At 45.0% G+C, this 56,026-nt stretch overlaps 1 protein-coding gene across 1 annotated transcript; it reads left to right on the top strand.

Moving 5' to 3' along the window:
• The first annotated feature begins 11,756 nt into the window (after positions 1-11,756).
• LOC135879697 (uncharacterized) lies at positions 11,757-18,416 on the top strand. Its single transcript, XM_065405746.1, has 4 exons — positions 11,757-11,832; positions 12,015-12,357; positions 17,843-17,901; positions 18,082-18,416. The coding sequence occupies exons 1-4, from the start codon at positions 11,784-11,786 to the stop codon at positions 18,414-18,416; spliced, it is 786 nt and encodes a 261-aa protein (XP_065261818.1). The 5' UTR covers positions 11,757-11,783.
• The last annotated feature ends 37,610 nt before the right edge of the window (positions 18,417-56,026 follow it).

Genomic DNA, 56,026 nt, shown 5'->3' with positions numbered 1-56,026 from the left:
ATCATGGGGTATTTTCTCTGCTTGCTGTACAGATGGCTGTATCCTTCGAATAGGAGATTAGTGAATAACAAGTGGTGATCAGCCCCTGAGGAATAAGACACTTACATGAGCCAATTTTCATGCTAAAAGTCTATGAAACTTTCAGGATTTGTGAACATTTCCATGAACACCCAGGACCTATCCAGATTTTCACATGCAACCGATGAGATGACTCCAGAAATTACAGCCAACCCAATTTGCTGCTTTTAGATTTGACTCACAGTTTACATTATTCATTATTCTGGTTTTTACTCAGTCCTCATTCAGGCAAACTCCCATTCTCCAAAACTGACCCATGATTTGGCCCATTATTCTGTTATTTATATAGAACTTTATAGCCAAGTTCCTGTCCCCAGGGAACTAATCCAGGGGCTACTGTCCTGCCTGCATTATTCATTTTTATTTTTAATACATTAAAAATCCCTTTTTTATTTCACCTGCCACGGAATTTCCACCGGCCACAGAATCCACGGATCTGCCTCAGAATTCAGGTCCACCTTACCATGGAGTAAAGAGGGCTCCATGCAGATGACTCAGGGAGGAGAAAATGAGACTCATTTATTCAAACTGACTTGTTAACTGTAAATGTCACTTTCCTTAAAGAATCTTTTCAAGCATGTTTCCTTTTACATTCAGTGAGAAATGTCACCACATCCCCACTATGGAGCCTGAAAACAGACCTCAATTAGGACCAGATTCTGACAACCTGGCTCACGTTGAGCTACTCTTTGAACAGTCCCAATGATTTAAGTAGGACTGTTTGAGGAGTAGGACCCTGTTCATGACAAGTAAATCAGAATCTGCCCTCATGGTAAATGTAATACCACAGGCATCATTTGGGTGCTTTCAAGCACCCAAATCCAGCTAATGGGCCACACGGAGGGGAAGTTTGCATATTTATATTTATTTTGCATATCCAGGCATTTCCCTGTAGCTCAGAGGGGTTATAACGGCTCCATGTTACAGATCATGGTGCATTGAGCAGCAGCTGTCAGTCCGGAGCTCTCAAGATGAGGTCACACACTCTGCTCCTCTGTGTGCTAGTTTTCTTTATGAAGGGTAAGTGTATTAGATTAGAATCATAGAAAAATGTATATAGAGATGGACAATAAGCTATAGAATATCATCAGAACAAAAATGAGGAATGATTTATCAAATATATGTCAATTCTTATTTATATGCTTCCACATGCTCTGTCTATATAAACAGCAGAATTGAAATGGTTTCATATTAAATGAAATTCTGGATGATAACAATGCTCTGACAATTTAAATCCTTACACTATCATGTACTAATACAGAAACATGGATTTATGCTTTAATCTCACATGCAGATGCCAGTGGGCAGATTGTGATGACCCAGACTCCAGAATCCCTGTTGGTGTCTCCGGGAGACAGAGTCACCATCAACTGCAAAGCCAGTACAAGCATCAGCAGCTACATAGCCTGGTACCAACATAAATCAGGACAAGCCCCTAAGCTCCTGTTCTATGGTACTTCCTCCCGTCCCTCTGGGGTCCCAGACCGGTTCAGCGGCAGTGGCTCTGGCACTGATTTCACATTCACAATCAGCAGGGTTGAAGCAGATGATGCTGGAGATTATTATTGTCAGCAGTATAACAGTGCCCCTCTCACACAGTGATACAGACCAGCACAAAAACCTCCCTGTTCTGTTAAGTTTCAGACTCTCACTCAATGTTTCAGCTGCTTCCTGTGCAGCATCCTTAGATCACTGCCTCTGCTGCCCTGCAGTGGGGTGGCTGAGTCAGACTTCAGTCACCTCCCTCCACACTGAAGCACTTCCAGTCCCTTCAGGAGCTCACACCAGGGGTTCAGCACTCTTTACTCAGCAATTGCTCCCCAACAACTAACATGGATTTGCTCTTATGAGTTGCATCCAACTTCCTACTGACAGCAGGTTACAATCCAAGCACCATTCTACTGAACTGACAAAATGGATGGAGAACTACACCTCGGCTTTGTAAAGCATCCACATTGGAAAACTGCAACAGTCTAATCGAAACAAACTGTGCTCAGAGTAAAAGACACTATCTGATCCAACCCCTTCAGTTCAGTTAGTTGTGCTCATTAAAACATGTTTGGTATATGGAATCATCCAAACATCTGTTCCTCCTGCTTTGGCATCATACTAGTGGACTAGAGTCCAACAGTTCAGAGAAGAGAGCTGGAACCTCAGTTCTTTTTTGAGTTCTACATAAAAGTGCTACATGTTTGATACAAGTGATGGTAAAAATATTAAAGCGGTGCAGGAAAGTAAGATGAGCTCTTTCTTAAGGGCCAGAAAATTGGCATCGCAGAGACAGCTGCAGGGAAAACAAGGAGAGAAAAATGAAAGGAGGAAGACAGGGAGGGTCATCTTTAAATTGCACCCAGGATGTAGAGACAGAGCAGCTGATTTAAAGACTCCACAGAAGTGACATTCTAATCTGAACATACCCAGGTGGTTTACTGTCCAGATCCCAGCTGGTGCAAATCAGCAGAGCTCTGTTGATTTCAGTGGAAATACACTGACCTAAACCAATGGGTCTGGCCTTGTGTATTCATGAACAGTGACTCTCTTTGAAGCATCATGTCCTTCCAGCATCCAAAGGTCTCTCACCAGTCAAACACAGAGGAACCCAGTAACCCAGTTAACAAAATGTCTACCTGTAACAATACCCCATGTATTGACGATTTCTTTTAGCTGACTTTTCTTGTAAACCCCACTAAAGAAGTTGCAGGCAATCTTCACACTGAGCAAGCCAGCAGAAGCAGCTGAAAAACCCATTTTCCACAGCTGTGTGTGTAATTCATTCAACAGAGTGGGGATCTAATCACATCATTTAAAAAAATTAAGCAACCACCTGGCTCAGGGAATGTGTTGTTGATCTCATCTCATACAGACATCCCCCAAATAATCCCTGCCCCATGGCCAGCGCCACCATGTCAGGTAAGAACACACATCATTGTGGTGATATCTGATTATGGGCTCTTCAGGAATCTAGGAGATCCCCGATATGGGATCCCAGGGTGATGGCATGGCCTAGTGGTTAATGCAAGAAAGGAGAGTCAGGAGAACTGTGGTTCCCCGGCCTGGTCTCTCACTGACTCACTAACGTTGGGCAAGACACACTTCTACATGCCTTGGTTTTTCATCTATAAAAAACAGATATGTTAAATTTCCTCCCTTGTTAGAAGACTTAATTAGTTGATGTTTATAAAGCATTTTTGAAATTATAGTACATGGTGCAAGGGATTATTAAATGAAATGCATTTTTTTTTGCTTCCTACATATGGAACATTAATGGAAATATTCTACAGAGTTTATTGCCCTTGCGCTAAACCAGATCCATCACTAACACTATTCAAAATTGGATTGGATTGGACAGAGCACAGGAGACCATGCGAAGCATATAAGAGGCTAGAACTCCTACTGGGATTTTCTGCCTTCCACTCCTATGATTCTACTATTATGGGGCTGCTGGTGGGAGCTGAATGTTTTCATGTGTACAGTGTCTTTAATAAATGTACACATTAGTGAATGGACTTGGCTGTTTGTATAAAGGAGCCCTCCGATTAGAAACATGCCAAGCTACATCTAAAAGGACTTCCATGTCCTTTCTCAGGATGCTGTTGTAATTTTTCTGGGTTGTCGATGGCTGTGCTTCTCTTAAAACAGCCAACCATGGCCATGGGAAGGGATGATCTAAGGAAAGGAACATTTCCAAAATCTAGCTTGGCCTCTTTGCATTTTCATGCCCCAGTGCCATTTCCTCACTGCTCTGACAAAGGATTATAAATCTACCGGGTTGCATTTTACATTTCACTGCTGGGCTCTGAGCTTCTAGTCACCCAGAAGAGTCAAGATGATTTCACACACACGGCTTTTCTCGATGATGTTTTTTTTTTTTTTCCCCTGGGTTCAGGGTAAGAACAAACAAAAAGATACAATTAAAAAAAAAACTTTCGTGGTTTATCAGGTATTGTATGCCATTCCAGGTATGTTTAGTTTCTAATACATTTAATCATGTGAAATGTACATTTTAAAAAAGATGTGGCATCCACAGAATTTTCTTTCTGTTTCTAGACACCAGTGCAGAGATTGTGATGACTGAGATTCTGATGACAGTCTCCAGCGCCCCATCAGTCGGTGTAGGAGAAAGCATTATCATCAGTTGCAGGGCCCATTCGGGGATTACCGATGACATAGTCTGGTACCATCAGAAATCTGGAAAAGCTCCAAAACCCATTATCTAGGAAGCTTCTTCTCAGCCTAATGGTGTCTCAGCCTGGTTCAGTGGCAGTGAATCTGGCATTGATTTCACATTCACCATCAGCAGTGTTGAAGCTGAAGATGCTGGAGATTATTACGGTCAGCAGTATAACTGCTATCCTCTCACAGCAATACAGGCTAGTACAAAAACCTCCCCATGCTGTGCAGGGTGGCTTGTGCTGGCCAGCTGTTCTACACTCATTCTGTGTAGGCCTCTCTACACCTGGAGGCCCCTGTAGCTGTTGTATCATATTCCCAGTTCAGTTCTGTATGTGCAAGAAATGAAGCAACTTCTATCATCCCTTTAGTTTTGCAGCCCATTTCAGCTGGTTTTGTATATTCCCCCATATCTATGATGTTCCCATTAAAATGTCAGTATTGATTGGTTTGCTTATATTTAAAAAGATTTACATACAAAATCTAAAACGATGAAGTTAGAGTCCACTTTGCTTAATAATCAGTCTGTAGCACAGCCGGATTATATTGGAAATTATTAGAGCCATTATAATGTTACCTGATATTGCTGAATCAGCCAATCTGGGGTTAGAAATGTGATACAGTTACTGACACACCCCGTTCTATGGGGCTCACATCATCCCACCCCTCCTACCCCGTCAGCTCTGCTATTGAAATAAAGGGACAAGGCTGGGCCAGGCTGAACGTGAAGTGCTCTTCAAAGGGGCTCCCCTGTGGCTCTTCTAACACAGATTCCTCTTACCCCTCAGAGGGGCTTCAGCTGTGACGGGGGCCTCACACACAAACACAAAAGGAATGTACAAGGGTTAGGGCAAGATAGCTCCAGACTCGTCCTGGCCCAAATTAAGAGACCTCATTTGAAAACAACGGTGCCTCGGTTAGACTCCCAAATTGTACATTTGTGTGCTTGTATCAACACATGGAAGCATAAATTCCCTTTTCCATGAACCTAAATCCAAATCAAGCATCAACCTCTGGCATTTGGATTAACACAGCTCCGTGGTGGAAAATTGCCCCCCCCCCTTATCAAATACATATTGAAATGTACAACTAGAGAACTAAAGAGGGAAACATGCATCTCTATAAAGATGATCGTACAATACTGCACTCTGTGGGGGAATGCACTAATACTTGCTTGGGCAGTCCTTTGATGAATTAAACTGTGAGGAATTCTGGCAGCAGCACCGGCCACTAGATGGCACTAGAAAGACGGGAATGCAGGAACAGAGATTTCAGTCAATCCACTGGCTAGAGTTAGTCTGACATTAACTCAGCAGGATAATATTAAATTAATGGTGTCTGGTGAGAAAAGAAGCTGCTCCTGAAGCATTTGGGGTTGGAACAGTGTGATTTGCTGTCTTTCCTAAGAACCACTCCAGTTCCTCTTTTGCAGTAATGTCCATGGCACTGAAGCTGTGAGGGATTCAAACTTCACAGCGAGAGAGCAAAAGAGAGCACATTTTCCTTGTCTCTGGCCAAGGTGAATGGACCTTCTCCAAGGTTCTTTCTCTCTTCTGTTGGTAAAAAAAATGTGGGTGAGGAAGGGGCCCATATGGCCAGTCATTGGGGATGTCTGTCCCACCCATCCCTGCTCAATAACACCCTCATTGTGACTAATCATTTTCACTATGTAACTGACAACAAACAAATCACACAATTATCAGTGAGAACTCTGATCCCTTATTGATGAGACATAGCTTCCCTTGTGGCACGCATGTCATTTTCCCTTTAAACAATCAATGAGGGTTGCCTGAATCAAAGCAGAGAGTTAGATCCCAGCCCCTGCACCAACTCATTTTCTGCAGGGATTTCCTTATAACTGAACCCACTCAGCACAGCTGCAGACCCACACACCCACTCACACGAAATAAGCCAACACTATTCCCAGAATAGGGAGATCTTAGTCTAACAGAGCAATTTCAGAAGTGAATATACCATCCAATGGGACAACAGCAGTGGAGCTGCGTAACAGCCTAGGCAGGACCTGTGATAGAATCGCTCTCACTGGATCACAGGATAGTTGTGCCATATTGCTACAACATCTCTGCCTAACAATGAAAAGGTAGGAGACTGGGAGGCACTTGGAGGGCGAGGATTATTTGGTGAAGCCAGGTGAACTCTGTAGGTACTTGACCACAAAGCAGGATCCCCTGCTATTAATGCTCGTCGGCAGCATGTGATGCACCAGCCAGGCAGAACTGTAGGAAAGAGACCTTTGTTAAACGTGCTGAGTGGCCAGTGTTACATGCAGAGGCTAGTTTGTCCCTTAGCAGCCTTTCCTCTGTTTGCTTTCCCGAACCCTGATCTCACTAAAAAGACCCTGTCTCCAGTTCCTCTCATCATACAACAATTAGGAACTCTGCTGAACATATATAGGTGAGGAAACCACCACACAGCGGAGAAGCGAGCACCTGGCTCACATCACATCCTGTGAACCTAGGTCTCTCCCTGTCAAACTCCAGTCCTTGTGCCATGGCCAGCCCCGCCATGTCGGGTGGCCACAGGACACATTTTGTGGCTCTCTACCCATGTGCTGTCTCAGAGTCAGCCATTACACATTCGTAACTAAGAGTCTCCCTAGAGTTCCCAAGAGCCCACAAATGGAAACCCAGGAGAGGAGCATATCATGTGGCTAATGGAACAACTGTGAGTCAAAGGAGCTGGGTTCTAATCCTGGCTCTGCTACTGGTCAATCGTGGCTGGGTCACTAAACCTCTGTGCCTCACACTTTCTCATCTGCTTAATACCGATACTAGTAATTCCACAATGACCCTTGGGTAGAAGAGGAAAGATATTCATTGACAGAGATTACATTTTTAAAGGAAAGGGGGGGAAAGGAAGAGATAGGAGAAGAGGGATTGTCAAGTCCAAATTGACTAGCACCAAGGCTATTCAATCCAAACTGGATTGAATGTGAATGCATCTGACATAGAGCCTGATTATCAGAGGGCGGCTATGATAGAGGTCTATAAAATCATGACTGGTGTGGAGAAAGCGAATAGGGAAGTGTTATTTACCCCTTCACATAACACAAGAACCAGAGGTCACCCAAAGAAATGAATAGGCAGCAGGTTTAAAACAAACATAAGGGAATACTTCATCCCTCAACACACAGTCAACCTGTGGAACTCATTGTTAGGGCCAAAACTATAACTGGGTTCAAAAAAGAATTAGTTAAGTTCGTGGAGGACGGGTTCAACAATGGCTATTAGCCAAGATGGGGTCAGGGATGAAACTCCATGCTCTGTGTGTCCCGAAGCCTCTGACTGTCAGATGCTGGGACTGGATGACAGCAGATAGATAACTTGATAATTGCTCTGTTCTGTTCATAGCCACTGAAGCATCTGGCATTGGTCACTGTCGGAAGACAAGATACTGGGCTCGATGGACGGTTGGTCTGACCCCATATGGCTGTTCTTATGTAGGTGTCAAGCACCTACAGCTTATATTCACTTGTACATCTGTAAATGAGACCCAAGCGAGTGCTCTCTGGCTAATTGACACACCTTGGAGGTGATGTTGTGGAGAATACTCTGATGGGAAGGCCAGACATTGGGAATCACTGCTTTGTCTAAGGAGGACAAGGTGCCTTTCAAGGGCTTGAAATCAGTGACATCCAGAGTGTGTTCAGATGACCAGGGCTGAAATGAAGGCTCATCTCAAGACACTGGTGGCACATCCAGAGTGGATATTTAGGGGAGACATGTCAGATCTGCTCAAATATACGTAAGATCTGCAAAGACGTGTATATATAGCATCTGAATCGAGGGGAAAAACACACATCATTGTAACGTAGAAGAGCAGCAGGAGATAAGACAAATATGAACATTTCACATCTCTGGGCTGAAACTAAAAGTGCAGTAAATTTACATGCATTTTGCATAGGGATGCGGTGTCCTCACTGCTCTGCTGAACACATATAAACATTTCATTTTCCACGGCTTACTTATGAATAAGCTTTTCCAACCACGGTCAGGCAAGATGATCTCACGCACGCCCCTTCTCTGGCTGCTGGTTCTCTGGATTCAGGGTAAGAAATCAATAAATACAAAATGTAAAACGCAACAGAGAGTCCTGTGGCACCTTTAAGACTAACAGATGTATTGGAGCATAAGCTTTCGTGGGTGAATGCCCACTTCGTCGGATGCATGTGAAAAATGTAAAACGTCACACATCAGTGTGACAGAAGATAAGAAATGTTGTCATTCCGACTTATTTAATTAATATTCTACTGTTGCATTTAGTATAAATTCACACTGGAATGTTCAAACTGTGTTTCAGTGTCTGAACACTTGTGATATCCTGTATTATATCTTTGATCATTCTCTACCCATCTTCTCTCTTTCTCCAGACTCCTCTGGGCAAATTGTGATGACTCAGTCCCCGGAATCTCTGGCAGTGCCAGTGGGAGGGAGAGTCTCTATCAACTGCAAAGCCAGTACGAGCGTTGGCACTTGCCTAAACTGGTACCAACAAAAACCTGGACAAGCTCCCAAACTTCTTATCTACTACGCCACCAGCCTCCAGTCGGGGGTCCCAGCCCGGTTCAGCGGCAGTGGGTCTGGCACTGATTTCACATTCACCATCAGCAGCGTAGAAGCTGATGATGCTGGAGATTATTACTGCCAGCAATGTAACAGCTTACCTCTCACAGTGATACAGACCAGTACAAAAACCTCCCTGCTCTCTGCAGCGTGCAAGGCAGTTACCGTTTGTTGCGGATGTAACTATCTGCATTTCACATGTTCTGTCAAACACGAAAGAAGAGTAACATTTTCCATCTGTGAACATACAGTGAAAAAGAGAACACCGAAAAAGCTAACGTGTTTGAATAATCACATTGATACTAGAATATACACAGAGGCCCAAGGCTCACTACAGTTTTCTCTGCTTTATCCCCAATCTTGAATCCCAGTGCACCGGACACACTTACTTGTGTTTCAATACAAATCATTCCAAACAGCTGTTACACCTTCTATCTTTCAGCCTAGAATGTTTACATCCTATAGCAAACTGACTTAATTCCGTTACAGAGAGCTGATCAGAAACAGGAATTCTCATATTGTGAGAAATTCCAAATTTGGAGAAGGTGGAGGGGGGCTTGTTGTGAATCAGCATGACAATTTGAAATTTCAAAATGTCCTGTGATATGAAAATTTCCAAAAGCAATGTTTCATTTTGATTTAAACTTCATCTACTTGACCTTTATGCTATAAATATAAAATATAATATGTCAAAATGATTACAAAACTAAAACACTTGAACCACATTCAAAGGAAATTATTAAAATGAATCACTGTGATCATTTTCCCCTGAACATTTCAACATAATTGATGTCTTCCCAGAGGATGTTTAGATTTTGTCAAATCCACATTTTCTGAAGTAAAGCTGTCCCATCAGAAAAATTTCAACCTCCTCTATTTTTATAAATACATTCCTAAAACGGCCTGGGTAGCTCCTTTCATTGGAATAGATCCTCAATAAAATCCCACTGGGAAAGTCTCAGTCATTATTAATCTAGGAAAACTGTACTAATTTAGGAATTTGTAAATGGGGGCCTGTTTGCAGAGTATCCAGAGTCTCAAAGTCCTGTGTGGAAACAAATCCCCGAATGCACACAAACCCTGAGACATAAGCAGTTAATAGACTCAGAGACTTTAAGGTCAGAAGGGACCATTATGATAATCTAGTCTGACCTCCTGCACAACGCAGGCCACAGAATCTCACCCATCCCCTCCTGTAGCAAACCCCTAACCTATACCTGAGTTATTGAAGTCCTCAAATCATTCTTTAAAGACTTCAAGGTGCAGACAATCCTCCAGCAAGTGACCCGTGCCCCAGGCTACAGAGGAAGGCGAAAAACCTCCAGGGCCTCTGCCAATCTGCCCTGGAGGAAAATTCCTTCCCGACCCCAAATATGGCGATCAGTTAAACCCTGAGCATGTGGGCAAGACTCACCTGCATGCACTCAGGAAAGAATTCTCTGTAGTAACTCAGATCCCACCCCATCTAACATCCCATCACAGACCATTGGGCATATTTACCTGCTAATAATCAAAGATCAATTAATAGCCTAATTTTGGCAATCCCATCATACCATCCCCTCCATAAATTTATCAAGCTTAGTCTTGAAGCCAGATATGTCTTTTGCCTCCACTGCTCCCCTTGGAAGGCTATTCCAGAACTTCACTCCTCTAATGGTTAGAAACCTTTGTCTAATTTCAAGTCTAAACTTCCTAATGTCCAGTTTATATCCATTTGTTCTTGTGTTCACATTGGTACTAAGCTTAAATAATTCCTCTCCCTCCCTGATATTTATCCCTCTGATATATATATAAAGAGCAATCATACCTCCCCTCAGCCTTCTTTTGGTTAGGTTAAACAAGCCAAGCTCTTTGAGTCTCCTTTAGGCACACACAGGATTTTCAACAGGGTTGGGGTGGGGCAGAGGTTGGTTGTGGACACACCAGAGAAGCACTGTGCCCCAACAGACAGGGCAGGGGGGTGGCCACACCGCTGGGTGCTCACCAGCTGTTCCAGAATAGCGTGGGGTGCACACACGCTCAGACTGGGTCTGGCTAGCACAAGCCGGCAGGAGCTGATGGAGGAGGTGTTCAGTCAGCTTCCTGGGGGCTGCTGGGCTGACCACACCCACCCAATACAAGCAGCAGCTGGCAGGGTGGGGTAAACAAGGCTGAAGGGAGAGAGGTCTGGAGGTTCCCCTGCTCTATTCACACAACCCCCTGTGGCTCTCAGGCTTGGGCACCTTCCAGGTGATAGAGGTCAAGGGAATGGGGCACTGACGCAATGGGCAGTGACGGAGCCTGGCACACTGATGCCACTTTTCAACTTTTCAGTGCTGTGCATACACCCAATATCTGAGCATGCTCAGACCTTGGGGTGTGCTCTTCCCAGACCTCATTTTCATCCTGCCTGTGTTCACCCTTCAAGCCTTCTAGAAGAGCCGTCCTTCTGGAGGTGCAAAATGCCTACAGCCACTGGTGCCGCTGCAGAGACGCACGGAGCCCCTGGTAGTGCTGCTTCCTTAAAAACCTGGCCCTTAAATAAAAGGAAAAAGTGTTATAAAATGAATAAATTCAAACAAACTCAGCTGACTGGATTTAAACCCCCCACACAGTAAATGGCTGAATGATTTTAGCTTTTCTTACTTGTGTTTCAATCTGCAGCCTGCTCGGTTACTCTTCATTAATCAAACAGCCGTTGTTACCCCCTCTGCTTGGAAAGCTAACTCTGGCTGCTTTACCATCTGAACCATGCAAATATGTTATAGTTAATGCAGCCAATGACAGCCTGAAACCATCAATCTGACAGCTCAAAGCTCCTCCCTGGCATTAACATCTGGTCATTTACATAACTGGGATCTTTTTGCATATTCACACATGGCTGATGGTCCCTCACTGAGCTGCCGAACACATAAATGGTTCATTTCCACTACATGCTTCACTGACAAACATTTCCAGCCACACAGAAGCAAGATGAGCTCAAAGACTCCCCTTCTCTGGCTGCTGCTTTTCTGGATTCAGGGTAAGAAACAGACAATGTTCAAAGAGTTAATAAGGAATGAGACAAACCATCCAAAATGGCAGTGGTTTGTTTGTTGAAATACTAGTTCCTGGGGTATTTTCTAGTTCACTTCTACTCTTGAGTTTACAAGCCTTTTAATGTCTCACTTATCCAACCCTGCCAATTTTTATTTCTCTCTCCAGGTTCCAGTGGGCAGATTGTCATGACTCAGACTCCAGAATCTCTCTCAGTGTCTGTGGGAGAGACCGTCACTATCAAATGCAAAGCCAGCACAAGCATTAGCAACTACATCGCTTGGTACCAACAGAAACCTGGACAGGCTCCCAAGCTTCTTATCTCTTACACCAGCAACCGTCCCACGGGCATCCCAGACCGGTTCAGTGGCAGTGGGTCAGGCACTGACTACACATTCACAATCAGCAGAGTTGAAGCTGATGATGCTGGAGATTATTACTGTCAGCAGTATAACAACTTCCCTCTCACAGTGATACAGACCAATACAAAAACCTCCCTGCTCTATGAAGCGTACAGAGTAATAGACACTAGTACACCACAGTCAAGTTTTCAGATGTTCTGCCAAAAGACAACTAGAAGGAAAACTTCTCATATCCACTTAAATAATCTAAAATTCTAGCACTGTATTGCCATCCTGAGAGCTTAGCTATACAGGGAAGTTGGTTATAGCAAGAGCTGAGGGTCATTGGTGAAATCTCACATTGGTATTTCTAATTCATTCCATCGTTTTTAGAAATCCAACCTTCTTTGTGAATTTTCTGGATTTATGATGCTTGGAATTCAGGTAATGACAAAATTCCTGTAATGGATTTTATCCTAAATTTCCAATATATACTCTCCGCATTAGCGCCATCTTACTTTTTTTATATTTATAAAAACAAACAGAGAAATTCCCAGACAAGAACTACATTAAGATAGGTTGTTGAGAAGTACTGACAACCTTAACTCTAAGTGTAACAACATTACAAGGATGTTGTACTTAGCCCAAAACCAAGCTTTGGAAAACCAAGGAAATTCAGAATGAATTACACTTACACTTTAAAAAATACCCTAAAAACCTTAAAGTAAAAAAAAAAAAAGTACTGCTAAGGTACCCAAACAACCTCTACACACACACACACACACACACACATTCACTCTCTCTCTGTGAAAATGTCATACATGAGCACTAACACAAACCCAAAGAGAATGCCACTGTACAGCAGTACTAATGCTATGCAGATAGGGAATATCTACCTTATGTCTTCATTTTATGTTATTTAAACTAATAGATTTTTTAAGACCAGAAGGGACCATCATGATGATCTCGTCTGATCTCCTGAATAACACCGGCTACAGAACCTACCTAATATGTTCTTTTACTTGTACACCAAAGAAGTCAGAATACACCAGCCAGTTTGCATCACCAGAGCAGCCAAAATATCCTGGTAAACCTAGCCCTTGGTTTGTAACTGACATTGGTTCAGGAGGCTGTTAGTGAGTCGGGGGCTGTATGAAAGAGGCAGAGAGAGCCCAATTCCTGCAGTCTCACCATCTGTGCTCTGAAAGATTTCATGGCTGCCTACCAGCGTGAGCAGCAGTGCTTGAAAGGCTGACCATGGTGCTGCTTCCTCAACTATACTGCGCAGTACAGTTGCACTCCTGGGGGACCTGATCCAAGAGTGCCAGGGAACGTCTGTAGGATGGGTAGGGCCCTACCAAAGTCACGGTCCATTTTGGTCAATTTCATGGTCATGGGATTTTAAAAATTGTAAATGTGATGATTTTGGCTATTTAAATCTGAAATTTCAGGGTGTGGTAATTGTAGGGGTCCTAACCCAAAATGGGGTTGTCACAAGGTTACTGTAAGGGGGGATGCGATACTTCTACCCTTACTTCTGCGCTGCGATTGGCGGCGGTGCTGTCTTCAGAGCTGGGCAGCTGGAGAGTGGCAGCACAGAATTAAGGGTGGCACGGTATGGTATTGCCTCCCTTACTTCTGTGTTGCTGTCTGCAGAGCTGGGCCCTCAGCCAGCAGCCGCCACTCTCCGGCTGCCCAGCTCTGAAGGCAACAGCGCAGAAGTAAGAGTGGCATTGTATGGTGTTGCCACCCTTACTTCTGCGCTGCTGCTGGTGGGGCGCTGCCTTCAGAGCTGGGCGCCTGGCCAACAACTGCCGCTCTCTGACCACCCAGCTCCGAAGACAGTGCAGAAGTAAGGGTGGCAATACCGTGACAACCCTACAATAACCTTGCGACCTCCCCTGTAGCCCCCTTTTGGGTCAGGACTGCCAGTTTGAGAAACGCTGGTCTCCCCCATGAAATCTGTAAAGTATAGGGTAAAATTACACAAAAGACAAGATTTCACAGTCCGTGACACGTTTTTCATGGCCGAGAATTTGGTAGGGCCCTAATGATGGTCTTGACTCAAAGCATAAAACTATTCACTGGGTGGTCTGGGTTCCCCATGTAACAAGTGAGGAACTGAGACACAGAAAGGTTAAAGATTTGTCCCGTGTTGCACAGGGAGACTATCGCAGAGCCAGGAACTCAACATTTATCTCTTAACCACCGATCCAGTACCTTAATAACAAGCCCATCCTTCCTTAATAAAACCCATGTGCTATCTACACACTATACGGGTAACCTGGTGTAGGATGAGATAATACCTCAGGGTTACAGTGATCACACAGAGGATACAAATGCTGAGCCAACCTGAACTCTGGCCGTGGTGTAAATATCGCCGAGCCTGGCCGTACTGCCATAGTCTGAAAGGCCTCATGTTTGAAAACTGGCTCCATATCATCAAGCACAGCTTGAAACATGTGACTGGGGGGCAGAAAGGGGACACAAATACGAGAAGGGGAAGAAGCATCAGGCCGTGTAGCACCACACTCCCTGGGGAATGCTACAACATCTGCTTGTGCAGGCTGTTCATGCCCTAAATTCTGTGGACAACACTTCCATTGGCCAGTAGGTGGCAGTATTATGACACAACATTGCAGAGCTGAAGATTTCAGGCCAAACAGGCCATTTGTACTCCGGATTCACTGATACAACCTGGTTAAAAAAGAAGGAGAATGAATGAGTGACTACACTTCCCTGAGCAAAATATTTAAAAAAGAAACAGCTTTAAGGCAAGACTGGGAGCCCTTATCCCCACAGCTGAGCACTCACACGAGCAGTCCCAGTGAAATGAATGGGATTATCTATGAGAATAACTGCTTGCCATGTGCGTAACAGGCTCAAGACTTGACCCTAAAAATGGGTATAGATGGGCTTGTGTTTAAACGTATGGAAATTGGAAAATGAATGGACATCTGCAGCCTGCTCTGCTACCCACTGAACCCACTTTATGCCATGTAAGCCTCAGTCTGGGCACTCGAACACTGGAATAGTGAGTAACGATGAATAGTTATAACATGCAACGGTAGGTTCAGACAGACAATTCAAATATTTCAGAACAGTTCTCCTGGGTGTATTATCCTGTTAACCACCAGCATTTGACCCTTTCGTGTATTCACACTAGAGTGATTTTCCTTTTCTGAGCACTTATAAATGTGTTGAATTCCACTCACTGGAAATTGTGCTTATTGACAAGCATTTCCCATAATAGATAAGCAAGGTAGACTCACAGACTCCCCTTCCTGGATGCTATTTGATGTCTGGCTTCAAGGTTAGAAATAATACAAATGTAACAATCATTGCATTCATGTATTAAATCTATTGTATGGTAAGTTAATTTCTACTCTTTAAGTGAAATTTAAACAGTTTTTCAGTGTAAATCTTTGAATAATTGTGATGCCGTCATCCTGCTTACCCCGTCCTATCTCTGCCTCTTTTTTTTTTTTCTATATCTAGATTCCATTGGACAGAAAGTGCTGACTCAGACTCCAGAATCTGTCAGTGTTTCCAGGGGACACAGCCACTATCAACTGCAAAGCCAGGGTGAACCTAGCAACAACTTAACCTCATACCAAAAGCAACCAGGACAAGCTCCTGAGCTTCTCATCATAGTGCTCTTACCCTGGCCTCTCGGCTCCCAGCCTGGTTCAGTTCTAGTGGTGCTGGCAATGGACATGCTGATTACACTCATAATGTCAGCAGTGTGTAAGCTGATGATGCTGGTGATTATTATTATGAGCTGTACAATGACCGGCCTCTCCCAGTGACACAGGCCAGTGCAAAACCCTTCCGGTGCTACACAGAGTGTGCCATGCCTGTCAGCCTATGTAACTGCACGATCTTTTCACTGTTATCTTTGGCTTCTCTCCCCTATTACTCTCCTATTGTAATTTCCAAATATTCACTTGTTGCATCTGGTAATTAAATAGACCTAGACCTGCAAACCCTTATCCACATGCATCACATCATTCACAGGACTTCTCCCATTGGTGTCAATGGAACTACTCATATCAGTAAAGTTATGTATGTCTGCAGGGGTTGGCAGGATCCGATCCTTAGTGTGTAAACTCCTCAGGGCAGGGACTGTGTTTTCCTCTCTGGTTGTACAGCACCAAGCACAACAGGTCCTGACTGGAGCCACTGGATGGCGCTGTCTGTAATATAAGCATGAAATTTTTAAAAACAGTAAATGAGAGTGAGGCAGAGAGATATAAAACTTTCATGCCAAACAAAAACGGGACATTCTTACGATAGTTAATAACTGATCTCTACAGACAATGTTGTGGCACCTTTCCACCACAGATTGCAAAGCTCTCAACAAACTTAAGAAACGGCTGCAACATCACCAGGCATCCTCGTCTGGGTGGAAGTCAGCATCCGTTAGAGCGCAAAGCAACCGTTCAAAACAGAAAGAGAATCTTTATCAAGCTGAAACTATGTGGGGACCTAGGGGATTACTGTTCTCAGCTGTGACTTTACCAGAGCACTGGAGCTCAGATTTTTAAGGATAGTTAGGTGTGGTTCCTCTCAGTTTTCCAACATCTAACTGACTTGGGTTCCTTAGCCTCATTTTCAGATATGATTTCGGCACTTAGATCCAGATCCGCAAAGCTATTTACATACCTAACTCCCACTGAAATCAAAGGGAGTTAAGCATCTTTATGGCATAGTGGGACTCAAGAACACAAGTCTCTTACAGAGTCACTGGAGGGGACAAAGATGCGCACTCTCTAATGAGGTCTACACTCTATCCTGCTTTCCGCAAAGAAAGGGCCCACACAAGCCAGTTTGCACAGATCTGCACTGGGAGCACGGCCAAGAAGAAGCAGCTTCACAAGGAATTACTCAATGTTTTTCTGAGCCGCTTGGCAAGCAGGGGGAATGCAGCTGCTGTTCTGCTCCTGAAGTGGGCGCTGCACACACCCTCCCTTCCACAGCTGGCCATCTCTATGGCTGGTGCAGGGGGTGGAGATCCTGGCTCACAGTCACTTCTGGGGTGGTTAGCGGTGCTAGCTCCAGACATCCCTTGGGTTTGTGTGGGTGCAAGGACAGCAATGTGTCTAGCCCCTGTATGGGAGGGCTCCTAGCACACCCCCATCCTTGCACACCCATGGAGGAACCAGTAACAATCTGTCCCGAAGGAAGGACCTTACGGTAAAAATAATCTAGACAGGAAATCAGCCCAACTATCTCCTTGGGCAAGGACACTGGGGAGAATCCATGAATATTTTCATGGCAGGGAGAATAACTCAAAGGTAAATTGAGGTAGACGGATACAAAAAATGCTGTAAAAATGGCTGGAAGATTTTAACTGCTAAAATTCCAGCTCACATGCAATATTTCTGGTGCCCTCTCCATAGAGCACCTTCTGTTATTCCATTTATTAAACCTCCAGTCTTGTATTTTTACCTCATACGTCGCTATCACCAGGTTACAGAGACCAACACTGCACAAGAGTAACAGGAAATGCCCCGTAACTAAAACACGGCACATTTATATGAACAGGTCATTTGCATGTTCACTCAGGAAGGACGTTCCCTGGCTGGGATGCTGAGAGTTCATAAATGGTCCCGTTTGCACTGCCTGGTGAGCTGTTTAGCATTCCCCACGGAGACCTGTCAAGATGCTCTCCCAGGCCCAGCTTCTCTGGATACTAGTGCTTTGGATTCAGGGTGAGCATTATATACACTTCATAGGCAACAAAATGCAAGTTGGGTTTAAAATAAAACTATGTTACTTATTTAGCAAACTAGTGTAAAATAAATGATTCAATTAAAAGTGTATTTAAATATCCAGTTTTAATTACTTTTAAAGCTGTGCCATGATTGCTTGAATTTTCTTTCCATATCTAGACTCCTATGGCCAAATTGTTCTGACTCAGACTCCAGAATCCCTGTCAGTGTCGCCTGGAGAGAGAGTCACCATCAACTGCAAAGCCGGTACCAGCATTAGCAACTACTTAGGCTGGTACCAACAGAAACCAGGACAAGCGCCTAAGCTACTTATCTATGATTCTACCAACCGTGTCTCTGGGATCCCAGCCCGGTTCAGCGGCAGTGGGTCTGGGACTGATTTCACTCTCACAATCAGCAGCGTTGAAGTTGAAGATGCTGGAGATTATTACTGTCAGCAACGCCAGAGCCTCCCTCTCACAGTGATACAGACCATTACAAAAACCTCCCTCTAAACAGAGAGAGCTGATGCTTATCATTTGTTACAGCTGCGACCAGAAGGGTGAATTTTATGATTTCATGCAAATAAAACAGAGGAAGTAACTCAAAATACACCTGACACTTTTATAGCAGCAACGATCCCGAAGTTATCAACAAACAAAGTATAGGGTTCAGTTCACCCTCCACTGAAACCAGCTCCACGGGGGTGAAAGGAGTAACACCAGATACTTGAATGCAAAGTTCACTCTACGCCATTAGAACTTCCAGTATAGTTTAATTGGGCCGCATTTATATTCTTCCACAACACTGGTACTAATCCTGAGCCCTGCTATTGCAAAATTTGCCTTAGGATGTCTGAAGACCCCAAGTGATCCTGGCTCTAGTTTGGTATCTCATCCAAAAGACCAGCCCCTGCAGTGCAGCCCCCTCATAACACAGGAGACTGTGGATTCAGTACAGACTCAGAGGGATGAACACCTCCTAATAAACCATCAGCACCATTTCCATTTTCCCAGACAGTCTCCCATTCATTTACTTACCAGACCCATCCCTGGTCCAGCTAGGACAGCACATGGTACTAGATCCTGTATCTGCATGGCCAGAGCAGGGAGCTAAGCCCAGCCAGTGATGCGGGAGAGGAACCACTTCAACCAGGACAGGTGGTTCAGGGAGTCAAAGCAGGACAGACCCGTAAAACCAGGACTTTGTTACAGCTGTGTGAACAAAGTTCACCTAGGTTACAGTCAGCTAGTCACACGTGATACGGGCCGCCAGACCTTCTCAGCTCATTCCATGAACAATATGACGTTTCTTACTTCCCAAAGGCCTAGCTGTAAAATGAGCTCCTGATACAGTCTCCTGGATGGCAAAGGGTTATCCGGGAGGGGGTGGGTGCAGTGGCTGGACCTTTATAAACCATCAATCACTTTTGCAAACAAAAACTGAGTCTCACACACTCTGAGCAAGAACCTGTTATTTGAGAGTAACAACTGAACTATGGTAAGAAAGGGAGTCAAGGCTGGAATCTTCCCACTGAATTCTCTGCTGTCCGTCCGGATGATTTCCTGTCTGTGTTTCTGTACTAGTGGAAGGCCTGAGACTCTGCAGAGCTCTCTAAAGGGTGCGGTGCATCCTCTTACAACCCACACCAGCCTAGAGTGACCAGATGTCCTGATTTTATAGGGACAGTCCCGATATTCAGGGCTTTTTCTTATATAGGCGCCTATCACCCTCCACCCCCTGTCCCGATTTTTCACTTTTGCTATCTGGTCACCCTACACCAGCCACCGTGTGTTAGACCCCATCAGCCTGCACTGGGTTGGGTCACCGTGTATTTCCAAAGCCACCATTCAGCCCACACTGAGCTCTACCCCGATGAAACCCTGCAGAAACCAGCTCAGCCAACCCTGAGCATCCACCGGCCCTACTGCTCTCCTGCCTCACCCCTCTGAAAATTCTGGCCTATGGGATTCCTCACAGAGCTGGAGCTGTAATTACCCTCATCTCTCCTGTACCCTCACCAGCAGCCATCTCCACATGATCTAAACGCCCAAGGAGGCGCCTGACAGCTGCTTAGAGCCAACTAAAGGAAGTCACACAATAAAGATCAAAACCTCTGGCACAATATAGATCAAATCATTCCTGAGGCAACTCTGCTCATTTCATTGTAGTCACACCAAAATGCCTTTAGCCACATTTGTCTAGCTGGGCTGCTCTTCGCAGAATAGGGTTCCATGGAGGTAAAGATGACATCATGATGGAGGACAATCAATTTGGTGCCCCTTACAGGTGTTGATGCAAATCTGGAGCAACCCATCCCCACCATTCCCATAGGAGGGGGCCCTGCTGCATCATCAGCCACAGCACGGTTTGGTTTTGTTGTGGGTTGGTTTGGGGGTATTTAGGGGTTGGCAGGCAGTAAATCCCCACCACACTTTCTGTACGCCAGCTGGGAGGGCCTTGCTGAGGAAAGGTAATCAAGGTGCAGCCAGTCTATTTGGATCAAGCCCTTAAACAGGAGCTAGTTATTCTCATGAGAAGTAGAGAGCGAGGTTCTCTCTTCACAAGCCAGAGCAGGGAATGATGGCAACAGAAAAGCCATGATCATGTTGCTTAGGAAGCAAACAGTATAAAGAGTAGAGCAGAAAATCTTTAGCACAAAAAAAAATCTGTTTTCTTATCGGCAGAGAATAAATAAGAAATAAAATTAGAACAGTGGGTTTATACTATTGCACTTTACAATAAAAGCCACTCAGGTGATTTTCATTGTATTTACACATATACCAAAATGTGCACCAAGCATTATTGTACATGTGCAAAATTTCCTCTAACACTGCATTAACCAAGCCTTTGGAGCAGCATGGGGCCACAATGGCCTTATTCCCACTTAGAATTCAATGATCTAGATTAAAGTTCAACATCAAAATGTTTAAAATGCCATAAACAGCCTCTGCTGAGAAGTTTTTATATCCTCCCTTCCAGCCAAAAGACACACCCGGCGCATCAGTGGGACCAGTGGTGTTTAAGGTCTGCAATACAAGAGACTCCCAGTGATTCAAAATCTCTCCCCGTTCTAGTTTCTGCCCAGATCCCTTTCTCACCCACAATGGACACAGGGTGAGGTTCTGAAACACACTTCAGTGCGTGGGGCTGAGTATGCTGGCCAGGAACACAGTGTGAACATGTGCAGTAGTGTCATTGTTACCAGGTTTCAGAGTGGTAGCCGTGTTAGTCTGTATCAGCAAAAACAACGAGGAGTCCTTGTGGCACCTTAGAGACTAACAAATTTATTTGGGCATTAGCTGCATCTGATGAAGTGGGTTTTATACCACGAAAGCTTATGCCCAAATAAATTTGTTAGTCTCTAAAGTGTCACAAGGACTCCTCATTGTTTTTATTGTTACCAGGGTTCCTTTCCAGCACTATAGGTCTTGTTAGTTAGTTTGCTGTATTCTTCTGGCTCAGTGTGAAAGGAATTACAAGGCATCTGCTCAGTTAACTCCTGCAGAAGGAAGTAATTCAATTGTATTTTTATGGGACAGGAAAAAAACTGAACTAGAAAAAGAAAACAGGCTGGGCTCTTCAAACTGCTGTTAAAAACCTTCTAGAAAATGAGTGAATGGTTTAGCTACTCATATCTAGCTGCAGCACATATGGTGTCCTCTGCACCATCTTGCTGCTCCATTCTTATAAATCAGACATGAATACAAGACAGTTGAAAATCCTGCCCCCACCACTCACATGAAGTGAATTTACATGACTCGTTCCTTTTGCAAATTCACACATGAGCGACACTCCCCTCCTGCCCTGCTGAGCTCCTATAAATGGAGCTGTTTGCACTGCACAGTGCCCCGGTTAGCATTGCTGGCTCAGAACTGACAAAATGATCTCCCACACTCAGCTTCTGCGGATACTAGTTTTTTGGATTCAGGGTAAGAAAAAACAATAAACCCAGTTTTAAAGAACAATAACATCAATGACTATGTAAATATAATCCATTCATTGTTGTAACAGATAATATAATGATTTATTTAATGCTGTTTAATAAGATATCAGATTAAAATGTATTGCACAACAAAACAATAACTCTTTGATCGATATGTTACAATTTCCTTCATTTCCTCTTTACTTCTAGATTCCATCGGGCAGATTGTGCTGACTCAGACTCCAGAATCTCTCTCAGTGTCTCCAGGAGACACAGTCACTATCCGCTGCAAAGCCAGCTCAAGCCTCACCAGTAGCTCTTCAGGCAAAGATCTCTTAGCCTGGCATCAGCAGAAATCAGGACAAGCTCCTAAACTCCTTATTTATCATGCAACCACCCTGCAATCAGGCGTCCCAGCCCGGTTCAGTGGCAGTGGGTCTGGGACTGATTTCACTCTCACGATCAGCAGGGTTGAAGCTGAAGATGCTGGAGATTATTACTGCCAACAAGAGTACATCCCTATCACAGTGATACAGACCAATACAAAAACCTCCCTGAGCGAGGGCACAGTGCTGAGTGCTTCTCACAGCTGCATCTGGACATTCAGCATCACAAATTTCATAACAGAGAAGGAACAGGACGTTCATTAACTGTCTACCAGTACAACACAACAAACTCCTCCCACTGTCACTTCTGCTGTTCACACAGAGGGCTCAGAGAACACCGAGCTCTAAATGGCTTTGTTAAGTGAAGTTTGTTGAGACAGGCCGAGCGATCCTTTTAAAACAAAAACTGCAAGAGGGAGGAATAAGAAAAGCAATGTTTGTGCAGCACCTAGTGCAAAGGGGCCTGGGGGCCCCGAGGCATTACAGCAGTACAAATAACAATGATAATAATTAATAAATATGAGCCAGTTTTTTCCACAGAGATCGTCTCCTATTTAGGCACAAACTAAAAGTTCCACAGAGCTCAGCAAGTTGGATGTTGAGGTCTGTTGAAAATCAGGCCACACCTGCTTTGAAGCAGTTGAGTAGCCAATATTTAGATGCCTAAATAGGAGCTGAGTTGTTTTGAAAAAATCTGCTTCTTAGAGCCTGGTTCTAGGCCCAGTGAAGTTAACAGGAGTGTTTCCATTGAGTTCAATGGGTGCTGGATTGGACCCCCTACAGGCTCATCTGCACGCTACAGACTTCCAGGGTCTTCGGTTCACTCAGCAGCAAGTGGCTGGTTTGTCGAGAGGCAGGTAAGAGAGGAACAGCTGGGAAAGGGTGTGAATAAAACAGCCCACAAGGAGGAGGGCACAAGATGAATTGTGTGTGACAGGGAGGGACCAAAAAAAAGTGGAGCCTTCTTTTAAATTCCCATCCTTCCCCAGCATGGCCTGGACCACCAAAAATATGGCCAGGAAGAAGAAATGAAAGACAGTGACCACACTGGCCACAGGGACAGGCAGGTGCCTCCTCCTACCCAACCACCTCAGACAGGTGCTGGAAGAGTTACTGGGAAGTAGCCAAATATCAGGATCTGGCAGCTGAATTGCAGCAGAGCCCGAGTTCAAACAGAACTAATCACAGACAAATCATCAATAAGGTGTCCAAAACAGCCACTGAATTGTAATCCATGGTAAACCACAGATCTCCAAAGTGCTCTAATTCATAGTGAATACACAAGTGTTCCACCGAGTCGCTAATCAGTTAGGACATCTACTAATTAAGTGTCAGCTAATCAGAGTTTATGTTCAATGACAATGTTCATTGAGAGTCTCCACAGCTATATGAATTACGGGCTTGAGCCAAAGCCCACTGGAGTCAGAGGAAAGTCCCCCATAGACTTCAATGAGCTTTGAAATCAGGCCCTTAAGGTTTTAGCTCCAGCATTCTTTCACAGCTGGTGTGTAAGTCGGGGAATGACTGAGCAACCGTAATCTGAACTCATTTTTTGTTTGTCCAGGACATGAAATAGTATATCTAGAATGATGCACATGGAAACACTCATCAGAAAAAGTCCCATCCATATAAGTGCTTTGGGGACTCTCATTGAAGCAATGAGGATGGGGGTAACAACAACAAATGTTCTAATCTGTTCCAGAAATTATGAGGGCAGCTTTTCTTGAGTGACGGCCAATAGCGGTGCCCTTGTGAAAGAAATCAGACTGGATTCTACTGCAATACCCTGGCTACCGGCAATATTCAATGCCTAAATCAATCAGAAGCACCAGTTTTGCAAAGACACAAACCACTGTTTAAAGCCTCTAACAGGCATAGTTTGTAAAGTAAAGGGTTTTTAAATGTGCCTGCCTGGATCGTGGATTGAGGTGAGACATCGGGAGGAGCCCTTTATACGTGTTGGCAGCATGTCTCTTGATAGTAATGTGCACTCAGCTGGATCAGGAGTTGAATCTCTCTGCAAACAATCCCAGAGCAAAATACTGCTGGTGAGAGTATTCTCACAGTCTCACAGTCCTCTACACCCGGGGCCGGCTGACTGTAGCACAGGCTCCTTGTCACTGCCCTGACACTGCGGCTGGAGTGTCCCTTCCAAGGATTCTCTATGGGGCTGGAAGGAGGTGATGTGTGAACTCTCTGGTCCCATCCACTGCCCACCTACTCCTCCCCTCCACCTGCCCAGCCTCCACCACCTTTTCCCATGCAGATTCCAGAACCAGAGCAAACCCTGCATAGAGTGCAGAGGAAATGGGGAAGGTGCCTTGGAGGCAGCTGGATCATCCCTGCACACAGTCATGGGGAGATCCATGCCTGGAAGGGAAGCTGAGTGCACGGATCTCCAGGGTACAATCCAGGCTGGTAAAACTAAACCACCCAGTCAAAGGTGAATGTTTTGAAACACTAGATAGGAAGTGCATTTACAGGAGCTTTGCATGGTCACATGCAAACGACATCTGTTCATTGTGCTACTGAGCTCTTATAAATGCGCCTGTTAAGACCACACAGGTACCTGATCACTGTGCCAACTCCAGAGCTGCTAAGATGATCTCACAGACTGATTCTCTGGGTACCTGTATTGTGCATTCCAGATATAAAATAATGACGACACAGGCTTTGAGGCAACATAGCATCAGGAACAATATCTAAAATATGGAAAATAACATCTTGGTATTTTATGAATTACACCTTAATATGTTCTTCACCTAAACGTGTCTCTAAAAACAGTCCTGAGCTTGTAGTCATTGTAACAACATGTCAGGTCTCTATGGATTTTCCTTCTACATCCAGACCCCTATGGAGAGATTGTGATGACGCACACTCCAGAATCCCAAACAGTGTCTGTAGGAGACAAATTTGCTAGAACCTGCAAAGCTAGTTCTAGCGCTGGCAGTAACATGCCTAGGTACCAACAAAAATCAGGGCAAGCTCCAAAGCTCCTTATTTATCCTTCCGGGGATCCCGCCTGATTCAGTGGCAGTGGGTCTGGGACTGATTTCACTCTCATAGTAAGTGCTGTTGAGGCAGATGATGCTGGAGATTACTATTGTCACCAAAGCTGGCACTGGCCAGGCTCACAGTGATACAGACCAATAGAAAACCTCCCTCTTCTTTGTGGAGCGCACTGGGCTCACCACTGCACATGTCTCAGTTGGGTGTCAAACCATCGCCACATTCATTGACTTCATGCTGAATCAAAACAGGAAGGATCTCCGGTCATTAACTTATTCCACAATTGAAAACTGCAACAGAGCGTGAAACTCTCTGAACGGCGTCACTGCTCAATGGTAACAAGAGCAAAGTAAAGGCCTACTGCATCCTGGCCCGCTTTGTGTGTAGATACAGCTGAGCTGTTTGTCAGAAACTCTAACACATTTCCTATGGCTGGGCCAGAGCCTCAGCTCCTTCCTTACTCTGCAGTTACGACAGCTAGTCCCGCTATTCACAAGCATTCCACAGTGTCACTATTTGGTTATTACAAATTAAAGGTTTGCCAATGAACAGGAATTCCCATTGGTTATCTTATCTGAGAGTCTCCAGGTCTTTATGAATTATGGCTCTGATCCAAATCCCATTGAAGTCAGTGGAAAGACACCCATAGACTTCAGGGCGAGTTGTCAGTCCCTTACACTTTTAGCTCCAGCGTTCTTTCACAGCTGATTTGTAAGGAGCAGAATAATTTGCTGTTTGGGGTTTTTTTGAACCATGATGGGAACAATGCGGCTGCCTCAGCTTGTGGGGATGCAGGAAATGTGGCTGCACACAGAAAGCTGGGATCTTTCAAAGGACACATTATTGTGCCATGCAGCTAGTTTCAGCAGTCCCTCTCTCTCACACACACACACCCCTTTGCCCCATGTGCTGTTTCTTCCAGGGGCTCTTTTCAAAAGCAACTTTAGGGATCAATCACTCCTGAGTGCTTCCCCTCCAGAGTTTCCCATACACAGGCAGAATGGTTCTAAAATCCTCGACTCAGTCACTACAGCTCCAATTCTCCCCCTTTAGGGCACGTGGGAGCTCACCGAGGGTATGCCAGGGAGACAGAGCCTTGTCTCAGGGTACAGAGTGACAGCAAATCTGTGCTGAGAACTCTACACCAGCCTTAGGGTGGTGCAAGCTCTGTGGTCCTAGTATCTCCACTCCAGAAATGGCAATGGCTGGTGGACTGGCTTATGTACCCCTCTCTCCCGCAAGAGCAACTAGCAAATGGAAGTCCTGCAATATTTCCCTCCACACTGTACAGGGCTATATACCCTGAGACCCAGAGCAGCAGGCCCAAAGCATCCCTGAGTCTGGGCCTGTCCACACTGTGGAAGGAGTGGCAGGATTTACTCTCAGGGCTTGTCTACACTACAAAATTAGGTCGGATTTATAGAAGCCGGTTTTATAGAAACCGGTTTTATGCAGCCGACTGTGTGTGTCCCCACATAAAATGCTCTAAGTGCATGAAGTCGGCGGACCGCGTCCACAGTACCGAGGCTAGCGTCGACTTCCGGCGCATTGCACTATGGGTGCCTATGGGTACCTATCCCACAGTTCCCGGAGTCTCCGGCGCCCATTGGAATTATGGGTTGAGATCGCAATGCCCGAATGATGCAAAGCAGTGCCGCGGGGGGTTCTGGGTACATTGCGTCACGCCCCTCCCCCGCCGTCACAGCAACGGCAGACAATAGATTCGCGCCTCTTTACCTGGGTTACCTGTGCAGACAACATACCACGCCAAGCATGGAGCCCGCTCAGCTCAGCTCACCGTCACCATATGTCTTCCGGGTTCCGGCAAACGTGGGACTGCATTGCTAAACAGCAGCAGCAGCTTACTGCCTTTTGGCGGTAGACGGTGCAGCATGAGTAGTAGCCTTCATCGGCGCTCGGGATGCTGGTAGCTGTGGGGCTGGCAGCCGTAGGGCTGCATTGCACCAGCCCCTTGCCTTTTGGCAGTAGATGGTTTATTACGACTGGTAACCGTCCTGTCAGTATTGTCTGCTGAGCATCCAGAAGAGGCCGAGGGCGATCTGGGTGCTCAGCAGATCTGAAAGAAGAGCTTTCCTCAGGTCTGAAAGCAAGTAAATTTACAGGTTGCCTGAAATGCTCATAGATGTCCTCGTTGGACAATGATGGTTACCAGTCGTAGTATACTATTTGCTGCCAAGTATTGTCTGCTAAGCACCCAGAAAAGGCCGAGGGCGATCTGGGTGCTGGCAGACATGTGGCTGGCACACGTGGGGCTACATTGCTACACAGCAGCAACCCCTTGCCTTTAACCGTCCTCGTTGGACAATGATGGTTACCAGTCGTAGTATACTATTTGCTGCCAAGTATTGGCTGCCAAGCACCCAGAAAATGCCGAGGGCTATCAGTCATGCTGCACTGTCGTCTTAAGATGTAAAAAATAGATTTGTTCTGTATTCATTTCCTTCCCCCCTCCCTCCGTCAAATCAACGGCCCGCTAAACCCAGGCTTAGGAGTTCAATCTCTGGGGGGGGGGGGCATTCTGTGTGACAGTTGTTTGTATTTCTCCCTGATGCACAGCCACCTTTCTTGATTTTAATTCCCTGTACCTGTACGCCATGTCGTCAGTCGCCCGCCCCTCCCTCCCTCCCTCCCTCCCTTCTTCCCCTGGTCTTTAGATACTAGTTTCGCGCCTTTTTTCAGACCAGACGCCATAGCTAGCACTGGGATCATGGAGCCCGCTCAGATCACCGCGGCAATTATGAGCACTATGAACACCACGCGCATTGTCCTGGAGTATATGCAGAGCCTGGACATGCCAAAGCAAAACCAGGAGGACCAGCTGAGGAGGAGGAGGCGATTGCAGCGCGGCGACGATAGTGATGAGGAAATTGACATGGACCTCTCACAAGGCACAGGCCCCAGCAATGTGGAAATCATGGTGTTACTGGGGCAGGTTCATGCCATGGAACGCCGATTCTGGGCCCGGGAAACAAGCACAGACTGGTGGGACCGCATCGTGTTGCAGGTCTGGGACGATTCCCAGTGGCTGCGAAACTTTCGCATGCGTAAGGGCACTTTCATGGAACTTTGTGACTTGCTTTCCCCTGCCCTGAAGCGCCAGAATACCAGGATGAGAGCAGCCCTCACAGTTGAGAAGCGAGTGGCGATAGCCCTGTGGAAGCTTGCAACGCCAGACAGCTACCGGTCAGTCGGGAATCAATTTGGAGTGGGCAAATCTACTGTGGGGGCTGCTGTGATCCAAGTTGCCAGGGCAATGAGAGGCCTGGTGATATCAAGGGTAGTGACTCTGGGAAACGTGCAGGACATAGTGGATGGCTTTGCTGCAATGGGATTCCCAAACTGTGGTGGGGCGATAGACGGAACCCATATCCCTATCTTGGCACCGGCGCACCAAGCCACCGAGTACATAAACCGCAAGGGGTACTTTTCAATGCTGCTGCAAGCCCTGGTGGATCACAAGGGACGTTTCACCGACATCAACGTGGGCTGGCCGGGAAGGGTACATGATGCTCGCGTCTTCAGGCACTCTCTTCTGTTTCGAAAGCTGGAGGAAGGGACTTTCTTCCCGGACCAGAAAATAACCATTGGGGATGTTGAAATGCCTATCGTGATCCTTGGGGACCCAGCCTACCCCTTAATGCCATGGCTCATGAAGCCATACACAGGCAGCCTGGACAGGAGTCAGGACCTGTTCAACTACAGGCTGAGCAAGTGCCGAATGGTGGTGGAATGTGCATTTGGGCGTTTAAAAGCGCGCTGGCGCAGCTTACTGACTCGCTGTGACCTCAGCGAAAAGAATATCCCCATTGTTATTGCTACTTGCTGTGCGCTCCACAATATCTGTGAGAGTAAGGGGGAGACATTTATGGCGGGGTGGGAGGTAGAGGCAAATCGCCTGGCCGCTGATTACGCGCAGCCAGACACCAGGTCGGTTAGAGCAGCACAGCAGGGCGCGGTGCGCATCAGAGAGGCTTTGAAAACTAGTTTTGTGACTGGGCAGGATTTGGTGTGAAACTTCTGTTTGTTTCTCCTTGATGAAATCGCAGCCCCCCCCACGCACCCGGTTAACTCTACTACCCTGTAAACCAAGCACCCCAACCTCCCCTACCCTCCCCTCTTCAAGCACCACTTGCAGAGGCAATAAAGTCATTGTTACTTCACATTCATGCATTCTTTATTAATTGAGCACACAACTAGGGGGATAATTGCAAAGGTAGCCCGGGATGGGTGGGGGAGGAGGGAAGCAGCACACAACTAGGGGGATAATTGCAAAGGTAGCCCGGGATGGGTGGGGGAGGAGGGAAGGAAAAGGACACACTGCACTTTAAAACTTTAAAACTTATTGCTGTGGAAATCATCTAGGGTGGAGTGATTGGGTGGCCGGAGGCCCCCCCACCGTGTTCTTGGGCGTCTGGGTGAGGAGGCAATGGGACTTGGGGAGGAGGGCTGGTGGTTACAGAGGGGCTGTAGCGGCGGTCTCTGCTCCTGCTGTTGGTTACAGAGGGGCTGTAGCGGCGGTCTCTGCTCCTGCTGTTGGTTACAGAGGGGCTGTAGCGGCGGTCTCTGCTCCTGCTGCCTTTCCTGCAGCTCAACCATACGCAGGAGCATATCACTTTGATGCTCCAGCAGCCGGAGCATCGACTCTTGCTTTATGAGTACAAGTTGACGCCACTTCTGCTCTTCAGCCCGCGTTTCAGCACGCAACTTCTCCTCTTGAGCACGCGACTTCTCCTCTTCAGCCCGCGATTCAGCACGCCACCTCTCCTCTCGCTCATATTGGGCTTTTTTAAAATCAGTCATTGACTGCCTCCACGCATTCTGCTGTGCTCTGTCAGCGTTGGAGGCAGTCTGTAGTTCAGTGAACATTTCGTCACGCGTCCTTCGCTTCCTTCTTCGAATATTCACTAGCCTCTGTGAAGGTGAAACATTTGCAGCTGGTGGAGGAGAAGGGAGAGTTGTTTAAAAAAGATACATTTTGGAGAACAATGGGTACACTCTTTCACGTTAGATTTTGCTGTTCACATCACACAGCACATGTGCTTTCGTTACAAGGTCGCATTTTTACTCTTATATAGAGGGCCTGCCGGTTTGGTGTGAGAGATCACTCACGCAGTGCCAGGCCACAGATTTCAGCTTGTAGGCAGCCATGGTAAGACACAGTCTTTTGGCTTTTTTAACCTTGTTAACAAGTGGGGATGGTTTAAAACAGTACTGCTCTCATTAACCATACCAAGCACCCGTTGGGTTGGCCATTTAAAATGGGTTTGCAATGTAAAAGGAGGGGCTGCGGTTTCAGGTTTAACATGCAGCACAAACCCAACTAACTCCCCTCCCCCACACACCCAATTCTCTGGGATGGTCACTTCACCCCTCCCCCCCACCGCGTGGTTAACAGCGGGGAATATTTCTGTTCAGCAGAGCAGGAAGGGGCACCTCTGAATGTCCCCTTAATAAAATCGCCCCATTTCAACCAGGTGACCGTGAATGATATCACTCTCCTGAGGATAACAAAGAGCGATAAGGAATGGATGTTGTCTGCATGCCAGCAAACACCGGGACCATACGCTGCCATGCTTTGTTATGCAATGATTCCAGACTACGTGCTACTGGCCTGGCGTGGTAAAGTGTCCTACCATGGCGGACGGGATAAGGCAGCCCTCCCCAGAAACCTTTTGCAAAGGCTTTGGGAGTACATGAAGGAGAGCTTTCTGGAGATGTCCCTGGAGGATTTCCGCTCCATCCCCATACACGTTAACAGACTTTTCCAGTAGCTGTACTGGCCGCGATTGCCAGGGCAAATTAATCATTAATCATTAAACACGCTTGTTTTTAAACCATGTGTAATATTTACAAAGGTACACTCACCAGAGGTCCCCTGTGTGCCCACAGGGTCTTGGGTGAGTTCGGGGGTTACTGGTTCCAGGTCCAGGGTGACAAACATATCCTGGCTGTTGGGGAAACTGGTTTCTCCGCTTCCTTGCTGCTGTGAGCTATCTATGATGTTCTCTCCATCCTCATCTTCCTCGTCCGCCGAACACGCTTCCCTGTCTCCAGAGAGGGACTGATAGCACACGCTTGGGCTACTGGTGGCTGCACCCCCTAGAATGGCATGCAGCTCCTCGTAGTAGCGGCATGTTTGCGGCTCAGCCCCGGACCTTCCGTTTGCGTCTCTGGCTTTGTGGTAGGCTTGCCTTAGCTCCTTAATTTTCACGCGGCACTGCTGTGCGTCCCTGTTATGGCCTCTGTCCTTCATGGCCTTGGAGATCTTTTCTAATGTTTTGCCATTTCTTTTACTGTTTCGGAGTTCGGCCAGCACTGCTTCATCTCCCCAGATGGCGATCAGATCCCGTACCTCCCGTTCGGTCCAGGCTGGAGCTCTTTTGCGATCCTGGGACTGGGACTCCATCACGGTTACCTGTGCTGATGAGCTCTGCATGGTCACCTGTGCTCTCCACGCTGAGCAAACAGGAAATGAAATTCAAACGTTCGCGGGGCTTTTCCTGTCTACCTGGCCAGTGCATCTGAGATGAGAGTGCTGTCCAGAGCGGTCACAATGAAGCACTGTGGGATAGCTCCCGGAGGCCACTAATGTCGAATTCCGTCCTCACTACCCAATTCCGACCCCCATAAGGCCGATTTTATCGCTAATCCCCTCGTCGAGGTGGTGTAAAGAAACCGGTTTAAAGGGCCCTTTAAGTCGAAAGAAAGGGCTTCGTCGTGTAAACGTGTCCAGGCTTAAGTCGACTTAACGCAGCTAAAGTCGACCTAAACTCGTAGTGTAGACCAGGCCTCAATGAAAGGCTGTTCAAACAACAGATCCAAAGTGCCAGCCATTGTGTGACTAGCAGTGTGGGCTAGAACGAGAGTGGCCCTTGGACAGATGCACAGGAGGGGTGGGCCATTTAGAGAGTATCTGCCACTGGGGCAGCCTGCACAAAGGCCACTCACCAGAGCAGGGACTGCTCAGCTCTTTCATCCCCCAGTGACCAGTCACCTGGAAGGAATGGGGAGGGGATGACACACCCAGGGGGAGAGATTGGCTCCATTGTAGAGGATGGCGTAAGGGGCATCCCTCCAGGCCACTGATCAGCCCCAGCATGGACTCCCTCTCAGTGCTACTATCTATCAGGGGGTAGCCGTGTTAGTCTGCATCTACAAATACAACAAGGAGTCTGGTGGCACCTTAAAGACTAACAGATTTATTTGTGCATAAGCTTTCGTGGGTAAAAACCTCACTTCTTCAGATGCATAGAGTGAAAATTACAGATTCAGGCATTATATATTGACACATGGAGAGCAGGGAGGTACTTCGCAAGTGGAGAACCAGTGTTGACAGGGCCAATTCAATCAGGGTGGATGTAGTCCACTCCCAATAATAGATGAGGAGGTGTCAATTCCAGGAGAGGAAAAGCTGCTTCTGTAATGAGCCAGCCACTCCCAGTCCCTATTCAAGACCAGATTAATGGTGTTAAATTTGCAAATGAATTTTAGTTCTGCTGTTTCTCTTTGAAGTCTGTTTCTGAAGTTTTTTTGTTCAATGATAGTGACTTTTAAATCTGTAATAGAATGACCAGGGAGATTGAAGTGTTCACTTACTGGCTTTTGTATGTTACCATTCCTGATGTCCGATTTGTGTCCATTTATTCTTTTGCGGAGGGACTGTCCGGTTTGGCCAATGTACATGGCAGAGGGGCATTGCTGGCACATGATGGCATATAGAACATTAGTAGATGAGCAGGTGAATAAGCCCTTGATGGTGTGGCTGATGTGGTTGGTTGGACACCTCTGATGGTGTCGCCAGAGTAGATATGGGGACAGAGTAGGCAACGAGGTTTGCTACAGGGATTGGTTCCTGGGTTGGTGTTTCTGTGGTGTGGTGTGTAGTTGCTGGTGAGTATTTGCTTCAGGTTGGGGGGTTGTCTGTAAGCGAGGACTGGCCTGTCTCCCAAGGTCTGTGAAAGTGAGGGATCATTTTCCAGGATAGTTTGTAGATCGTGGATAATGCGCTGGAGAGGTTTTAGCTGGGGGCTGTATGTGATGGCCAGTGGTGTTCTGTTATTGTCCTTGTTGGGCCTGTCCTGTAGTAGGTGATTTCTGGGTACCCGTCTTGCTCTGTCAATCTGTTTCCTCACTTCCCCAGGTGGGTATTGTAGTTTTAAGAATGCTTGATAAAGATCTTGTAGGTGTTTGTCTCTTTTCCTCTCCTGGAATTGAGGAGAGGAAAAGAGACAAACATCCACCCTCATCCACCCTGTCAACACTGGTTCTCCACTTGCAAAGTAACTCCCTGCTCTCCATGTGTCAGTATATAATGACTGCATCTGTAACTTTCACTCTATGCATCTGAAGAAGTGAGGTTTTTACCCACGAAAGCTTATGCCCAAATAAATCTGTTAGTCTTTAAGGTGCCACCAGTGCTACTATGGGGGCAGTGCGGCTCCCCTAGAGGATGCACAACCCAGCCCTGGCTATATAACAGGGGTCATGTTCTTAAATCTCCATACACACATCTCATGTTCATTGCTATGCATAACGGTATCAAACTAATGGAGCTGAACATTCCCCAGTTTCAGCAGGTGGCAGCACAGACATGTATCAAACTCACCCTGAACACCCGGCAGACGCTGGAATTCTGAGTCCGGGCAGTACTTCGTCATAAGGGATGGCAATAAAAACAACAAAACATCTCAAATGATGCAAACAAATCAGTTCTCCATTTTCAGGGCCTGAGACGAGATGTTTTGCATATTCACGTCTGCCTAATATTTCCCTGCTGCTCTGAGCAGTTATATATGGAGTCCCTTTTTACAGTCTTTAGGGTTTATTGATCAGCATCGGTCAGTCCAGACGTATCAAGGTGATCTCACAGGCTCAGCTCATCTGGCTGCTAGTGCTCTGGATCCAGGGTAAGATTCCATTTGAGATAACACTGGTCTGGTGGGATAATGGGAGATTGAGCCCTGGAAACCTCTCTCACACATACAAGTATACACACAATATATTGCTCAAGCTCAAATTTACTGCATTCTCTGTTTTTTAAATGCACTCATTTTTCATAATCTTTTAGGTAATTGAGAGAAAAGGATAAACTATGATACAAAACTAAAGTGAAAACATGAATGTTCTGACTCATGCATTATGTTAATTTACATTTTCCTTTCAATTCAGACTCCAGTGGGCAGATCGTGCTGACTCAGACTCCAGAATCCCTGGCAGTGTCTCCAGGAGACAGAGTCACCATCAACTGCAAAGCCAGTTCCAGCACTGGCAACAACTTAGCCTGGTACCAACAGAAATCAGGACAAGCTCCTAAGCTTCTCATCCACAGCGCTTCCACCCGTCCCTCTGGGATCCCAGACCGGTTCAGTGGCAGTGGCTCTGGGAGCGGCTACACCGATTACACTCTATCGGCAGTGTAGAAGCTGAAGATGCTGGAGATTATTACTGTCAGCAGGGTTATAGCTTCCCTCTCACAGTGATACAGACCTGTACAAAAACCTCCCTGCTCTGTTTGGTTTCAGATTCTCTCATGTACCAGATGCTTCCTTGAGAGAATCACAGTTTGAACATAACCTCTGTGTGGTGCTGTGCCCTGCTGCAATGGGGTGCAGGGTCTCTGCACTATAAATAGGGCTGATCCAATGGCCGCTGAAATCAATGAGAGACCTTCCACTGCATTGGATCAAGCCTGTTGTAAGGAAGAGATTGAAATCTGCTTCATTCAACTGGATACCACTTAGGGTGACCAGACAGCAAGTGTGAAAAATCGGGACGGGGGGGGGAGAATAGGAGCCTATATAAGAAAAAGACCCAAAAATCGGGACTGTCCCTATAAAATCGGGACATCTGGTCACTCTAATACCACTGCAAAAGTGGCTTAAATAACAGAGGGAGGCTGCCCCCGCGATATACTGGCTGCTATTAGTCTAGGTACGCTACCTGTAATTTTTAACCTGCACATTTTTGATGATAACTCATCAGCTGGAGGTCAATGCGGGATGTTAACAAACCATGATCATGTAGTTCCCTGGGAATGAGGAATACAAACAGCAGAATGGCAGAACCAGAAGCCACTTTAAAGGCTGGAGTCACTAATCAGACAAAATGGTCACCAGTGAAATGTCAATATCTGCTAACAGATCCCACACTCCAGAGTCTGCAGTACCACAATTATGTCCTATTCTCAGGAACAAGGAATGCTGGACATAACTACAGAGTGGGGACTGTATCCTGGAGAGCAGTGACTCTGAAAAGGATTTAGGGGTCAGAGAGAACAACTAACTCAGCATGAGCTCTCAATGCAATGCTGTGGAGAAAAGGGCTACTGTGACCCCTGATAAATAGGGGAGCAGTGAGTAGGACTATGGAGGGGATTTTATCTCTGCAAACAGCACTGGAGAGACCCACCCTGGAATACTGCATCCAGTTCTGGTGTCCCACAATTTAAATGGGATCTTGAAAATTGGAGAGGGTGCAGAAAAGAGCCAAAATATGATCTGAGGGCTGTAGAAAATGCCTTGCAGTGAGAGACTTAAGGAGTTACAGCTGTTTAGTTTATGAAAAAGAAGATTGAGAGGTGACTTGGTTACAAGTACCTTCCAGGGCAGAAAATACCAGAGACTAAAAGACTCATTTTTCTACAGAGAAAGGCATAACAAGAACCAGTGGCTGAATCCTGAAGCCAGCCTACTTCCAATTAGAAATTAAGCACAAACTTTTAACAGTAGGAATAATCCGATGGGAGAGTAATAGAATGCTAAACTGCATTATAATGATCAGCCATTAGGTGGTATTGTATGTAACAAACCTTGTTTAAATGAACCTCAGCAATACCTAGCAGAGCATTAAAGGATTTTACAAAAGTATCTGGGGTCTATAAGCAAGCATTGTGACCAGCCCATATCCGGTACAGAAGAACATGATAGGAACAAACTGCCAAGGGCAGTGGTGGATTGTCCATCTCTTCATGTCTCCACATCAAGGCTGGATGCCTTGAGACATGCTTTCCCAAATTTTGGGAAACTGGGTGAAATGTAATGGTCTGTGATACACAGCAGGTCAGACAGCATTTTGAATGGTAACCTAAAACTACACACACACTGAAACGATGGAAACAAATCAGCTCTCAGGCCCGAACCTGGGACACAAGGTCTGAGTCTGGATATTTTGCATAATTCCATTAGACTGAGATTTCCCTGCTGTTCAGAGCAGGTAAAATATTTTGTTTTATTCTTTGTGTTTCATTAACAATATGACTCAGACACACTAAGATGATCTCACAGGTTCAGCCCATCTGGTTATTAGTGCTCTGGACCCACGGTCAGAACCAAACGAAGAGAGCTCTGGCTTAAAGAAGTAACTTGAGAGCCCAATCTGGAAGTGTCATTATATCGGTTTAGCATTCTCTCAGTTCAGAGACAATCGTGATTTTTTCTTTATTTCCATTTTAGGATCTTCTTGTGTTAATGTATAGTGAATTAAGAAAACAGCAGAAACACTATTTAAATCTACAAAACTAAATAATGACTCTATATAGAAATCTTTTTATTGGCAAATTATTTATCAATATTTCCCTTCCTATTCAGATTCCAGGGATCAGATTGGGCTGACTTGGGGTACGTCTTCACTTACATCCGGGTCCGGATGTAAGCAATCGGTTTTCTGAGTTCGATTTATCGCGTCTGGTTAAGACGCGATAAATCGATCCCGGATCGATCCCGGAAGTGCCCCGGATCGATCCCGGAAGTGCTCGCCTTCGACGCTGGTACTCCAGCTCGGTGAGCGGAGTACGCAGCATCGACGGGGGAGCCTTCCTGCCGCGTCTGGACCGCGGTAACTTCGGACTAAGGTACTTCGAATTCAGCTACGTTATTAACGTAGCTGAATTTGCGTACCTTAGTCCGAAGTGGGGGGGTTAGTGTAGACCAGGCCTTGGTCTCCAAAGTCCTTCTCAGTGTTTCCAGGGGAAAGCATCGCTATCCTCTGCAAAACCATTTCCAACCATAGCCTGGAACCAGCACAAATCAGGACAAACTCCCAAACTTCTTATCTACACAGTTTCCATTAATCACAAGGATCCTCTAGACTGGATCAGTGGGAACAGATACCTGAGCACATTCTCTCAATGCATGGGGATAGAAGCAGATGATATATTATCATATTATCAACAAGGTGAAAGGCCATCTTGCACAGTGCTGCAGAAAAATACAAAAGCCTCCCTCTGAAGTTTCTTTCATTCTCATATATCTAACACGTAACTGCTGTACAATGCTATACTGGTAAGTGCCATATATTGCAAGCCTGTGCTAGATGGGTAAAAATTCCTACGTCCTTACATACCATAGATATCCAATGTATTTCTACCTCTAATCATCACATTAGAGTGTTTAGCAATTTGTGTGGACACAAGCAGGAGAATTACAGGTCCAGTACCCTTCCCATCCACCCTGCACCGCCTGTGTATTTTGCTGTGCAAACTGTGAGCAGTTTTTCTGAACCATCCTCCCAAATCTAGGATTTAATAATCTGGAAAGAACTAAAATGGAAGAGAAAGAGGGGCAAGATTTGAGGCCAGAGTGCTCTGAAATGGACCTTTGTAAGGGTGACTGTCTTTGTGAATAAAGAGAACATTGAGTCTAAAAGAAGCTATCATCTGCTGGGAGCTTCTCCCTAAAGAAACTAAATGTGCAGAGCCTAATCCCAGAGCTTTCACAGAGCCAATCGAAATCTTATTTGCAAACAACATCCCACACTGAAAACTTCTGAGACAATCACAAAATAAAAACAGACTTGCTGGAATCTACAAGAGCCCAAGTGTAAAAGAATTTGATGGCAGATTAGGAGCACATCCTACCCGCAATGAAATTAATGGTAAATTTCACAGGAGCAATGGGAGCAGGATCTGGCCTTCCTTGCCCAGCTAGGATGCAGATTTCTGTGCACTGCATCTTGAAATGTCAGAACTTCACCTGCCTCTCTGCTGGGACACTGGGCTGAGCAGCTTTTCAGGAGCAAGAGATACTCTCTGCCTTCTCTTCACTGAGATTTTATATCAGTTCCTTCTTTGCTTGTTTCCTGAATCTAAAACTAAAAGTCATATGGACAGAGGGCCTGATTCTCCAGTGCCAGCCTCTCATGTTGTCCTTTACACCAGTGGACAGCGCATGTCAAAATGTTACCACTTGGAGTAGGAAGCATTTTACACTCCCTTTGCACTGGTGCAAGACACTAGACAGAGACACAAGTCACTGAAGAATCAGCCCACTTGACACAGGTGTAAATGAAAAGAATGTGCAAGGCCCAGGGGAATCCAAACCAGAGGCTTTTTGAAGCAGAAAACAGAGAAAACAAACAAACAAACAAAAAATACCCATCTCCTATATGGCAGAAAAGAAAATACAGTGCAAGGGCGTCCTCTTTGAATATATCTTGTGACTAATCAGTCTTTATCTAAGTAAGCTATTTCATCCAATCATAACTAATTAACATCTACTACAATAGGAGAGCAAAGATTTTATGTTTGTAACTAACAATTGACTCTGCCAACATAACTCACATCAACTAGTACCTTAGTACCCCCTTGAAATCAATAGGTGTTTAGTAACCTAAATACCTATAAAAGTCTGTCCCTTAACCCCCAAGTTTTTTTTTACAGTGAGCTAATGTGAAATAAGGTGCTACAGCTCATGAGTAATGGTGAAAGATTTGTGCCTTGCACAGATGGTCTCTTGTATTTCAGACATATTCTTAACTCACTTTAAATATGGGAATCTTCATATTTAGTACAGTATTATAACAAACCAATGAATCTGAATTCTCTTCACAGCTACCAGATGGTGTTACCAACATATAAAAACAGATTTAAAAATGTATTAAAACTAATGTTAAAATTATATAATACACAGGTTGAGAAAGAGTGTCTGTACATCTGGGTATAGTGCTTAGATTATCCACTGTGAGGGGGCAAGGCCAGATGGCTACAGTAAAGTAGTGAGGAACAGGTATGTTAGCCCCAGGCTAAACAAATCCCTGGTACCATAGTAACCAAATGGCAGTTGCTCCAGGTTAATCAAGACACCTGGGGCCAATTAAGATCCTTCTAGAAGGCAGTGGAGATAGCTACATTGATTGGGACACCTGAAGCCAATCAAGGGCTGGCTGAAACTAGTTAAAAGCCTCCCAGTTAGTCAGTGAGGTGTGCATGTGAGGAGCTGGGAGCAAGAGGTGCAAGGAGCTGAGAGTGAGGGTGTGCTGCTGGAGGACTGAGGAGTACAAGCATTATCAGACACCAGGAGGAAGGTCCTGTGGTGAGGATAAAGAAGGTATTTGGAGGAGGCCATGGGGAAGTAGCCCAGGGAGTTGTAGCTGTCATGCAGCTGTTACAGGAGGCACTATAGACAGCTGCAATCCACAGGGCCCTGGGCTGGAACCCGGAGTAGAGGGCGGGCCCGGGTTCCCCCCAAACCTCCCAACTCCTGATCAGACACAGGAGGAGTTGACCCAGACTGTGGGTTCCACCAGAGGGGAAGTTCACTGAGGTGAGAAAATCCGCCAATAAGCGCAGGACCCACCAAGGTAGAGGAGGAACTTTGCCACACCACAAATACAAAGTTTGTTTTTAAGTCATCTGATACATATGGTACATAATCAGCAATGACCCAAATGTAGATGAATACATTTAAGAATACGGTTTAGATATTAGCATCCAGGTATTCAGGTACATCACTCATGAAGAGTAGTACAGAGATTTGGTTGCGGAACGCAAAATATATGAATGAGTGGAGATTGTCCTTCAGTAATTGAGAATTAGGGTAGGTTGTCCATTTAGAAAATACAATCCATGGGGAAAGTATTTCCTGTGTCTAAATCTGGCAGATTCTTTCTGCATAACATCTCTAAAAGAGGGCCTTTCGTATCCACCCACACGGCCAAAACTCTCATCCAGGTTCTTGTCATCTAAAAGGTTTAGAAAACCTGGCCTATAACGAAGGTTAAAAAAACTGAGTATGTTTAATTTTGAGATAAGAAGACTCATGGTGGAGGGACCTGATCACAGTCTTAAAATATATTAAAGGCTGTTATAAAGAGAACAGTGATCAATTGTTCTCCAACTCCACTGGAGGTAGGATGAGAAGTAACTGGCTTAATCTGCAGCAAGGGAGATTTAGATTAGGTATTAGGCAGAACTTTCTAACTATGAAGATAGTTAAGTAGTGGTATATGTCACCAAGGGAGGCTGTGGAATCCCCATCACTGGAGGTTTTTAAGAACAGGTTAGAGAAACATCTGTCAGGGATGGTCTAGGTACGCTTGGTCTGGCCTCAGCACAGGGGGAATGTGTGGGAGGTTGGACTAGATGCAGGAGCACCACCAGCTTTTTTGCCGCCCTAGGCGGCGGAAGGTCCCGCCCCCGACAGAGGCGGCGGAAGGTCCCGCCCCCGAAATACTGACGACAACCGGGATGGCCGAAGATCCAGCCACCGCAGTCGCCGCCCCCGAAATGTTAGTGCCCTAGGCGACCGCCTAGGTCGCCTAATGGGTTGTGCCGGCCCTGACTAGATGACCTATCGCGGGCCCTTCCAGCCCAACATTTCTGTTTCAATTACTGCAACATCTTTTTCACTGAGTTGATAACTGCAATTTTGTCCCATTCATATCCCTTTGAAATGCTGCTGCAAAAATCACTTTCCTAGCCTGTCCCTTTGACCACATCACCCCTCTTTTTGTGTCCCTCCCTTAGCTCCCCCTTCTCTCTCTCTCTCTCTCTCTCTCATCAAACCAAGGCTACTTGTCTTCACTCTCAAGGCCCTTCATGGCCTATCACCACACTATCTATGATCTCTCAGTCACTACTGGGACATCAGTTCCCATCTCCCATCCGTCCAGGCTGCCACCCTCCATCACCCCCTTGTTTAATTTGCAAACAAGCATCTTCATGTTTTCTCCCATGCTGCCCCTGATACTTGGGAGAAGCTCCCAGAAAACATCTGCAAAACTATTGCATTGTTCTCCCTCAAATCCCTCCTGAAATGTCTCCTTCATCACAAGGACTACAGCCAACTCAACAAGAGTCAGGCTACTGTTGTGCTGAGACCATTGCCTGTCATGCTGACCAGTATTGTCTCTTCATTTCCTTGTAGTCCCTCCTCTGCCTGGAGCCCCCTATTGTCTTTTGTCTTATACTTAGATTGTCATGGCCTCTGCCTTGAGGACTTCTATTTTGGACTGTGTTTGTACAGCGTGTAGCACAGTGGGGGGCCCAGGGCATGACTGGGGTCCTAGGTTCCATGGTAACATAAATAAATAAGAAGAAGAATATAATGACTCAGAATAACTCTGAGCCAGAGAATTGAGCTTGGGTTACTGCCCCTGAGCGTGTCTAAATTCACTCTCTGCCAGGACTCAGGCATAGTAAGTGGAGTGGTGGGATAACAGGAACCATGCCTGAATGCTGCATTGCCGGCCCAGCCATTCACAAATCACAAGTCAGGGCCCAACATATCACAAGATTTGTAAAAATACTAAATTCTGGCTCCTTTTTACTTGCCTTCAGGATTTCCTTTTTTCAGACTTTGCTCCACAACCAAGTGGGCTGGAAACAATATTTTCTTAAAAGCGGAAATTGTCACATACTTACTTGACCCCAGGAGCTGGAACTTTAAAAAAACACTAAGTATGATGAGACTTACTCACCTTACTGTCTTGTATAAAAGGCCAGTATCACCATTTACCTATGCATGGTAGAGGGGGAGGGACTAGGTCCATGTTCACCCCCTGTACTAATCCAGCACCATCTTCCTGAGGATCTCCAAGCACTTTACAAACACTAATCTCCCCTCAGAGGCACACCCAGGGGGCATCACCTTCCCCATATTACAGAGAGAGAGGATGACCTATTCCTCTGCCACTGAAATAACTGGGAGTTTTGCCTTTGACATCAGCAGGACCAGGATTGGGTGCATAGGATCAGATCCCACAGCCCTTATTCACACAGGTCATCCCATTGAAATGGGAATTGAGAGTGCTCCGTACTGCACAAGATCCAGCCGACAACGATAAGCCAAAGGTCACACATTGGCAGAAACAGAAACAGACCCCAGGTCTCCTGTGCCTGACCCACAAGAGTACCCCCTCCCCCCGGAGGATAAGTGAGCATCACACACTGCGATGATGCACAGAAACCAGCTCTATGTATAGTCACACCTGGGAGGCCAGGATCCCACTCACATGGGCTGCTTTGCATGTGAACTCCCCAGTGACACTGCCCTGTTGCTCTGGGGGCTATAAAAGATTTTGTTCCACTCTCCACGGTTTATTGAGCAGCATCTGCCAGCTCAGACATACCAAGATGTTCTCCCAGGCTCAGCTGCTCTGGTTACTGGCGCTGTGGATTCCGGGTAAGAATCAGAACCGGACGGCACTTGCTAAAAAGTACAATGATCCATTTAAATTTTAAAAATTCAAAACATTGTAGCTAGATTGGCTATTAAATAAGTAAATCATCACAGTTATGGCTTGACTATAACGATTGTGAACATCTTGTATTATATGATGCATTTCATACCATTGTCTAAAGATGCAAATGTCAATCACTATTATTTATTGTTGCCCACTATCAATGACCTTTTCTCTGTATTTATTTTGATTTCATACTTAATCCAGGCTCCTATGGGCAGGTCACAATGACTCAGTCTCCAGAATCCCTCTCAGTGTCTCCGGGACAAAAAGTCACCATCAGATGTACAGCCAGTTCTAGCCGTGATAGCGACTATATCTCCTGGTATCAACAGAAACCCGGACAAGCTCCTAAGCTCCTTATCTATTGGGGCTCTACACTTGCCTCTGGAGTTCCAGCCCGGTTCAGTGGCAGTGGGTCTGGCACCGATTACACTCTCACAATCAGCAGCGTTGAAGCCGATGATGCAGCAGATTACTATTGTCTGCAGGCTGAGAGCTCACCTCTCACAGTGATACAGACCAATACAAAAACCTCCCCGCTCTGGGTGTCTGCAATAGCAGATTTCTGTGAAGATCATCACAGTGTCAGTGTAGCTGCTGTACCGTGACTTAGGGCTCAGTGTTCCGTGTCAGCATCCAGGGCTCCTCACTGCAGCACCCTCCCCTTTGCTCCCCACCACCAACATACAATTAACCAAACATCTTCCTTGGGAAACCCAGATACCTCTGCTCTAATGGGAGCACAGAAACCACCTGATGGCCTGGAAGAAAACCCCATCCTGTTCAGACTGTGCCGACTGGATCGGGGCGCTGTTTGACTGAGCATTAGCAGTTCAGAGATAGTAATGTATACAAAACCTCCCGGCCAATGGGTGCTGCTGGAAGCGGCAGCCAGCATGTCCCTGCGTCCCGCTCCACTTCCTGCAGGTCCGATTGGCCGTGAATGGCGAACCGTGGCCACTTGGAGCTGCGGGCGGCCTTGCCTGCAGACAGTCAATGTAAACAAATTGTCCCACGGCCTGCCAGCAGATTAACCAGATGGGCCGCATACAGCCCACGGGCTGCAGGTTGCCCACCACTGGTCTAACAGCTTTGGTAACTAACACTGACCTCCGTTTAACAGGTGCCTTTTGTAATACAGATGTGTTCGTAAAGCATTTCACCTGTGTATCTTACTCTCCATATTGTGTGAATAATATAGCCAGCAGCTCTGCAGAAAAGGACTTAGGGGTTACAGTGGACAAGAAGCTGGATATGAGTTGACAGTGTGTCCTGGTTGCCAAGAAGGCTAACGGCATTTTGGCCTGTATAGGTATGGGCATTGCCAGCAGATCGAGGAACGTGATCGTTCCCCTCTATTCGACATTGGTGAGGCCTCATCTGGAGTACTGTGTCCAGTTTTGGGCCCTACACTACAAAAAGGATGTGGAAAAATTGGAAAGAGTCCAGCGGAGGGCAACAAAAATGATTAGGGGGCTGGAGCACATGACTTAGGAGGAGAGGCTGAGGGAACTGGGATTGTTTAGTCTGCAGAAGAGAAGAATGAGGGGGGATTTGATAGCTGCTTTCAACTACCTGAAAGGGGGTTCCAAAGAGGATGGATCTAGACTGTTCTCAGTGGTACCAGATGACAGAACAAAGAGTAATGGTCTCAAGTTGCAGTGGGGGAGGTTTAGGTTGGATATTAGGAAAACCTTTTTCACTAGGAGGGTGGTGAAGCACTGGAATGGGTTACCTAGGCAGGTGGTGGAATCTCCTTCCTTGGAGGCTTTTAAGGTCAGGCTTGACAAAGCCCTGGCTGGGATGATTTAGTTGGGGATTGGTCCTGCTTTGAGCAGGGGGTTGGACTAGATGTCCTCCTGAGGTCCCTTCCAACCCTGATAATCTATGATTCTATGATGACATTTACCCCCTTTTGAGGGCCGCCATGAGGCCTATGAATTACTGAAGTGAAAGTAAAAACAATGAGGAGTCCTTGTGGCACCTTAGAGACTAACATATTTATTTGGGCATAAGCTTTCGTGGGCCATAACCCACTTCATCAGCTGCATGGAGTGAAAAATACAGTAGTAAGGTATAAATATTCAGCACATGAAAAGATGGGATTTGCTTTACCGAGTGGGGCATCACTGCTAATGAAGCCAATTCAATCAGGGTGGATGTGGCCCATTCCCAACAGTTGACAAGAAGGTGTGAGTATCAACAGAGGGAAAATTCCTTTTTGTAATTGACAGAGCCAGAAGGGTACCCAGAAATCACTTACTACAGGACAGGCCCAATAAAGAAAGTAACAGAACGCCACTAGCCGTCACATACAGCCCCCAACTAAAACCTCTCTAGCACATCATCAAGGATCTACAACCTATCCCGGAGGACAATCCCTCATTATCACAGACCTTGGGAGACAGGCCAGTCCTCACTTACAGACAGCCCCCCAACCTGAAGCAAATACTCACCAGCAACTACACACCACACAACAGAAACACTAACCCAGGAACCAATCTCTGCAACAAACCCCATTGCCAACTCTGTCTGCATATCTATTCAAGGGACACCATCATAGGACCTAACCACATCAGCCACACCATCAGGGGCTTGTTCACCTGCACATCTATCAATGTGATATATGCCATCATGTGCCAGCAATGCCCCTCTGCCATGTACATTGGCCAAACCGGACAGTCTCTATGCCAAAGAATAAATGGACACAAATCAGACATCAAGGATTGTAACATTCAAAAAAACGGTAGGAGAGCACGTCAATCTCCCTAGACATTCAATAACAGATTTAAAAGTGGCCATTCTTCAACAAAAAATCTTCAAAACCAGACTTCAATGAGAAACTGCAGAATTAGAATTAATTTGCAAACTTGACACCATCAGATTAGGCCTGAACAAAGAATGGGAGTGGCTGGGTCACTACAAAAGTAATTTTCCCTCTGTTGATACTCACACCTTCTTGTCAACATGGCTACCCCCTGAAGTGAAAGTCCCACCTTAGCTGCAGACTGTAAATTTCACTTCATATTAACAATGATGTTGATTCTTCTAGTCTTGCCACCAGATGGCAGCACACGAGCATAAAACTCAACCAAACTGCTGTACTATTTGAAATTTAGTGTATAACCTTAAATGGCTTCCATAACCCTAATGTAACAACCACCGGTGTTCTAACTAATAGTACACAAATCGATTCTCCAAGTCGAAACTCTGATCCTCTGACAAACCCAGTTCTCTTTCTGTTCAACTTCAACATCAGCTCCAAATATCCCAAAGGGCAATGTGCTCAAGACTTCCACAAACAGGAACAAAAACCAAAGTGACTCCAGTGCTATACATATATGATGGATGATGTTGTTAATGCCAGTCTATACAGACATATAACAAAGGGTTTTCCAGTCCATGCATATAAAAGGAATAAATCAGATGGGAGATGACTCTGCCATTGATTCATAGGGGAGAATGACATAAGGAAAAACTCTCTTCTAACACACCCATTGCTGTTCAACACCTGAGACCAACCCTTCCCAACCTGGGTGCCTGAAGTTAGGCTACTAAATCTGTATGGACACTTGATTTCCACAGCTGCTGAGCACCCACTAACTGCACTGAAGTCCATGGAAGCTGAAGATGCTCAGCCCCTTTGAAAAAATGAGGCCATTTTTACCTCTGTGCCAAATATGGATTTAGGGCCTTACTTTAGGCACCCACCAGGGTATGATCATTTTGGCCCAAATGAAGATATGTTAAAATAACAGCTCCCAAACAGAGAACATGCTCAGTAAACTAACCACAGCTCGATGTGGTTTTACATATTCAAGCCTTTGTCAATGTTGACCAAGAGATCTCGTTGGCACATGGGTGGATCTTGGCACAGATAGACAGTGTTGTTCTTGAGCAGCTGTTTTTTTTTTTCCTGTGCTGCATCTATCCTTTACTTTTATTTTATTTTCCACTCCACGTTATGGGTCTAATGAGTGCAAAGGTCTAATGAGTGCAAAGGCCGTGGTGTTTTTTTGGTTTAACAACCTACCTTAGATAATCCCTGGATTTCTTTTTTGCCTGTTCCTCTGATGCTGTCTCCTCTCCACTTTGGCAAAGGGATGGGAATTTTATCCATCATCTCAACCACTCCTCCAATCCAGTTTTCCTACCTGACCTCAGATGGACCAGGGATTCTGCCTGCCTGAGGAAAGAGCTATAATTTAGCCCTAAAGCTGACAACAATAATCGCTCACCTACCACCTAACAAAGGAGCATCTCATTCTTTGTTTCCTTTAACCTTCTCTCTTTTCTGTTATCCATGTCCCTTTGTGTTTGGTTGAGGAAACTGTCTTTGTTACTAAACTCAGAATACTTTGCTTGCAGTTAATATTTTCATAGGAAAACTATGAGTTTTACAATCAGCTCTATATAATACTGTCTGTGGCATGCAAAATGTAACTTCGCATTCTCCAAAAACCATGACATAGGCCCCTTTCTTATCATTCTGACAGGACTCAGTCTTTCGCAGTTGCTCATCTTGCCTGGTGGGCTTTCTTATGCAAGGTCTCACAGGGTTCAATTATGATATGTTATCTGGTATATTAATCTACTAGGGGAGGTAATAAGGTAGTAAGAGCTGAGGTGCCTTCTGTGTATATATGACTGTGACCGGAGGCTCAGGGGAGCCAGCTGAGGTCACTCAATTAGGGTGAACTGCAAAGAATGGGGCAGGCAATCCCCAAAGCTGGTGGATATTCCAATACTTAGATTTACCAAGACAGCACAAAACAGCTTCTAGTATATCTCGCTTGTTACTCAGAAGTCAACAAAACAGTTCCCTTAAAGAAACCCAGCCCCAGGCCTCCACCTAGACACCCAAGTCAGGTATGATGAGGATTTCTAAAAATCTTATTCATCGTATAAAAAAGTTCTACCAATCCCAAAGGATTGGACACATTACCTCCCAAGTTAATGAATATTCCAGGCTTACAGCCAATTCTTATTAACTAAACTAAAATTTATTAACAAAGAAAAGGGAGAGAGAATTGGTTAAAAGAACAGTATACATACAGACACGAGTACAATCTTGAGATTCAGATTTGTAGCAGAGATGGAGAGTTTTGTAGATGCAAAGAGTTCTTTCAGAATTAGTCCATAGGTTATAGTCCAGTGTTTATATTCAGGGTGGTCCAGTCAGAACTGGGATCTCAGTCTTTATGGCTTAGGCTTCCCCTGCATGAAACTGCAAGCAGATCTGAGATGACAGGATCAGGACCCAAGGGTCTTTTATACAATTCCAGGCCTTCTTTGACAGTTGGGAGTCCTTAGGCCAACAATAGGCAATGAGGACAACTTTGAAGTAGGTCTATTTCCTAAGCATCACCAGTAATTATCTACATGAATTAACATAAGGCAATTGCTTGTTTTTCCACCATTTGCAGATGATTTGCTATACATTTGAGAGATGCATACAGCAATACCCTGTGTTCATTTAAACATTCATTTAAGATGTTCTTTTGATCTCTGAATTAACAGAATACAGCATAGACAGGGACTGTTTGATGACATCGTTGACTTCTATCAATATATATGTAAATACACCAAAACACAAACATTATATCCCCATGTGTTTTTTAAGGGTTGAATTTGAGTCATTTATCCTACAGGATGCTTAACACTTTCTGGTCATGCGTCACAATGACAAACACTTTAATGTTATAATTTAGCAATTAGTGTACAGTTAATACCCAGAGGCCCCACCCAGAATTGGGATCCCAGCCCCTAGACAATGTATAAACACATTCCAAGCATCAGAGTAGGGCACTACAGATGGAAGCCTGGGGGTTCTCACAAGGAAGGACGATGACCAACCAAACTAGACACTGCAAGAACGAGCGAGGTAGGAGGAGAACCAGGACAAGGTGACATGAAAACCTAGGGAGGACAAGATTTCTCTGATGTGTGTGAGATCAACAGGGTCAAATGCAGCCAAGAAATCAAGGACCATGGGCATGGAGATTGGGCCAGGAAAAGGCGGAGAGCAGTTTATGCAGCAGAAAGGGCAGAAACCAAATCAGATGGGAGCTGGAGAAGAGGAATTGGAGACAACAGCTGTAAATGGCCATTCAATGAGCTTAGGGAGGAATGGGATGGGCGGCATTGCAACCAACCATAGTAACAAGTTTAATCTCTTAAAGTTAAAACCCGTTATAGCCAACATGGGGGAATTCTATACTAGACCTCGTTTTAACAGATAAAGAGGAATGGAGCACAAAACTAAAAATGTACAGTAGCTTAGGGACAAGTGATCTTGAATTGATCATATTTATAATGTTCAAGCAGAATGAAGTCCAGACCGGTTATATATACAATTGGTACTTTAACAGAGCCAATATCACAAAGTTGAATACCATTATGAGCCAAATCAGACAAAAGGAAGAATTTAATCAGAAAAATGTGAATGATCATTGGGAATCATTTAAGAACACCTTACTAGATGCCCATATAGTCACAATCGTACAATTGAGAAAGAAGGCTTCACTACTTAAAAAAACTGACCTGTTTTAGAGGGGGAATTGAACGCAACTATAAAAAAATTACAAAAAAATATATAACAAATAGAAAGTAAGGAGCTGATGACTATAAATCCAAGTTAGGAATTGTAGAAAATTAATAAAAGAAGCAAAGGGATATAATTAGAAATCTATGGTCACCACAGTTAAGGACAATAAGCAAGTTTTTTAAAAAATATATTAGGAACAATAAGAATTCTGAGAATAATATTGGTCCATTACTAGATGGAAATAGTAGAATTATCAGTAATAATACAGAAAAGTTTGAAGGGTTCAATAAATAGTTCTGTTCCATATTTGGGGAAAACAGATGATATCGTTTCATTATATGTTAATAACACTTTCCATTCCACTAGTATCTCAGAAGCATGTTATACAGAAGCTACTAAAGTTAAACATTTTTAAATCAGCAAGTTCAGATAATTTCCATCCAAGAGTTTTAAAAGAGCTTGCTGAGGAGCTTGCTGAACCCTTAATGTTGATTTTTCAAAAAGTGTTGGAGCATTGGGGAATTTCCAGAAGACTGGAAGACAACCAATGTGTACCAATTTTTAGAAAGGGTAAAAGGGATGACCCGGGTAATTATAGGCCTGTGAGCCTGATATCGATCCCATGCAAGATAATGGAGCAGCTCATACAGGGCTTGATTAATAAAAAATAAAGGAAGGTAATGTAATTAATGGAAATCAAAATGGGTTTGTGGAAAATAGCTTCTGTCAAATTAACTTGGTATCTTTTTTTTTAAAATGTGATAACAAGTATGGTTGATAAATGTAATTATGTTGTAATATAACTGGACTTCTGTAAGGCATTTGACCTGGATCCGCAAAACATCTTGATTTAAAAAAATAGAACTGTATAAAATTACCATGGCATATATTAAATGGATTAAAAACTGGCTAACTGATAGGTCTCAAAATGCAACTGTATATTGTGGAATCATCATAGAGGGGGTGTTTTTCCAGTGGGGTCCCACAGGGCTTGGTTCTTGGCCCTTTGTTAATTTTAATTTTTTATCAATGACCTGGAAGAAAACATAAAATCATCACTAATAAAGGTTAGATGACACAAAAACTGGTGGAGTGTAAATAATGTAGAGGACAGGGAACTGACACAGAGTGATCTGGATTGTTAAGTAAACTGGGCACAAGCAAACAATTCACATTTTAATATGGCTAAATGTATAATCAGCTGAACATGAGCTCCCAGTGTGACGCTGGAGCCAAAAAAGCTAAAGTAATTCTGGGATGTATGAACAGGGGAATCTGAAGTAGGAGTAGGGAGGTTATTTTACCTCCATATTTGACTCTGGAGTGACCACTGCTGGACTAGTCTCCAGTTCTAGTAGCCACACTTCAAGAAGGATGTTGATTGGAGATGGTTCAGAGAAGAGCCACAAGAATGATTTAAGAATTAGAAAATCTGCCTGATAATGACAGACTCAAAGAGCTCCATCTATTTAGCTTTACAAAGAAAAGGTTAAGGGGTGACTTCTCACACTCTATAATAATTGACTCCGCAATCTAGCCCAGAAAGGTATAACGTGATCCAATAGCAGGAAGTTGAAGCTAGACAAACGCAGACTGGAAATAAAGTGTAAATTTTTAACGGTGACAGTACTTAACCATTGGAACAATTTACCAAGGGTCATGGTGGATTCTCCATCACTGACCATTTTTAAATCACACTTGGATGTTTTTTTCTAGAAGCTCTGCTCTAGGAATTATTTTGCGGAAGTTCTATGACCTGCATTATGCAGGAGGTCAGACTAGGTGACCAAAATGGTGCCTTCTTGCCTTGAAATCTATAAATTTATTACCTCCCTGTTTGTATTCAGTGACAGACATTACAAGGGAATCTGTCAATTATAATACTATGTAGACCTTAAACAGACCTGCAATTTTTCAAAGCACTGTGTAAAGATGAACTAATTAATGAATGAACTAATTAACTAGCATCCTAATAATCAATGTGGGAAACTGCTCTCTGAGTGAACACTGGGATCTAAGCACTAAATAAGCCCTGAGAGTTGGACGTTACCAGTGACAGACACCAAATGCTGCTCAGTTTATGAACAAACTGAGCCCAGTGCTGGACTGCTTGATCAGAAAAAGTTCCAGTACACTCTGGGCCCACTGATTAGAGAGACCATCCCCTGCCTGACCCATCTGGGCATCTCTCACTGCCAGGAATGGGAGCTGCGTTACCAGACTGAGGTGTGAACGTGGCCCTGGGTCTGCAAAGGGAATGGACATTTACACAGAGACGCTGCTTTGCATATTTCCACCCGAGTGACAGTTCCCAGCTGTTCAGAGCAGATATAAATGTGTCACCTTCACACTTTGTGCTTCTGAACTTGGTATCTGTCACGCTACACGTATCAAGATGATCTCCCAGACTCAATTCCTCTGGCTCCTTGTGTTCTGGATTCAGGGTAAGAACAACCACACGGGAGGATTTGTTTAAAAGAAAAGTTATAATATTTTACTGGGATTTAAATACCCTAAAATATTTCCCTTTCCAGCAATCATTCCTAGCAGCATTTACAAATGTTAGCAGAATGAGAGCTCCAGGCTAAACTCCTAGAGATGCAGCTTTGTAGTGTTCATTATTCTGATATTGAAGGATTTTACTATTCTTTTTATCCCAAATTTATTCTCCAATCCAGACTCCAGTGGGCAGATCGTGCTGACTCAGACTCCAGAATCCCTGGCAGTGTCTCCTGGAGACAGAGTCACCATCAACTGCAAAGCCAGTTCAAGCATTGGTAGTGCTATAGCCTGGCACCAACAGAAAACAGGACAAGCTCCTAAGCTTCTTATCTATGCTGCTACCTCTCGTTACACTGGGGTCCCAGACCGGTTCAGTGGCAGTGGGTCTGGCACTGATTTTACATTCACAATCAGCCGGGTTGAAGCAGATGATGCTGGAGATTATTACTGCCAGCAGTATAACAGCAACCCTCTCACACAGTGATACAGACCAGCACAAAAACCTCCCTGCTTTTAGATTCAGACTCTTACTCAGTATTTCAGGTGCTTCCTGTGCAGTTACATTGTTATCTCTGCTCCCCTGCAGTGGGGTGGGTGGATGTGTCAGACTTCAGTCACCGCCCTCCACACACAAGAACTTCTGGTCCTTACAGGTGCTCACACCATGGGTTCAGATTTGCTCTTATGGGCTGCATCCAACTTCCTACTGACAGCAGGTTACCGATGGAGGTTCCTGTGACTGTGGGGCCTGTCTCCGATCCTCTGTCCGTTCACGTATCCAGGCAGAGTTCCTCTGGGCAGCGTCCACTGGCTCCCTTGACACCTTTGAGGAGCAGTGGGCGCTGTCTGGGGTTCTCTGCTCGGTGTCCCCGTCAGGTTCCCTTCTTTTGACCCTTTAACCGCACTCCTGTTCCTGTTTTTACATTAGTTGTCCCCCGTAATTATTTGAGTTTCAGGCCCTGTGGATCCTCCCCTTAGGCTTCCGCCCGCCCACTTCCTGAAGCCCAATAGGGACAGCAGGTTACAATCCAAGCACCTTTCTACTGAGCTGACGAAATACCTCAGCTTTGTAAAGCATCCACACTGGAAAACTGCAATAGTCTAATCCCAACAAACTGTGCTCACCGTACAAGCCATTAACTTAGGTTTGAACAAAGACTGGGAATGGCTCAGTCATTACACTAATTGAATCTATTTCCCCATGTTAAAGTATCCTCACACCTTCGTGTCAACTGTCCGAAATGGGCCATCTTGATTATCACTTCAAAAGTTTTTCTCCCCTGCTGTTAATAGCTTCTCTTAATTAATTAGCCTCTTACAGTTGGTATGGCTACTTCCACCTTTTCATGTTCTCTGTATGTATAAATATCTTCTTACTGTATGTTCCATTCTATGCATCTGAAGAAGTGGGCTGTAGCCCACGAAAGCTTATGCTCAAATAAATTTGTTAGTCTCTAAGGTGCCACAAGTACTCCTGTTCTTTTATCTGATCCAGCATCTTCTGTTCAGTTAGTTTTGCTCATTAGAACATCTGCTTCATGTATAGAACCATCCAAACATCTGCTACTCCAACTTCAGTGTCAATAATTACATCAGCCTTTGATGCTTTCTCTCTTAGTTACTACTAGGTGGACTAGAGTCTAAGAACCTCAGTTCGTTTTTCAGTCCTACATAAAAGTGCAGCTTGTTTGATACAATTAATAGTAACAAATAAGAAATCAGTGCAAGAAGAAAAGACGGGCTCTTTCCTAAAGAACAGAAACAATATTTGATTCCAGAATGCCCTGGTACACCCATACAGTGGCCATCTCAGAGAGTAGGGGAAACAAAGAGAGAAAAATGAAAGGAGAAAGAGAGGGAAGGGCAGCTTTAAAGTCCACCCAGAATATAGAGGCAGAGCAGCTGACTTAAAAAGTCCACAGAAGTGACATTCTAATCTGAATCAGGTGATTTCCTGTCCAGGTCCCCAGATGGTGCAAATCAGCAGAGCTCTGTTGATTTCAGTGGAACTACACTGACCTAAACCAATGGGCATAACCTGTGTATTTATGAACAATGAATCTCTTCAGAGATTCTTGTCCTTCCAGCATCTGAAGGTCTCTCACCAATCAGACACAGAGAGACCCAGTAACCCAGTTCACAGAATGTCTAACTGTAATAAAATCCCACGTACTGAAGATTTCTTATAGCTGGCTTTTCTTGTAAACCCCACTAAAGAAATTACAGCCCATCTTCACACTGAGCACGCCAGTCCAAAACAGCAGAAGCAGCTGTAAAAACCAATTTTCCACAGCTGTGTGCAAGATTCATTCCACAGAGCGAGGATCCAATCATATTATTTTAAAAATTAAACCAGGGCCAAAATTCTTGTTTCAATGGGCCACATCCCCTGCTGGTGTAGATCAAGACAGCTCCACTCACGTTAATGGTGCTCCCTTTATATGAAACAGCACAATCAGCTCAATGGCTTTGCTAATTAAAATTTTTATTAAGATGATGTTAAAAAAAATAGTGAACAGAGTTTGAGCATAGAAGTTTCTGGTTATCAGGGAATAACATACAGATTATCGAGGGTGCAAAGTTTGGTTAAGATAAAGTGGCATGAGGAATACATAATCTGCAATATCCCCGATTGGGGGTAAAAGGTTGATGGGTCAAAGTACAGACATTGAGATATGAGGATATGAAGTTCATAAAGTGGCTGTGTTCGGGTGTGGATAATAATGAGTGGATATGATGATGAGGATGGATTGACCCTCATTTGGTGAGATTTAATGTTCAGGGAGTTTATGGTTCCAGTTCATATGATCCAACGGAGAAGGTCACTTGGTCCCTTTCTCGTAGTGGGAGAACGTACTACTGTATGAGAGCATTTACTGGAAGACAGCTCTGTCAGCTAAGATGTTTAACACTAGAGTGGAAAGTAACTCTGCATCTCTGATGTCTATGATATTATAAAGTTTGGGCTACGATGGAGATTTTAAAAGCTTGGCTGAGGTCAGTCATGAATGTCACTAGGCTCTGTTATATTTTTATTTTCCTTCTTAGACTCAAGAATGCATCACAGAAATAACTAAGCGGGGATGTGGATGTTGTAGAAAGGAGCAGTGTGACAGAGGATTTTAGTGTCATTTGAAAGGGTCCGTTTTCATTTTCTCCGGACTGTGCTTGATTAAATTCTGCTCTAGACGCAAACCCTGGCTTCTGATGATCCACAAATATCAGCATTTTCAGCATATACCCTACACCTCAGAGACAATTTACATTGCTCAGTCTCTGCATATTCATACCCGAGTGTCATTTTATTCATGCTCTGAGCAAGGATTATAAATCTGTCCGATTGTACTTCAGATTTCACTGCAGGGCTCTGAGCTCCTGGTCACTCAGCATGCCCAATGTAATTCCATATGAAAAGCTTTTCTTGATGTTATTTTTCTGGGTTGGAGGTAGAAGAATGAAAATATGAACACTGAGAACAGTCTGTTGAGTTATGCAATGTAACACACAATTACTGCTATCTTTAACTTCTAGTAGATTTAAAGTACATTTCACAATATTGTCAATGCTGTGTATTTTCTTTCTCCTTCTAGCGATTTCAGGCTGGATGATTTCAGAATCAACAAGCTGGTTTGACTTTGATCTGATACTACTGAGTACATGTCTAATAAGGGGTATCTTGGAGGGTTCCGTTTAAAGGAGAGAGCTAGATCCCAGCCTCCTGCATAAACTCCTGAATTATCTGGGTGTCACTGCACTTGGACTAGCTGGACCCTACTCATTTCTCTTCCAGATCCCAACCCACACAAGATGGACTAACAAGAGCCACAGGAAAACAGATACAACTTCCTGCTTATCAGTCAGTTTGGCAAAGCAATAAATACTTGGTGATGTGGGGTAGACTCTATACACTGTAAATGCCGGACTGTAGACCACTATCAGCATGGAGAACATAGCTGAACAGATTATTTCATTATACTGACATGCCAGCTGTGCTATAGTTAAGGTTGAGCTGTGCTTTCTGTTTAGTCAGCTCTTAGTGAACGAGCAAACACTTGGCTCAGGGAATGTGTTGTTGATCTGGTCTCATACTGCGCATCCCCCAAATAATCCCTGCCCCCTGGCCAGCGCCACCATATCAAGTAGGAACACATTGTGTTGATATCTGACTATGGGCCGTTCAGGACTGCATGAGATCCCCAGAATGGAATCCCAGGGAGATGGCATGGTCTAGTGGTTAATGCAAGAACTGAGAGTCAGGAGAATTGGGATCAAACCCCA

This window comes from Emys orbicularis, chromosome 5 (assembly GCF_028017835.1).
Source record: "Emys orbicularis isolate rEmyOrb1 chromosome 5, rEmyOrb1.hap1, whole genome shotgun sequence".
Classification (NCBI taxonomy): Eukaryota; Metazoa; Chordata; order Testudines; family Emydidae; genus Emys; species Emys orbicularis.
Note: the sequence above shows the minus strand (reverse complement) of the source record. Positions and strands in the feature narration are given on the sequence as shown.

Excerpts from the sequence above, each read along its gene's own strand:
- LOC135879697 (XM_065405746.1), top strand. The coding sequence starts at position 11,784 with ATGAGCTCAAAGACTCCCCTTCTCTGGCTGCTGCTTTTCTGGATTCAG. Across the intron at positions 11,833-12,014 it reads GCTGCTTTTCTGGATTCAGG|GTTCCAGTGGGCAGATTGTC; the intron begins GTAAGAAACAGA and ends TTCTCTCTCCAG. Across the intron at positions 12,358-17,842 it reads ACCTCCCTGCTCTATGAAGC|ACCTGTCAAGATGCTCTCCC; the intron begins GTACAGAGTAAT and ends TTCCCCACGGAG.